Below are 72,089 nucleotides of genomic sequence, written 5' to 3'. Positions count from 1 at the left end.
TACCTGTACAAGTGTCATACCGTCGGTTCAGCTTGGGTGGCCTGAGGACAGGGGGGAGGAGGAAGAGGAGGAGGAGAGCATGGTCAGTCGTCATCTTGGTGAGGACACGGAAATCTTGCCCGTTACCAGTCTGGCACGCATGGCTGACTTTATGTTACGCTGCCTTAACCGTGACCCTCGCGTTGTCAAAATGTTGGGTGACAGTCATTACTGGTTGGTGACACTTGTAGACCCCCGCTACAAGGAGAACTTTCACTCTCTTATTCCTGAGGTGGAGAGGTCTACAAAAATGGGGCAGTACCAGAAGGCCCTTGCTGCAGAACTCTTAAAAAAATTCCCATCTGAACACGCTAGCGGCAGAGGTCACAGTTCGTTGCCCAACCAAGGCGTACAGGCGAGAGAGATGCAACTCCAATCCAGCAGAGGCAGGGGAACACTGTCAACGTTCTGGGACAGTTTTCTGACACCCGCCCAGCTTACAGGCCCTGAGGCGCGGGGTACTCTCACAAGGAGTGGAAAGTTTCAAAAGATGGTGAGGAAGTACCTTGCCGACCGTACCAACGTCCTCCGTGATTCCTCTGTGCCTTTTAATTATTGGGTATCCAAGCTGGACACTTGGAATGAACTCGCTCTGTACGCCTTGGAGGTCCTGGCCTGCCCTGCCGCTAGCGTGTTATCGGAGCGTGTTTTTAGTGCCGCTGGGGGAATTATAACTGATAAGCGCACTCGCCTGTCAACTGACAATGCTGACAAGCTGACCCTTATCAAAATGAACAAGGGCTGGATTGGGCCAGACTTCCCATCACCACCAAATGACAGCAGAGTAACATAAAGTCAAATCCACTGTGTTATTTCGGGAGGTGTATTCACATGCACCGCTTCACACCCACACATGGGTATACGCTTCCTCGTTTCGGCTGTTTTATCTTCTTCTCCTTATCCTCAGCCTCCACCACCACTATACCACCAGGGTGCCAGCATTGCAAGTTCCTCCGTCCTTATTTTTGGCAGCTTTTGCTTGCAAGGCATAAGCAAATACTATGGGACACCCACTCCCCAATAATGGGACTTATGTTTGTAATATGCTGTACTGCATGGCTCTTGTAAGGGGCATTGCAAGTTGCTCCGTCCTAATTTTTGGCAGCTTTTGCTTGGAAAGCATAAGCAAATACCATGGGACACCCACTCCCCAATAATGGGACTTATGTTTGTAATATGCTGTACTGCATGGATCTTGTAAGGGGCATTGCAAGTTGCTCCGTCCTAATTTTTGGCAGCTTTTGCTTGGAAAGCATAAGCAAACACTATGGGAGACCCACTCCCCAATAATGGGACTTATGTTTGTAATATGCTGTACTGCACGACTCTTGTAAGGGGCATTGCAAGTTGCTCCGTCCTAATTTTTGGCAGCTTTTGCTTGGAAAGCATAAGCAAATACCATGAGACACCGACTCCCCAATAATGGGACTTATGTTTGTAATATGCTGTACTGCATGGCTCTTGTAAGGGGCATTGCAAGTTGCTCCGTCCTAATTTTTGGCAGCTTTTGCTGGGAAAGCATAAGCAAATACTATGGGACACCCACTCCCCAATAATGAGACTTATTTTTGTAATATGCTGTACTGCATGGCTCTTATAAGGGGCATTGCAAGTTGCTCCGTCCTAATTTTTGGCAGCTTTTGCTGGCAAAGCATAAGCAAATACTATGGGACACCCACTCCCCAATAATGGGACTTATGTTTGTAATATGCTGTACTGCATGTGACGCGCCCCCTGGGCCGTGTGTACACGTGTGTGGGATACCCGGTGCCGGGTCTCTGGGGTCTGTAGTCTCCGTGGCGGTGACCGGGTCCCGTGGCTCAGGCTGATCAAACCAGTGGCAGTCTTTCTTAGGTTTTGAGGTTAATTGTCCGACTGCGCCACCCGTGGATTGCGGTCAGGGAGTACCACCGCTGCGAGGCAGACCGCTGAGGCTGGTGTTGTGTGCGCAGCAGAGAATGGGATAACTCCCCACGGGAGGAGTATAGCCTCAGGGCAGTGAGTGTGGATGATGGGGGTGATGGTGCACGAGCGCAGCAGGAACGACTCAGAGTCTTTGCAGTGCAGTTCAGGGTCTTTACTGATGATTATAAGGTAGACCCTCCCGGGAGTACTGGCTAGCATAAGAGGCCTGGTCAGTCTGTGAGCAAGCAGGAGTTCCCCTGGCCAGGTGTAGTTGTAGGACTCCCCGTCTATCTGCACTCTTCCTGGTTACCTTACTGTAAGCGGGTAGAAGTAGCCCACGTCCCTGAGTGTACCGTGTAGTGCTCACCCGTATGGCTGGTGACTTGGGGCCTTCTGTTAGCCTCCGCTCCACGACGGTGGTGCTGGTCCCTTGCTTGTGACTGAGCCTCCGGGCTTCTATGGCAAGAGGACCTGAAATCCCCTGCCGGCTGGTTTCTGCTGCTGGATATATAAGTCCTCACAGCCTCGGACTCCTGTGTCCGGTTCCTATTGTCTTCTGCCAGGGCGAGCTCTGCTCAGCTTCCAGCCCCTGGTCTTTAGCTCCTAGCTCCTACAGAGCTCCTTGCTGTTACTTTCCCTTGCTCTCACTCTGACTCTGACTGTTCTCTGTTCTCTGACTCACTCAACCCCGCCCCAGATCCAGTTTATAAGGGCAGAATTCTCCCCTCCCAGGACTGGGGCAGGAAGATGTTGCATGTTTAAGGGATCCTGACCAGGAAACCTCCCACTTGCTCTCCGACGTAATATCTCTATTACTGTGGTGACCAGACCCCTGGGGTGCCACACATGGCTCTTGTAAGGGGCATTGCAGTTCCTCATAATTTTTGGAAAGCCTTCCATTCACTGCTTAGGCCAACAGTGCACAGGAGACCCAGTTGCTATAAATGGAAAAAAAGGTTTAGTTAACGCCCTCTAACCTCCATGTCATTTCCAAGGGGCATTGGAGTGCCTCGAAATTTTTGGTAGGCATTGCACTCACTGTATGCCCTATAACTGTGTAGCCGAACCGCTCCTTTTGTTACAGAAACATATCCTACAAGACATATCTGGTTGACTGGCCTGATATTGATGTGAATGGTCCCTGTTCCTCCTGCTCTTTGTCCTTTGCCACTACCTCATCCATCATTTATCACCTGAAGCTTTGTTTTAACGGGAGTCATAGAACTTGGATAGTAGCAGGAAAACATCCAGCAATCCTCGGAGGAGGTAGGATATGCGCCAAAACGCTGACTACCTCAGGCCTAGCCGCTACTACATACATGCGCTTGCATTACAACAAAACAAAGCAGATGCTAACTTCTATCATCCTCATCATGCTCCTCACCTTGGCACTCTCAACTCCCCTGATGGAGAAGCCAGGGCCCACCGGAGGAGTCTGATAGTCCGGTGGGCTCGGCCAATGCTGCCCTAAAGCAGGCCAGGCTAAGAAAAGTGTGGGAAAGGTTACCGGGACAAATAGGGGTGGCTGGGGACCGAGTATGGACACCCGGCCACCCCCTGGAGGCTGGGGAGCAAGCGGGGACACTCGGCCACCAGGCGGCTGGGGACTGAGTATGGATACCAGGCCGCCGACACAGCCATGGCGTGGTGGTCAGATTCCGCCTCCACATGCCTAAAAGGCCCAATTTAAAGTGCAAGCAAGCAAGCAGTATGGTATTGCAGCCTGGGAGTGGGTGGGTGGCAGGCTGCATACTTGCGCTTGCATTGCAAGGAATGGGAGAGGTACAATTGAACACTGCCCTGGGACAAGGACTTGAATGGGGATAGTTGCAAGTCTGCAACGACAGGTGCAAGGTGGGAGGCATCTTCGCATGTACCATGAACAGGGGTTTGGCATGCACACACTACAGCGGAATAGGCTCTCCTTCCCACGCATTTTAGTGCTCGCTCAACACTAATCTTTATATATTATGTAGAGAGACTTTTTATATAATTTCGGTCATGAGAGGCGGTTTTAATTGTTTCCATTTGGATGTGATAAAAAATTTTGTAGCTAATAAGATATGTATGGGATTGGGTCTAAATTTTTTGGTTCAACAATTTGGTTCATAAAATTTTAGTTCAATGTCTAAAGATAGAAGAGAAAGTTAGGGGGATAGGGTAAATTTATGTTCTGTTATTTTATAAATGAGTTCATGTACTTCTTTCCATAAATCTTTTACTTTTGGACAATTCCAGAAAACGTACTTCTGACTGACCTTAGCCACATATGTAAATATAAAAAGGGTTTCATATCCTGCTGCAAGGAGAATCAGAGCGACTCTTCAGGACAACAGATGGATAGCATGGCTCGATCCAGAGAGACACAGATTTGCATTCTACATGATTCCGGTCTAAGGGTATACAGCTCTGACTGGAAAGATACATCACTGACTATCAGTGAACCCATGGATACATTTGGGGAAACCAGGTTGGGACAATGAAGTCACCTGGGCCCATGAATATGTTGTTTGGGGTTGTCAGGTGGGACCCTTCAGTCACATGGAACCCATGGAAACATTTGGAGAAGCCAGATTGGAACCAGCCGGTCATCTGGCCTCATGGAAACTCTCGGAGAGGCCAGGTTGGGACCTTCGGGTCTCCTGGCCTTGTACCTTGATGGACTGTCAGCTTCCTAAGCCTGCCACTACCTTCTCTCTGTGGGGGCCCGCCAGAAGCGGGGGGGCCACTGGTTGAGGTAGTTGGCCCTGGAAGACTCAAAATCGCAGCTGTTCTATCCCAGGCGGGCGGAGAAGGAAGGATGAGACTGTGTAATGTTGCACCATCTTGGGTATTAGCTGGGACTGTTCTATGTGTTTATTGTCTGTTCGGTGGTTCAATAAAGTATTGCCATGCTGTTTTACTCTCACCCTGTGTTGTCTGAGTAGTATTACGCCCATGGAAGAGCTCGGGTATTCACATATTGGTAGCAACAGTGGGACACTACTCAGCCCGGTAGATACGGGGGAACTGCAGGGGACTGATGTTCGCAGACACTGTGCAAGTGTTCTACAGCCAGGGAGGCATGTAGACAGACCCAGAAGACCAGAGGTGAGGCCTACACAATGGGTTTCGGATGCTTCCATGTCCAACCCCACCAGCCCGGCCTTTGGAGGAGGACCGGAGATGATGTACAGCAGCAACAAGAAAACGGCAACTACAGGAGCTGTGCCAGCTTCAACGGATTGAATACCAGGCCACCGACACTCATCGGATTTAATTCAGGAACCACAGGATGCAAAGGACGGCATGTGTGGACGCAATGGATACGAGTCATTTCTCATCAATTACGTGTGGCGTTTATTCGCAAGGAAGACATGGAATATGCTCTGAGGAAAATGGATGATACAAAGTTTTGTTCTCATGAAGGGGAGACCTCGTAAATTACTGTCTGTGCTTAAAGACACACTGCTGGACTGTCTCCAATTAGTGGAAAAAGATGATTGGGATTCTATCATGTCTGGCTAATTAAGATGGGGGAGAGATGTGACGAAACAGCTTCTTATCTTAAACTGCCAGCGGTCTAGATTTATTAAGCCAAGAGAAATACACTATTGTGTTTGTGTTGACTTGTGAATGTATGTGTTCCCAAACACTGAGTCACTGTCCTTCTTGACCAGCCAAAGAAACAATGTTTGTTACTATGCTAATTGCATATTCTACTAAGCCAGCTAGTTTATTTACAACAGCAAGGGGATTAGCTCAAACAATGAGACCTGAGAACTGCACCTCCCCTGTGACTGATGACCTTAGCCACATATGTAAATATAAAAAGGATTTTATATCCTGCTGCAAGGAGAATCAGAGAGACATTCTTCAGGACAACAGATGGATAGCATGGCTCGATGCAGAGAGACACAGATTTGGATTCTACATGATTCTGGCTTAAGGGTATACGGCCCTGACTGGAAGGATACGGATCTGCTCCACTGACCATTAGAGAACCCATGGATATATTTGGGGAAAACAGGTTGGGACGATGAAGTCACCTGGCCCCATATGTTGTTTGGGATTGTCAGGGGGGACCCTCCAGTTGCCTGGAACCCATGGAGACATTTGGAGAAGCCAGATTGGGACCAGCCGGTCATCTGGCCCCATGGAAACTCTCGGAGAGGCCAGGGTGGGACGATCAGCTCGATGGACTATCAGCTTCCTAATCTTGCCGCTACCTCCTCTCTGTGGGGGTCCGCCAAAAGCAAGGGAGCCACTGGTTGAAGTAATTGGCCCTGGAAGTCCTGAAGTCACAGCTGTTCTATCCCAGGTGGGCCAGCAGAAGGGTGACACTGTGTAATGTTGAACCATCTTGGGTATTTGCTTGGACTGTTCTATCTGTTTAGTGTTTCAATAAAGTATTGCCACACTGTTTTACCCTCACCCTGTGTCGTCTGAGTAGCATTAATCCCATGGAAGACCCCGGGTCTTCACACCCCTCATTATACAACTCCCAAATCTCACCACCCCCTCATTACACACCTCTCAAATCCCACCACACCCCCCTCATTATACACCTCCCCAAATCCCACCACACCCCCCTCATTACACACCTCCCCAAATCCCACCCCCCCTCATTATACACCTCCCCAAATCCCACTACACGCTCCTCATTATACATCTCCACAAATCCCACTACACACTCATTATACACCTCTCAAATCCCACCACATCCCCCTCCTTATACACCTCCCAAATCCCATCACACCCCCCTCATTATACACCTCCCAAATCCCACCACACGCCCCTCATATCAGGGACGACACCGGAGGGATTATACAATATCCCACCACTGCCACCAGTTTGTCAGGGATTTGCACACATAGACGATCCCGATTACTCACTACGTAATTATCGGCAAGTGAGCAGTGAGCGTATAGCATACACACCTCTGAATTCCAACGCATGGAATATGTGTATACGCCCCTGTATGATCACTGCCAGCTTCACAATAACCCAATTAATAGTATTCGCTGCCACCACCGATCAGTTTTGGCCGATCGTATGCCTTATAGGTAGCGTGTGGTTTCAGGGGAGGAACGATTACAGAGCACAAAAAACAGACTATTACATTTTAGATTTAATCCAAAGAGAGGCAGTGTTTATGAAAAATGTACAAAAGATTTTACAAATATGGACAGTACAATACATATACAGTTACACCAAAATAAATGTGATTAATAAAACTTACTAGACAGATCGCAGAGACAATTCAGTTTAGCTGGAAGGGAGGCGCTCCAATGGACCGTTATGGAACGGGACCCGTGCTTACAATATTCCATATTGGTGCATCCACACACTCATTATACACCTCCCAAATCCCATCAAATCCTCATTATACACCTTCCCAAATCCCACCACACATCCCTAATTATACACCCCCCAAATCCCACCACCCCCCTCATTATACATCTCCCAAATCTCACCACAACCCCGTCATTATACACCCCCAAATTCCACCACAACCCTCATTATACACCCCTAAATCCCATCAAACTCTCATTATACACCTCCCAAATCTCACCACAACCTCGTCGTTATACACCCCCAAATCCCACCACATCCCTCATTATACACCCCCCAAATCCCACCACCCCCTCATTATACACCCCCCAAATCCCACACCAGCCTCATTATACACCCCCCAAATCCCACCACCCCCTCATTATACACCCCCCAAATCCCACACCAGCCTCATTATACACCTCCCAAATCTCAACACATGCCTCATTATACACTCCCCAAATCCCACAACCCCCTCATTATACACCCCCAAATCCTACCACACACCCTCATTATGCACCTCTCAAATCCCACCACAACCCCCTCATTATACACCCCCCAAATGTAACCACAACCTCATCATTATACACCTCCCCAAATCCCACCATACGCCTCATTATACACCCCCCAAATCCCACCGCACAGCCCTCATTATACTCCTCCAAAATCCCACCCCCCCTCATTATACACCTCCCAATTTCCTCCACAAACTCCTCATTATACACCTCCCAAAACCCCTTGTCAGGGATTCCAACACCCACAGAGGGATGACACCGGGGAGACCACGCAATATCTCACTGTTGCCATCACGCTGACAGTATTTCGTCCAGAGTTGCGAGCACGCGATCCAGACTACTTGCTACGTGAATATCGGCAAGCGACTAGCGAGCATATGGCGTAACACCCCTGGGTTCCAAAGCCTGGAATCCATGTTTAACGCTCTCTGTGTAGCATCGGCGCGCGCAGTCCTGTAGCTTTGGCGTCTCTGCCTCCTGCCCGGCAGAGACGCCGTCCCTCTCACCTCCTCTCTCTCCGCTCTCCTTCTCAGCCTGCTGTCGGCGCGCGCAGTCCCCCGGGCACTGTGCTTAGGGCGCGCGTCCCCCCCCCTCTTAAAGGGGCAGCGCGCGCCGTCCTAAGGAGTCCCTGGCCAATTGCCGAGGGTCCTCCCATATATAGGGCACCTCCTCCAAAATGGAGGTGCCCGAGCAAAGTTGTTGCACAGTTTCTTATCTCCGCTTCAGCCCTCAGGTCCCGCTGCTAGCCTGACTTCTCGTCCTGCCTGCCAGCCTGTTATCTGCCCATTACCTGCCGAGCCTGCCAGCCTGCTCACCTGGAGCCCTCACCTGTTACCTGCCTTGGCTGTCAGTCCGCTCACCTGGGAGCGCCCGCCTGTTACCTGCTGTGTCCGTCAGCCCGCTCACCTGGGAGCGCCCACCTGTTTCCTGCCAGCCTGCCTGGAGACTCTGCTGTCACTTGCTGTGACCACCTGCCTGATAAACCTAGAGACTACTACTCGCTCTGCTGTCACGTACCGTGACCACCCGTCAGCTAACCAGAGACTTCTGCCTGCTTGCCGTGTCCAACCGTTATACCGGTCAGTCCCAGCCATCTGACCCGTGGGAGCCACCTGCTTTCTTACAAGGTCGTCCCCAGAGTAGCACCTGGTCCCTCTGCCCGGATCCTCCATGGTCACGGAGTCGTTAGCCGCCGTCTGACCAGGGTCGGTTCGGGTTGATACTTAGTCACTCCCCTCTGGGTCCCACCTTGCACCTCGGCACAGAGGTTCCACCACCCGGACCCGTAACAGTTTGCTCAGGCCATGGAACCCGGTGGCACCCAAGCTCCCTCGCTCTCTGACCTTTACCACGAAGTCTCCCGTCAGAGATCCCAACAGGAATCCATCCTGAACCACCTGCGGAGTGTCAACTCCCGCCTGGACACACTGACTGCCCCACCAGGACCCGCCTCTAGTTGCACAACTCGCACCCCGGCAGCTCCGCTACCCACCAATACCATGGTATCCGACCCCGGTTCCCGGCTTTCTGCACTGCCTCGTTTTGGTGGAGACCCCGCCTTGGCTCGTGGTTTCATGAACCAGTGCACCCTGCACTTTGAACTCTTGGCACACCAGTTTATCTCTGATCGGGCCAAAGTGGCATTCATCATGTCCCATCTCACTGGAGAGGCACTGGCTTGGCTAAATCCCCTGTGGGAGAGAGGGGATCCCCTGGTGTCCAACCTATCGTCTTTCCTCACTGCTTTCTGGAAAGTCTTCAATGAACAAGGACGTAAGACCTCTTCAGCCTCCTCTCTGCCAAGGGAGTCTCACCGTGGGCCGATATGCCATACGGTTCCGCACCCTCGCTTCTGAGCTTGCCTGGGATAACGAGGCCCTGGTGTCCGTCTTCTGGGAGGGCCTTTCCGGTCGGATTAAAGACGAGCTCGCCGGTCGGGACATTCCTACCACCCTGGATGACCTGGTGTCGCTGGCTACCTGGATTTACATCCGGTTTCAAGAACGCACCAAGGAAACCACCCGTGAGAGAAGGTTTCCCCGCCTTGCTCCTACTTTCCAGAGACCAGTCTCCTCTTCTGTCACACCCCGGGCACACTCACCCAAGCACATGCAGATCGACCAGACCAAGATGGTCAAATCTCACCAAGAGTCACGCCGAGCCGAGGGGAGCTGTTTCTGTTAGGCATCGGTCTGGTGCTGGATTCAAAATGGGTCCAGGACCTTCTGTGGTCTCCCATTTCAGTCCAGCCAGGGCTGATGCTGCTCAGCATTGCTGTCAGCCTCAACGCCTAGCTAGTCAGCGAGCACTGTTTATCTTCCAGGTAGTTGTGCCTAGCAATGTTAAGCCTGGGTTGCAGGGAGAGACAGGGCTTGTGGAATCTAAGTCCAGGATTTGCCGCACTGAGCATGTCCGTGACCTGGCGGATCATGATTGGTGGGTTGGCACCCACCTGACCCGGTGACCTGGCACCGCCTGATTGGTCCACGGGTAACGTCACCAATGGCGCGTCGGTGGGCAGGGCTTAGTCTTTAAAAGGCCCGCCCACAAACATGGCAAAGCGCTCAGATCATTTGAGCAAGTGATACCGTTGTGCGGACAACTCTGTTCCACGTGCTCCCTAGCTGTTCACTCCGTGACCTGCCGATGCCAGAGTTCGCTCGGCTAATTAGCAAAGGTCGCTTAGGCAGGTTAGCTCCATAGAGGCAGGTTAGCTCTATAGAGGCAGGTAGCTTCGTCTAGCAGCCTGGCTCAGCCAAAGGGGTCGCCTATCACCCCGAGCAGCCTGCAGACGTCCTGTGCACGGCTAACGCCTGTCCGTCACGTGGAGTTGAACCCTTCAGTCCGGTAGCACGCCGGCTGGGGGCACGTGTACCCGTTGGCGTAGTCAACAGGACTACAGATAGTTTTTCTCTGCCTATCTCTCGTGCAGCTAACGGAGATAGAGCGTACCGCTATACCCGTTCCTGTGTGGAGAAACAAGGAAGGGTTTAATATTTAAGTTGTCGCTTTCCTTTCCACCCGGAAAGTGTTCGGCAGCAGTCCTCCAGGTTGCATTGCGGACCCCGGGGTCGGTTGCGTTCCATTAAATTAAAGTTTTTTGCTACCGCCCTCCTAATAGTTTCTATTGTGGCAGTAAGGAGCACCTGATCCGTTCCTGCCCGGAGAGGCCGGGAAACTCCGGTGTCTAGGACCGCTCGGAGAGGTCACCCTAGACAAAACTAAGCCCTCTCCATCTCTGACTTTGTCTGTCTCTATCTCCAGGGGAGAGAACCATCACTTTGAACTCGCCAACCTGGATTCTGGAGCAGCTGGAAACCTCATTGCCCAGTCCCTGGTTGAGAAATACCGTATTCCCACCAAGTCTCTGGCTGAACCATTGTCAGTTGCCTCCGTGGATGGAAGACTCCTTCCGGTGACCATCCTGCTCGTCACGGAACCCATAACCCTGCAGGTGGGAATTCTACACTCTGAGGAGATCTCCTTTCATGTACTACCCGGACTTTCTCACTCCCTATTGCTAGGCCTACCTTGGCTCCAGACACATGAACCCATGTTGAACTGGCAATCCGTTGAAGTACTCCGTTGGGTGCCGGCCTGCCACAAGACCTGCCTGGTTCTGGTTCGTCCGGTTCGTCCACCACCTACCCCAGCTAATTTACCCGGTCTTCCAGCTCCTTATTGGTCCTATGCTGACGTCTTCGGTAAAAAGGAAGCAGAGACTTTGCCCCCTCATAGGCCATATGATTGCCCGATCGACCTGGTACCTTGCGCCACTCCACCCCATGGCCGTATTTACCCGTTGTCTGCGGCCGAAACCCGGGCCATGTCTGAGTACATTGAAGAGAATCTGGCTAGGGGATTCATCCGGAAGTCTACCTCCCCGTCTGGAGCCGGATTCTTCTTTGTCAAAAAAAAGGATGGCTCGCTACGTCCCTGTATTGACTATAGAGGACTCAATCATATCACGGTAAAGAATAAATACCCCTTGCCACTCATCTCCGAGTTGTTTGATCGCCTTAAAGGCGCCAGGATCTTTTCCAAGCTGGATCTACATGGAGCATATAACCTGGTCCGTATCCGGCAAGGAGACGAGTGGAAGACGGCATTCAATACCCGGGACGGTCACTATGAGTACCGTGTGATGCCCTTCGGTCTCTGCAATGCTCCCGCCGTCTTCCAAGAACTGGTCAATGACATCTTCCGTGATCTTCTCTACTCCTGTGTGGTGGTATACCTGGACGACATCTTGGTCTTCTCTCCGGATCTTCCCACACACCGGAGGGACGTTTGTCAGGTCCTGCTTAGGCTCAGGCAGAACCACCTTTATGCTAAATATGAGAAGTGCCTCTTCGAACAGACCTCTCTTCCGTTCCTGGGCTATGTTATCTCCCAGACAGGCTTGCGAATGGATCCCGAGAAACTCTCTGCTGTTCTAAAATGGCCCCGTCCGGAGGGGTTGAAGGCGATTCAGGGATTCCTGGGCTTCGCCAATTACTATCGTCTCTTCATCCCGCACTTCTCTTCCCGGACAGCTCCCATATCTGCGCTCACCCGTAAGGGAGCAAATCCCAAGGTATGGTCGCCCGAAGCCGAGGAGGCTTTCCTTTCCTTAAAGCAAGCCTTCTCTTCTGCCCCTGTACTGCACCGTCCGGACTGTAATAAACAATTTTACCTGGCGGTTGATGCTTCCTCCTCCGGAGTCGGGGCGGTGCTCACCCAAAAATCTTCTTCCGGGAGAATGGTAACCTGCGGCTTCTTCTACAAAATCTTCTCATCTGAGCGCAACTACTCCATAGGAGACCGAGGATTGCTAGCCGTAAAATTGGCGCTGGAGGAGTGTCGCTACCTGCTCGAGGGGGCTCTATACCCGGTGATCATCTATACGGATCACAAAAATCTGGCATATCTCCAGAATGCCCAAAGACTCAATCCGTGTCAGGCCCGGTGGTCTTTGTTTTTTGCCCGCTTCGACTTCATCCTGCATTTCCGCCCGGCGGACAAGAATGTCAAAGCCGATGCCTTGTCCCGATCCTTCCTGTCCTCCGATCAAGAGGAGGAGCCTATGCACATCATCGATCCCTCCAAGGTGATGAATGTGGCCCCCTTGGATGTAACTCGTCTTCCACCCGGTAAGACGTTTGTGGCGGTTCCAGACCGTGAGAAGGTTCTTCGCTGGGGCCATTCTTCTAAACTAGCTGGCCATGCTGGCCAAAAGAAGACCTTCCAGCTCATTACCCGGCATTACTGGTGGCCTACCCTGCGTAAGGATGTGGTAGACTTCGTCTCAGTCTGTTCATCTTGTGCCCGCAACAAAGTTCCCAGACATTTACCAGCCGGTCATCTCCTGCCTCTTCCCGTACCTGCTGCCCTGTGGCAACATATCGCTATGGACTTTATTACCGATCTCCCTGTTTCTGCTGGTTGTACAGTCATTTGGGTGGTCGCGGACCGCTTTTCTAAAATGGCCCATTTCATTCCTCTGCCTGGTCTCCCGTCTGCATCTGAGCTAGCTAAAGACTTCTTTCACCATATCTTTCATCTCCATGGCCTACCTCTCCACATCATGTCGGATTGAGAGGTTCAGTTCACCTCACGCTTCTGGAGAGCTACCTGTAAGCTGATGGATGTCACCCTGGATTTCTCCTCTGCTTACCACCCTCAGTCCAATGGTCAAGTAGAGCGGATCAACCAGATCCTTACCAGCTACCTCCGGCAATTTGTCAATGCCCACCATACTGATTGGGTGGACCTCCTGCCATGGGCCGAATTTTCTTATAACAATCATGAGAGCGAATCCACTTCCAAGTCCCCGTTCTTTATTGTCTATGGCCAACAACCCCGGATTCCGTTTCCCATCTCTGTTTCTGTGGACAACCCTGCTGCGGAGTCCCTGGTCAGTGACTTTTCCACTATCTGGGAGAATACCAGGTCCGCACTTCTCCAGTCTTCCGAGCGGATGAAGAGATTTGCTGACAAAAGACGTCTGGATCCGCCTCAATTCCGTCCGGGAGACAAGGTTTGGCTCTCCTCCAAACATGTGCGGCTCAAAATACCCTCCTACAAACTGGGTCCTCGGTTCATCGGTCCATTCCAGGTCCTTAAACAGATCAATCATGTGGCCTACAAGTTGAAGCTTCCACCCACCCTACGCATTCCCAACTCCTTCCACGTTTCTCTCCTCAAACCTGCTATCTTTAACTCTTTCTCCAATAATTCAGGTACTCTTCCTGCTTCGGTTGCTGCTGAGGACGTTTTTGAGGTAGAGAATATTCTGGCCACCAAGAGAGTAAGAGGGAGAACCTTTTTTTCTGGTGGATTGGAAGGGGTTTGGCCCAGAGGAGAGAACTTGGGAACCCAGGGAGAACATCCATGCCCCGCTTCTCCTTGAAAAATTCCTTTCTGGCCTAAAAAAGAGGGGGCGAAAGGGGGGGGGTACTGTAGCATCGGCGTTTCTGCCTCCTTCCAGGCAGAGACGCCGTCCCTCTCACCTCATCTCTCCCCGCTCTCCTTCCCAGCCTGCTGTCGGTGCGTGCAGTCCTGTAGCTTTGGCGTCTCTGCCTCCTGCCCGGCAGAGATGCCGTCCCTCTCACCTCCTCTCTCTCCACGCTCCCCTTCTCAGCCTGCTGTCGGCGCGCGCAGTCCCCCGGGCACTGTGCTTAGGCCGTCCTAAGGAGTCCCCGGGCCAATTGCCGAGGGTCCTCCCATATATAGGGCACCTCCTCCAAAATGGAGGTGCCCGAGCAAAGTTGTTGCACAGTTTCTTATCTCCGCTTCAGCCCTCAGGTCCTGCTGCTAGCCTGACTTCTCGTCCTGCCTGCCAGCCTGTTATCTGCCCGTTACCTGCCGAGCCTGCCAGCCTGCTCACCTGGAGCGCTCACCTGTTACCTGCCTTGGCTGTCAGTCCGCTCACCTGGGAGCGCCCGCCTGTTACCTGCTGTGTCCGTCAGCCCGCTCACCTGGGAGCGCCCACCTGTTACCTGCTTGTTACCAGCCTTGTCTGTCTGCCCGCTCACCTGGGAGCACCCGCCTGTTTCCTGCCAGCCAGCCTGGAGACTCTGCTGTCACTTGCTGTGACCACCTGCCTGGTAAACCTAGAGACTACTACTCGCTCTGCTTGTCGTGACCACCCGTCAGCTAACCAGAGACTTCTGCCTGCTTGCCGTGTCCACCCGTTATACCGGTCAGTCCCAGCCATCTGACCCGTGGGAGCCACCTGCTTTCTTACAAGGTCGTCCCCAGAGTAGCACCTGGTCCCTCTGCCCGGATCCTCCCTGGTCACGGAGTCGTTAGCCGCCGTCTGACATGGGTCGATTCGGGTTGATACTTAGTCACGCCCCTCTGGGTCCCACCTTGCACCTCGGCACAGAGGTTCCACCACCCGGACCCATAACACTCTGTATGGTCACTGTCAGCTTCACGATAGCACAATTATTAATATTCTCTGCCACCATCGGCCGAGTTTGAATTATAGTACAGGCCTGGCCGGACACCTGCGTTTTGGTAGCGTATATGGCTTCGGGGAAGGGAATGAATACAGAACAAAAGAAACAGGACTATTAAATTTTATATTTAATCCAAAAGGGAGGCAGTGTTTAGGAAAAATATATACAAGGATGTTACAAAGGAGACATTAAAATACATAAGCAGTTACACAAAATAAACAGGATAGATGATAACTTACACTATACGATCGCAGAGACAATTCAATATAGGTGGAGGAGGGGCTCTCCAGTTGGATTATGCTGTTATCGAACAGGACCTGTTGCTTATAATTCTTATTCCCTCTGGCAATGAGTGCTCCTGTCTTCTCCATGGATTCTCTTATACCTAAGGGGAGATGTGCCCACACGCCCCCTGTGGTGACATCATGTGGGCCAGTCTCCAGTCTGTACATTTTTATTAAAAATGCTAACTTCTGCAATAACTCATCGCCCGTTGATGGCAGAAGCTTGCAAACGACACAATTTTTTCCCTTATGATTTTATCTTTATTTAGAGACTACACATTGCATAGCTGCAGTCTGCTATTCTGGTGGTTTTGCGCTACAGCTCTAGGTAGCGTTTTCCAGTGCCAGAAAATATCATAGCATCATAGAATGGTACAGTTGGAAGGGACCTCCTGGGTCATCTGGTCCAACCCCCTGCTCAAAGCAGGATTCACTAAACCATCTCAGACAGATGTCTGTCCAGCCTCAGTTTGAAGACGTCCATTGAAGGGGAACTCACCACCTCTCGTGGCCGCCTGTTCCACTCATTGATCACCCTAACTGTCAAAAAGTTTTTTCTAATATCTAATCTGTGTCTCCTCCCATTCAGTTTCATCCCATTGCTTCTAGTCTTTCCTTGTGCAAATGAGAATAAAGATGATCCTTCTACAATGTGACAGCCCTTGAGATATTTGTAGACAGCTATTAAGTCTCCTCTCAGTCTTTTTTTTTTGCAAGCTAAACATTCCCAAATCCTGTAACCGTTCCTCATAGGACATGGTTTGCAGACCAGTCACCATTCTGGTCGCTCTTCTCTGAACTTGCTCCAGTTTGTCAATGTATTTTTTAAAATGTGGTGCCCAAAACTGGACACAGTATCCAGATGAGGTCTGACCAAAGAGGAGTAAAGTGCGATAATGACTTCACGTGATCTAGACTGTATGCTTCTGTTAATACATCAGAGAATTGTATTTGCCTTTTTTGCTGCTGCATCACACTGTTGACTCATGTTCAGTCTATGATCTATTAGTATACCTAAGTCTTTTTCACATGTACTGTTGCTTAGCTCTATTCCTCCCATTCTGTATATGCTTTTTTCATTTTTATTGCCCAGATGTAGTACTTTGCATTTTTCCCTGTTAAAAACCATTCTGTTAGTTGCTGCCCACTGCACCAGTTTATTTAGGTCTTTTTTAAGCCTCTCTCTCTCTTCTCTACTGTTAGCTATCCCTCCTAGCTTTGTGTCATCAGCAAATTTAATCAGTTTACCCTCAATTCCTTCATCTAAATCATTGATAAAGATGTTGAACAATACAGGTCCCAGGACAGAGCCCGGTGGTACCCCACTTGAGACATTCATCCAGCTGGATGTGAAACCATTTACAACCACTCTTTGAGTCCGATCACTAAGCCAGTTATGAATCCACCTAACAGTTGCCTTGTCCATTCCATACTTGGTCATTCTTTCAATAAGGATGGTGTGAGATACTTTGTCAAATGCTTTGCTGAAGTCAAGATATACTATATCTACAGCATTTCCCTGATCCACCCAGTCAGTGATTCTGTCATAGAAGAAAATTAAGTTAGTCTGACATGACTTGTTAGTTACAAACCCATGCTGACTCTGGTTAATCACTTCATTCTTATCCAGGTACTTACATACATGTTGTTTAATAATTTGTTCAAAGATCTTTCCTGGTATAGAAGTCAGACTCACCGGCCTATAATTCCCTGGGTCTACCTTCTTCCCCTTTTTGAAGATAGGAACAACATCCCTATCATTCCCTAGTTAATGCTATCTCTAAAGATATAGGTCCCGTTATTGTCGGACGCATGGACCTTTCAATATTTCATATTTCATTTCGGAGTCAGTGTGTCTGCAAATTTCCCTTTGAGGCTCGGGAAGTAGCTTTAACAGTCACACGCAAATTAGTGCAAGTCTGCATTTTAATTACCTCCTGCTTCTTTCAGAGACAAGATGCTTGCTTTCTCACGAAGTGATAACACTCCTTGGCTGGCATTGTTTGCGTAAGCTATTTCTCAGGTGTGTGGTAATTGGGGCTTTTGTGCTGAGAAGAAGGGGAATAAGGGAAGGGGGTGAACATCTATGTCAGGCATATATGGAAGAACATTTTCCTGGCATTAATATTTCCCTGTTAGCCTTTTTCAAAGGATGAAAAGGGATCCCTTGAAAAAGGCTAGCGCCGAAACACGTGTCAGGAAGCCAATGTGTAGGACGTGTTTGGGGACCACCTTCTTTATCTGGTAAGACACTATGCGCCGATGCTGATATATTGATACACATGGAGGAATTTGAACTTTGTTCTTCTTTCTTTTGGTGTTCTATTTACCCCATTTTTTTGATCTATGTGAGAATTTTATACACCGCATGCAGAATTATTAGGCAAATGCGTATTTTGATCACTTTGATACTTTTTATACATTTTGTCCTCCTCCAAGCTGCATAGGCTTGAGAGCCAACTACCAATTAAGTAAATCTGGTGATGTGCATCTCTGTAATGAGGAGAGGTGTTGTCTAATGACATCAACACCCTATATAAGGTGTGCTTAATTATTAGGCAACTTCCTTTCCTTTGGCAAAATGGATCAGAAGAGAGATTTGACGGGCTCTGAAAAGTCCAAAATTGTGAGATGTCTTGCAGAGGGATGCAGCAGTCTTGAAATTTTCAAACTTTTGAAGCGTGATCACCGAACAATCAAACGTTTCATGGCAAATAGCCAACAGGGTCGCAAGAAGCGTGTTGGCCAAAAAAGGCGCAAAATAACTGCCCATGAATTGAGGAAAATCAAGCATGAAGCTACCAAGATGCCATTCGCCACCAGTTTTGCAATATATCAGAGCTGCAACGTTACTGGAGTATCAAAAAGCACAAGGTGTGCGATACTCAGGGACATGGCCAAGGTAAGGAAGGCTGAAAAACCACCACCTGTGAACAAGAAACATAAGATAAAACGTCAAGAATGGGCCAAGAAATATCTTAAGACTGATTTTTCAAAGGTTTTATAGACTGATGAAATGAGAGTAACTCTTGATGGGCCAGAGGCTGGACCAATAAAGGTCAGAGAGCTCCACTCCGACTCAGAAGCCAGCAAGGTGGAGGTGGTGGGGTACTGGTATGGGCTGGTATCATCAAAGATGAACTTGTGGGACCTTTTCGGATTGAGTGAAGCTCAACTCCCAGACCTACTGCCAGTTTCTGGAAGACAACTTCTTCAAGCAGTGGTACAGGAAGAAGTCGGTATCGTTCAAGAAAAACATGATTTTCATGCAGGACAATGCTCCATCACATGCATCCAACTACTCCACAGCGTGGCTGGCCAGTAAAGATCTAAAAGAAGAAAAAATAATGACATGGCCTCCTTGTTCACCTGATCTGAACCCCATAGAGAACCTGTGGTCCATCATAAAATGTGAGATCTACAGGGAAGGAAAACAGTACACCTCTCGGAAGTGTTTGGGAGGCTGTGGTGGCTGCTGCACGCAATGTTGATCGAAAACAGATCAAGCAACTGACAGAATCTATGGTCCCTAATTTTTTTGTTTTTGCATGTCAGAAAAGTTTTTTTCTAAATTTTGTGCACTGATATTGGTTTACCTGGTGAAAATAAACAAGTGAGATGGGATTATATTTGGTTTTTATTAAGTTGCCTAATAATTCTGCACAGTAATAGTTACCTGCACAAACAGATATCCTCCTAAGAGAGCCAAATCTAAAAAAAAAAAAAACACTCCAACTTCCAAAAATATTAAGCTTGGATATTTATGAGTCTTTTGGGTTGATTGAGAACATAGTTGTTGATCAATAATAAAAATAATCCTCTAAAATACAACTTGCCTAATAATTCTGCACAGAGTGTATATATAATATGTGGTCCATACACATGTGGCACGTGATCTGGTGGTGTTTTTAATATACAGTATACCTGTGTGTTCACCTCCTTTCAATTACCTTGTTTAAATAAAGATTTATATATTTTAATATTATTAAGGACCCATGGATCGTCTTTTTTGCTTTCGAACTCCTCCTTCTATAGTTATATAGTGACGATTGGTTTATATGTAGAAGTCCACATTGACTGTGGTAAACTTAGCTATATGCTTTTGATATTAGTTACCACTCTATGTGGCTATAACACTGTGACCTGTCCTAACAGATATGTTGCTGCTATACACCTGCCAGACAGGGGGACACACTTTCCTGTTACCTTGCTTGGTTGTGGGGCCTACCTTTTTATGTGTCATCATCTTTACCTTGAGAGCTGTGCTCTCTAGGGGGGAGCTATGACTGGCCATGTCACAGTCCGCCGTGACACTGGTCGTTGGCACGGGACCACTTTCCCTATGATCCCCGTGTTTCTCCCCATCCTTCCACATCACCTCTGGAGTCGTGCTAGTCATGGGGCAGCAGCCATTGACCATGCCACTATCTGGAGTGACACTAGTCACCTACATGGGACGACCTGCTTCCTGATGTCAGTGCCTGCTCCCCTTACCCCTAGCACTTATACTGGCTCGCTTTAGGGGATCCTCAGCAGCATCACCCCACGGGGTGAGGTGGCTGTGTTCCCCTTTACCACAACACACACTTTTATTAGACATCACCTTTACATTTTTGATAGCGGCATTATATGACATATCAGATCTGGGAGGGTTGTCAGGGATGTATCGGGCAACCAACCATCCCAGATCAGTTCCCACTAGCACATTAGTGGGGAGATTCTCCGACACTCCCACTTCCCTTAACCCCTTCCCTGCACCCCAGTCCAGGAAAACTCGAGCCATCGGTATGGGACAGAGAACACCCCCAAACCCAGTGACAGTCAGAGACTTCACAGGAATGAGTTCCTCTGGCAACACAAACTCAGGGCGGATCAGGGTGCGTTTTTCGCCAGTGTCCTTAAGGCCGACAGTGACATTATTGCCCATGGTAAGGGGTTGTTAGTTCTCCCAGGCCTGGATGACCGCCCCACCCACAAAAAGAATAGCGGCAGTAGGCCCTGAGGCCTCAGGTGTGGGGTCCATCTTCTGCCTCTCCGGGCGGACAAGGCTGATGTGACCCGTTTGGTCACAAGTATAGTACTTACGGGAGTCAAATGCAGTCCAGGTGCTGGAAAATGGGGCAGAACCCACTGAGGGCCAGCTGGCAGGGACACTGGGGGTGGTTGTAGGCTAATCCCCTTTCCAGCTGGCGGCTGACTTCCGTACCTCTGGTGTGCGGTGGGTCTCATAGGCATCTGCGATCTGGGAGGCTTTGGCGGCTTCCTTCGGCTCCCGGTCCAGCACAAACCGTCTCACCTCCACAGGGCACAGATGAAGAAACTTGTCCTTCACCATCAGATCTTTCGGGTCCTCGAAGGTGGTGACTGACAGTCCTCGGATCCACTGCTCAAAGTTGGTTCTGAGCCTGTCCACCAAATCACTGTAGCTATCATGGGGTCCATGTTGGAGGGTTCTGAACTTTTTCCTGTAAACCTCCGGAGTCATCTGTTACTTTTTTTTTTTATCAGGGCCTGCTTGACGGCCTCACAGTCTCCATCTTCTTCCCTAGGGAGAGAAACAAACACCTCCAGAGCTTTTCCTCTGAGCCCTGGAGTTAAGTACCTTGCCCACTGGTCCGTGGGACGCTGATACTGCCTGCAGGCCTTTTCAAAGCCTCTCAGAAATGTGTCCAAGTCCCCATCCTTTTCCAACACAGAGAGTTGCTCAAGACGGGGTTTAAAGCAGTTGGCACTATTGGACTCACGGGTCTGCGTGGAGGATGACTCCTTCTGAATCCAGGCTAGCTCCAGCTGGTGTTGTCGGTCAGCTTGTCTCTCAGCAGCCTCTCGGTCAGCTTGTGCCTGGCGCTCAGCAGCCTCTCGGTCAGCTGTGGCCTGTTGCTCTGCACACTCCTGGAATTTCAGGATCAGCTGCAGTCGTCCATCACGATCGTCTGCAGCGAGGTGCTCCAAGGCCATCTGCAGGTGGGAGTCCACACTACCCTGGCTGCCAGTATGGCTGGCAATCACAGGTGGGACCTCTGCAGCAACACCATCTGGGCCTTGGCTGGCCGCCCCATCATCAGGGCTCTGCTGTTGGACGGGCTCTGCAGCACCTTGCAACAGTTCAGCAATCACTTGGGCCTTATTTTTGGCCATGGGGGTCAATCTGTCTCAGCTCACAAAGGGCAGAGAGAGTGGCCTTCGACTGTTGTTGATACAAGGGCTCCCCACGTGTAGCCATCATAGCCAAATAAAAGATAGGACAGAAAAACAAGAGAACTGGGGGGATGCAACTGCTACACGTATAGTAATGTCCCAGATAAAAAAAAATATCAAAACACTGAGTCTGATTTCTTAAAACTCTGCACAGAATTCTCACAAGAACCGTGCAAGTTGACAGGAATAATTGCTCAATCCAGCCACTGATGTTTTGTAATATCCCACCGCTGCCACCAATTTGTCAGGGATTCCAACACACACAGGGGGAAGACACAGGGGAGATCACGCAATTTCTCACCGTTGCAGTCACGCTGTCAGTATTTCGTCCAGAGTCGCGAGTACGCGATCCAGAGTACTTGCTACATGGATATCAGCAAGCGACCAGCGAGCATATGCCGTAACACCCCTGGGTTCCAAAGCCTGGAATCCATGTTTAACGCCCTCTGTACGGTCACTGTCAGCTTCACGATAGCCCAATTATTAATATTCTACTATAGTACAGGCCTGTCCGGATGCCTGCGTTTTGGTAGCGTATATGGCTTTGGGGAAGGGAACGAATACAGAACAAAAGAAACAGGACTATTCAATTTTAGATTTAATCCAAAAGGGAGACAGTGTTTAGGAAAAATATATACAAGGATGTTACAAAGGAGACATTAAAAATACATAAGCAGTTACATAAAATAAACAGGATAAAACAAGATAACTTACACTATACAATCGCGGAGACGATTCAATATAGGAGGAGGAGGGGCTCCTCAGTTGGATTATGCTGTTATTGAACAGGACCCGGTGATTATAATTCTTATTCCCCCCAGGCAATAAGTGCTCCTGTCTTCTCTTATACCTAAGGGGAGATGTGTCCAGACGCCCCTTGTGGTGACATCATGTGGGCCGGTCTCCAGCCTCTACAGTTTTATTAAAAACGCTAACTTCTGCAATAACTCATCGCCCGTTGATGGCAGAAGCTTGAAAAGGACACAATTTTTTCCCTTATGATTTTATCTTTATTCAGAGACCACACATCGCATAGCTGTAGTCTGCTATTCTGGTGGTTTTTGCGCTACAGCTCTAGGTAGCATTTTCCAGTGCCAGAAAAATATCCCTATCATTCCCTAGTTAATTCTATCTCTAAAGCTATAGGTCCCATTATTGTCGGACGCATGGACCTTACAATATTTCATATTTCGTTTCGGAGTCAGCGTATCTGCAAATTTCCTTTTGAGGCACGGGAAGCAGCTTCAATAGTTACACGCAAATTAGTGCAAGCCTGCGTTTTAATTACCTCCTGCGTCTTTCAGAGACAAGATGCTTGCTTCCTAATGACTTTATAACACTCCTTGGCTGGCATTGTTTGCGTAAGCTATTTCTAAGGTGTCTGGTAATTGGAGCTTTTGTGCTGAGCAGAAGGGGAACAAGGTGAACATCTATGTCAGGTAGATATAGTAGAACATTTTCCTGAAATTAATATTTCCCATTATACACCCCCCAAATCCCTCATTGTACACCGCCCAAATCACACCACACCCCCCATTATATACCCCCCAAATCCCACAAACTCCTCATTATACACCGCCCAAATCCCACCACATCCCTCATTATACACATCCAAAATCCCACCACACCCCCTATTATACACCCCCCAAATCTAAACACACCCTCTGTTATACACCCCCCAAATCCCACCACACCCCCATTATACACCCCCCAATTCTAAACACACCCCCATTATACACCCCCCAAATCCCACCACACCCCTCATTATACACCGCCCAAATCACACCACACCCCCCAAATCTAAACACACCCTCCATTATACACCTCCCAAATCCCACCACACCCCCATTATACACCCCCCAAATCTAAACACACCCTCCATTATACACCCCCCAAATCCCACCACACCCCTCATTAAACACCGCCCAAATCCCACCACACCCCCCAAATCTAAACACACCCTCCATTATACACCCCCCAAATCCCACCCCCCCCTCATTATACACCGCCCAAATCCCACCACACACCCCATTATATACCCCCCATATCCCACCACCCCCCTCATTATACACCGCCCAAATCCCACCACACCCCCCAAATCTAAACACACCCTCCATTATACACCTCCCAAATCCCACCACACCCCCATTATACACCCCCCAAATCTAAACACACCCTCCATTATACACCCCCCAAATCCCACCACACCCCTCATTATACACCGCCCAAATCTAAACACACCCTCCATTATACACCCCCCAAATCCCACCACCCCCCTCATTATACACCGCCCAAATCCCACCACACACCCCATTATATACCCCCCATATCCCACCACCCCCCTCATTATACACCCCCCAAATCCCACCACACACCCCATTATACACCCCCCAAATCCCACCCCCCCTCATTATACACCCCCAAAATCCCACCACACTCCTCATTATACACCTCCCAAATCCCACGACACCCCCCCATTATACATCTCCCAAATCCCCCCCTCATTATACACCCCCCAAATCCCACCACCCCCCTCATTATACACCCCCCAAATCCCACCACACACCCCATTATACACCCCCCAAATCCCACCCCCCCTCATTATACACCCCCCAAATCCCACCACTTCCCTCATTATACAACCCCCAAATCCCACCACACCCCCCATTATACACCCACCAAATCCCACCACACACCCCTCATTATACACTCCCCAAATCCCACCACACACCCCATTATACACCCCCCAAATCCCACCACCCCCTCATTATACACCCCCCAAATCCCACCACCCCCCTCGTTATACACCCCCCAAATCCCACCACTTCCCTCATTATACAACCCCCAAATCCCACCACACCCCCATTATACACCCCCCAAATCCCACCACACACCCCTCATTATACACTCCCCAAATCCCACCACACACCCCATTATACACTCCCCAAATCCCACCACCCCCATTATACACCCCCCAAATCCCACCCCCCCTCATTATACACCCCCAAAATCCCACCACACTCCTCATTATACACCTCCCAAATCCCACCACACCCCCCATTATACATCTCCCAAACCCCCCCTCATTATACACCGCCCAAATCCCACCACCCCCCTCATTATACACCCCCCAAATCCCACCACACACCCATTATACACCTCCAAAACTAAACACACCCCATTATACACCCCCCAAATCCCACCACACCCCCATTATACACCTGCAAAACTAAACACACCCCATTATACACCACCCAAATCCCACCACACCCATTATACACCTTAAAAATCCAACCACCCCCCTCATTATACACTCCCCTCCTCCTCCTCCTCTCCTTTTCTCCTCTCCTTTTCTCCTCTCTTTCTCCTCTCTTTCTCCTCTCTTTCTCCTCTCTTTCTCCTCTCTTTCTCCTCTCTTTCTCCTCTCTTCCTCCTCTCCTCCTCCTCTCCTCCTTCCACCCTCTGCCCCATAGTCGCGCCTCCAGCGGTTTCCTTTCAATGGCTCGCGCCGCTCTGGGAGGAGTCACTACACGTAGCCAATGACGTCATCCCTGCCCGGAGCGCCTCCATTCTAGACCCTGTACCTCTTCCTTCCTTTTGCGCTTACTGGTGACGTCATTTTCCAGCGGCTGTGCTGAGCTGGAGATGTGCTGCAGTCATGGCGGTGAGAACAGGAGATTCATTGCAACTGATTATGTATCCTGACCAGAGCTGCTCCGATTTACCACCGCTCCCAGGGGCCTGCGCCCCCGATCTACCACCGCTCCCAGGGACCCGCGCCCCCGATCTACCACCGCTCCCAGGGACCCGCGCCCCCGATCTACCACCGCTCCCAGGGACCCGCGCCCCCGATCTACCACCGCTCCCAGGGACCCGCGCCCCCGATCTACCGCCGCTCCCAGTGACCTGCGCCCCCGATCTACCACCGCTCCCAGTGACCTGCGCCCCCGATCTACCGCCGCTCCCAGTGACCTGCGCCCCCGATCTACCGCCGCTCCCAGTGACCTGCGCCCCCGATCTACCGCCGCTCCCAGTGACCTGCGCCCCCGATCTACCGCCGCTCCCAGTGACCTGCGCCCCCGATCTACCGCCGCTCCCAGTGACCTGCGCCCCCGATCTACCGCCGCTCCCAGTGACCTGCGCCCCCGATCTACCGCCGCTCCCAGTGACCTGCGCCCCCGATCTACCGCCGCTCCCAGTGACCTGCGCCCCCGATCTACCGCCGCTCCCAGTGACCTGCGCCCCCGATCTACCGCCGCTCCCAGTGACCTGCGCCCCCGATCTACCGCCGCTCCCAGTGACCTGCGCCCCCGATCTACCGCCGCTCCCAGTGACCTGCGCCCCCGATCTACCGCCGCTCCCAGTGACCCGCGCCCCCGATCTACCGCCGCTCCCAGTGACCCGCGCCCCCGATCTACCGCCGCTCCCAGTGACCCGCGCCCCCGATCTACCGCCGCTCCCAGTGACCTGCGCCCCCGATCTACCGCCGCTCCCAGTGACCTGCGCCCCCGATCTACCGCCGCTCCCAGTGACCTGCGCCCCCGATCTACCGCCGCTCCCAGTGACCTGCGCCCCCGATCTACCGCCGCTCCCAGTGACCTGCGCCCCCGATCTACCGCCGCTCCCAGTGACCTGCGCCCCCGATCTACCGCCGCTCCCAGTGACCTGCGCCCCCGATCTACCGCCGCTCCCAGTGACCTGCGCCCCCGATCTACCGCCGCTCCCAGTGACCTGCGCCCCCGATCTACCGCCGCTCCCAGTGACCTGCGCCCCCGATCTACCGCCGCTCCCAGTGACCTGCGCCCCCGATCTACCGCCGCTCCCAGTGACCTGCGCCCCCGATCTACCGCCGCTCCCAGTGACCTGCGCCCCCGATCTACCGCCGCTCCCAGTGACCTGCGCCCCCGATCTACCGCCGCTCCCAGTGACCTGCGCCCCCGATCTACCGCCGCTCCCAGTGACCTGCGCCCCCGATCTACCGCCGCTCCCAGTGACCTGCGCCCCCGATCTACCGCCGCTCCCAGTGACCTGCGCCCCCGATCTACCGCCGCTCCCAGTGACCTGCGCCCCCGATCTACCGCCGCTCCCAGTGACCTGCGCCCCCGATCTACCGCCGCTCCCAGTGACCTGCGCCCCCGATCTACCGCCGCTCCCAGTGACCTGCGCCCCCGATCTACCGCCGCTCCCAGTGACCTGCGCCCCCCGATCTACCGCCGCTCCCAGTGACCTGCGCCCCCCGATCTACCGCCGCTCCCAGTGACCTGCGCCCCCCGATCTACCGCCGCTCCCAGTGACCTGCGCCCCCCGATCTACCGCCGCTCCCAGTGACCTGCGCCCCCCGATCTACCGCCGCTCCCAGTGACCTGCGCCCCCCCGATCTACCGCCGCTCCCAGTGACCTGCGCCCCCCGATCTACCACCGCTCCCAGTGACCTGCGCCCCCGATCTACCACCGCTCCCAGTGACCTGCGCCCCCGATCTACCACCGCTCCCAGTGACCTGCGCCCCCGATCTACCGCCTCTCCCAGGGACCCGCTCCCAGGGACCCGCGCCCCCGATCTACCGCCGCTCCCAGGGACCCGCGCCCCCGATCTACCGCCGCTCCCAGTGACCCGCGCCCCCGATCTACCGCCGCTCCCAGGGACCCGCGCCCCCGATCTACCGCCGCTCCCAGGGACCCGCGCCCCCGATCTACCGCCGCTCCCAGGGACCCGCGCCCCCGATCTACCGCCGCTCCCAGGGACCCGCGCCCCCGATCTACCGCCGCTCCCAGGGACCCGCGCCCCCGATCTACCGCCGCTCCCAGGGACCCGCGCCCCCGATCTACCGCCGCTCCCAGGGACCCGCGCCCCCGATCTACCGCCGCCCCCGATCTACCGCCGCTCCCAGTGACCCGCGCCCCCGATCTACCACCGCTCCCAGTGACCTGCGCCCCCTGACCTGCCGCCGCTCCCGGTGACCTGCGCCGGTGACCTGCGCCGCCGACCTGCCGCCGCTCCCGGTGACCTGCGCCGCCGACCTGCCGCCGCTCCCGGTGACCTGCGCCGCCGACCTGCCGCCGCTCCCGGTGACCTGCGCCGCCGACCTGCCGCCGCTCCCGGTGACCAGAATGATAATTTCCTTGATAATTTCATAACTTTCCCAAATTTTTATGAAAACATTTACAGCACATCCTGCATTGTACTCCTGCCCCCAATGTATTATATATTGTACTACCGCCCCCAGTGTATTATATATTGTACTACCGCCCCCAGTGTATTATATATTGTACTACCGCCCCCAATGTATTATATATTATACTACCGCCCCCAATGTATTATATATTGTACTACCGCCCCCAATGTATTATATATTATACTACCGCCCCCAATGTATTATATATTATACTACTGCTCCCAATGTATTATATATTATACTACTGCTCCCAATGTATTATATATTATACTACCGCCCCCAATGTATTATATATTATACTACCGCCCCCAATGTATTATATATTATACTACTGCCTCAATGTATTATATATTATACTACTGCCCCCAATGTATTATATATTGTACTACCGCCCCCAATGTATTATATATTATACTACCGCCCCCAATGTATTATATATTGTACTACCGCCCCCAATGTATTATATATTGTACTACCGCCCCCAGTGTATTATATATTATACTACTGCCTCAATGTATTATATATTATACTACCGCCCCCAATGTATTATATATTATACTACCGCCCCCAATGTATTATATATTGTACTACCGCCCCCAGTGTATTATATATTGTACTACCGCCCCCAATGTATTATATATTGTACTACCGCCCCCAGTGTATTATATATTATACTACTGCCTCAATGTATTATATATTATACTACCGCCCCCAATGTATTATATATTATACTACCGCCCCCAATGTATTATATATTATACTACCGCCCCCAGTGTATTATATATTGTACTACCGCCCCCAATGTATTATATATTGTACTACCGCCCCCAATGTATTATATATTATACTACCGCCCCCAATGTATTATATATTATCCTACCGCCCCCAATGTATTATATATTATACTACTGCCCCCAATGTATTATATATTATACTACCGCCCCCAATGTATTATATATTATACTACTGCCCCCAATGTATTATATATTATACTACTGCCCCCAATGTATTATATATTATACTACTGCCCCCAATGTATTATATATTATACTACTGCCCCCAATGTATTATATATTATACTACTGCCCCCAATGTATTATATATTGTACTACCGCCCCCAATGTATTATATATTGTACTACCGCCCCCAATGTATTATATATTATACTACCGCCCCCAATGTATTATATATTATACTACCGCCCCCAATGTATTATATATTATACTACCGCCCCCAATGTATTATATATTATACTACCGCCCCCAATGTATTATATATTATACTACCGCCCCCCAATGTATTATATATTATACTACCGCCCCCCAATGTATTATATATTATACTACCGCCCCCCAATGTATTATATATTATACTACCGCCTCCAATGTATTATATATTATACTACTGCCCCCAATGTATTATATATTATACTACTGCCCCCAATGTATTATATATTATACTACCGCCCCCAATGTATTATATATTGTACTACTGCCTCCAATGTATTATATATTATACTACTGCCCCCAATGTATTATATATTATACTACTGCCCCCAATGTATTATATATTATACTACCGCCCCCAATGTATTATATATTGTACTACTGCCTCCAATGTATTATATATTATACTACCGCCCCCCAATGTATTATATATTATACTACCGCCTCCAATGTATTATATATTATACTACTGCCCCCAATGTATTATATATTATACTACTGCCCCCAATGTATTATATATTATACTACCGCCCCCAATGTATTATATATTGTACTACTGCCTCCAATGTATTATATATTATACTACCGCCCCCAATGTATTATATATTATACTACCGCCCCCAATGTATTATATATTGTACTACCGCCCCCAATGTATTATATATTGTACTACCGCCCCCAATGTATTATATATTATACTACCGCCCCCAATGTATTATATATTATACTACCGCCCCCAATGTATTATATATTATACTACCGCCCCCAATGTATTATATATTATACTACCGCCCCCAATGTATTATATATTATACTACCGCCCCCAATGTATTATATATTATACTACCGCCCCCAATGTATTATATATTATACTACCGCCCCCAATGTATTATATATTATACTACTGCCCCCAATGTATTATATATTATACTACTGCCCCCAATGTATTATATATTTTACTACCGCCCCCAATGTATTATATATTATACTACCGCCCCCAATGTATTATATATTATACTACTGCCCCCAATGTATTATATATTATACTACTGCCCCCAATGTATTATATATTGTACTACCGCCCCCAATGTATTATATATTATACTACCGCCCCCAATGTATTATATATTATACTACTGCCCCCAATGTATTATATATTATACTACTGCCCCCAATGTATTATATATTATACTACTGCCCCCAATGTATTATATATTATACTACTGCCCCCAATGTATTATATATTATACTACTGCCCCCAATGTATTATATATTATACTACTGCCCCCAATGTATTATATATTATACTACCGCCCCCAATGTATTATATATTGTCCTACTGCCCCCAATGTATTATATATTGTCCTACTGCCCCCAATGTATTATATATTATACTACCGCCCCCAATGTATTATATATTGTCCTACTGCCCCCAATGTATTATATATTGTCCTACTGCCCCCAATGTATTATATATTATACTACCGCCCCCAATGTATTATATATTATACTACTGCCCCCAATGCTTTATATATTATACTACCGCCCCCAATGTATTATATATTATACTACTGCCCCCAATGTATTATATATTGTCCTACTGCCCCCAATGTATTATATATTGTACTACTGCCCCCAATGTATTATATATTATACTACTGCCCCCAATGTATTATATATTATACTACTGCCCCCAATGTATTATATATTATACTACTGCCCCCAATGTATTATATATTATACTACTGCCCCCAATGTATTATATATTGTCCTACTGCCCCCAATGTATTATATATTATACTACTGCCCCCAATGTATTATATATTATACTACCGCCCCCAATGTATTATATATTATACTACCGCCCCCAATGTATTATATATTATACTACCGCCCCCAATGTATTATATATTATACTACTGCCCCCAATGTATTATATATTATACTACTGCCCCCAATGTATTATATATTGTCCTACCGCCCCCAATGTATTATATATTATACTACTGCCCCCAATGTATTATATATTGTCCTACTGCCCCCAATGTATTATATATTATACTACTGCCCCCAATGTATTATATATTATACTACTGCCCCCAATGTATTATATAGTATACTACTGCCCCCAATGTATTATATAGTATACTACTGCCCCCAATGTATTATATATTGTACTACCGCCCCCAATGTATTATATAGTATACTACTGCCCCCAATGTATTATATAGTATACTACTGCCCCCAATGTATTATATATTATACTACTGCCCCCAATGTATTATATATTATACTACTGCCCCCAATGTATTATATATTATACTACCGCCCCCAATGTATTATATATTATACTACTGCCCCCAATGTATTATATATTATACTACTGCCCCCAATGTATTATATATTATACTACTGCCCCCAATGTATTATATATTATACTACTGCCCCCAATGTATTATATATTATACTACTGCCCCCAATGTATTATATATTATACTACTGCCCCCAATGTATTATATATTATACTACCGCCCCCAATGTATTATATATTATACTACCGCCCCCAAAGTATTATATATTATACTACCGCCCCCAAAGTATTATATATTATACTACCGCCCCCAATGTATTATATATTATACTACTGCCCCCAATGTATTATATATTATACTACTGCCCCCAATGTATTATATATTATACTACCGCCCCCAATGTATTATATATTATACTACCGCCCCAGATGTATTATATATTATACTACTGCCCCCAATGTATTATATATTGTACTACTGCCCCCAATGTATTATATATTGTACTACTGCCCCCAATGTATTATATATTATACTACTGCCCCCAATGTATTATATATTATACTACTGCCCCCAATGTATTATATATTATACTACCGCCCCCAATGTATTATATATTATACTACTGCCCCCAATGTATTATATATTATACTACCGCCCCCAATGTATTATATATTATACTACCGCCCCCAATGTATTATATATTATACTACCGCCCCAGATGTATTATATATTATACTACCGCCCCCAATGTATTATATATTATACTACTGCCCCCAATGTATTATATATTATACTACCGCCCCCAATGTATTATATATTATACTACTGCCCCCAATGTATTATATATTATACTACTGCCCCCAATGTATTATATATTATACTACTGCCCCCAATGTATTATATATTGTACTACCGCCCCCAATGTATTATATATTATACTACTGCCCCCAATGTATTATATATTATACTACTGCCCCCAATGTATTATATATTATACTACTGCCCCCAATGTATTATATAGTATACTACGCCCCCAGTGTGGTATATATGTTAGGAGTCGTAGTCAATCCATTTTATACTGCCCCGGCCCTCGCGGCCATGCCATGAGCCGACCCTCCTCATCCATTATTGTTTCTCTTCAGCCTAAAGGGAAGGTGGCCACTAAGGGAAAGAAGCAGATCCATGAGGAGAACAAGGAGACCCTCAGCTTCTATCTGCGCATCGTTCTTGGGGCTTCGGTGAGTGCATCACATGACTTATTCCTCAGCTTCTGGTTGGAGGTCTTGTTCACTCGCTCTGCCACATCTTTGTATAGTGTTTTACCTGCTAGACTCTGGGGGTCTCGGGTCCTTCGCAGTGGTGCAATGTGATGTGATATGACCTCCCTCTGTCGTCAGGCGCTGTATGGAGCCGTCGCGCTGGGGATCTTCTACCATTCGTGTACGTTCTGGAGCTGGGTAAGTCTGCACACATTGGGGTCCACACCCTATCCCACTCCCCAGGTGTCAGACTATATGTAAGAGGAAGTCAAGTGAATTCTGAGACTTGTCATTGTCTGTTTCCGCAGGCCTCCCTAGTCTTCAGCGCTGTCATCTATGCGCTGGCATACCGCTCCATGCGTGGAATGGCTCAAGCAACCTTCTCTGAAGATGGAAGTCTGGTAGATGGTGGAATTGACCTGAACATGGAGCAAGGAATGGCAGAGTGAGCACGAGAGCCCTGGCAATCTCTTTTTGTGTTTCTGCTCGTGCTGGTAACCCGTGCAATCTTCCTCAGAAGTCATGGGTGGATGGCTGCCATGGAAATTTTGTATTGTCCTGGCCAGGCGGTGCCGGGCTGGGAAGTGGTGCGGGGCGGCCGGTGCTGGGCTAGGAAGCGGTGGAGGGACGGCTGGTGCTGGGCTTGGGAGCAGTGCGGGGCAGCCGGTGCTGGGCTGGGAAGCGGTGGAGGGACGGCCGGTGCTGGGCTTGGGAGCAGTGCGGGGCAGCCGGTGCTGGGCTGGGAAGCGGTGGAGGGATGGCCGGTGCTGGGCTTGGGAGCAGTGTGGGGCAGCCGGTGCTGGGCTGGGAAGCGGTGGAGGGATGGCCGGTGCTGGGCTTGGGAGCAGTGCGGGGCAGCCGGTGCTGGGCTGGGGAGCGGTGGAGGGACGGCCGATGCTGGGCTTGGGAGCAGTGCGGGGCAGCCGGTGCTGGGCTGGGGAGCGGTGGAGGGACGGCCGGTGCTGGGCTGGGAAGCGGTGGAGGGACGGCCGGTGCTGGGCTGGGAAGCGGTGGAGGGATGGCCGGTGCTGGGCTTGGGAGCAGTGCGGGGCAGCCGGTGCTGGGCTGGGGAGCGGTGAAGGGACGGCCGATGCTGGGCTGGGGAGCGGTGAAGGGACGGCCGATGCTGGGCTGGGGAGCGGTGGAGGGACGGCCGGTGCTGGGCTGGGGAGCAGTGCGGGGCAGCCGATGCTGGGCTGGGGAGCGGTGGAGGGACGGCCGGTGCTGGGCTGGGGAGCGGTGCTGGGGAGCGGTGGAGGGACGGCCGGTGCTGGGCTGGGGAGCAGTGCGGGGCAGCCGATGCTGGGCTGGGGAGCGGTGGAGGGACGGCCGATGCTGGGCTGGGGAGCGGTGGAGGGACGGCCGGTGCTGGGCTGGGGAGCGGTGGAGGGACGGCCGGTGCTGGGCTGGGGAGCGGTGGAGGGACGGCCGGTGCTGGGCTGGGGAGCGGTGGAGGGACGGCCGGTGCTGGGCTGGGGAGCAGTGCGGGGCAGCCGATGCTGGGCTGGGGAGCGGTGGAGGGACGGCCGGTGCTGGGCTGGGGAGCGGTGGAGGGACGGCCGGTGCTGGGCTGGGGAGCGGTGGAGGGACGGCCGGTGCTGGGCTGGGGAGCGGTGGAGGGACGGCCGGTGCTGGGCTGGGGAGCGGTGGAGGGACGGCCGGTGCTGGGCTGGGGAGCGGTGGAGGGACGGCCGGTGCTGGGCTGGGGAGCGGTGGAGGGACGGCCGGTGCTGGGCTGGGGAGCGGTGGAGGGACGGCCGGTGCTGGGCTGGGGAGCGGTGGAGGGACGGCCGGTGCTGGGCTGGGGAGCAGTGCGGGGCAGCCGGTGCTGGGCTGGGGAGCGGTGGAGGGACGGCCGGTGCTGGGCTGGGGAGCAGTGCGGGGCAGCCGATGCTGGGCTGGGGAGCGGTGGAGGGACGGCCGGTGCTGGGCTGGGGAGCGGTGGACGGACGGCCGGTGCTGGGCTGGGGAGCAGTGCGGGGCAGCCGATGCTGGGCTGGGGAGCGGTGGAGGGACGGCCGGTGCTGGGCTGGGGAGCGGTGCTGGGGAGCAGTGGAGGGACGGCCGGTGCTGGGCTGGGGAGCGGTGCTGGGCGGCCGATGCTGGGCTGGGGAGCGGTGGAGGGACGGCCGGTGCTGGGCTGGGGAGCAGTGCGGGGCAGCCAGTGCTGGGCTGGGAAGCGGTGGAGGGACGGCCGATGCTGGGCTGGGGAGCGGTGGAGGGACGGCCGATGCTGGGCTGGGGAGCGGTGGAGGGACGGCCGGTGCTGGGCTGGGGAGCGGTGGAGGGACGGCCGGTGCTGGGCTGGGGAGCGGTGGAGGGACGGCCGGTGCTGGGCTGGGGAGCGGTGGAGGGACGGCCGGTGCTGGGCTGGGGAGCGGTGGAGGGACGGCCGGTGCTGGGCTGGGGAGCGGTGGAGGGACGGCCGGTGCTGGGCTGGGGAGCGGTGGAGGGACGGCCGGTGCTGGGCTGGGGAGCGGTGGAGGGACGGCCGGTGCTGGGCTGGGGAGCAGTGCGGGGCGGCTGCTGCTTGGTTCTCTAATCTGCTTTTATGTCTCCTCTTTAATTACTAGGCACCTAAAAGATGTGGTGTTGCTGACGGCCATCGTCCAGGTACTCAGCTGCTTTTCACTCTACATCTGGTCCTTCTGGCTCCTGGTGAGTTCTCACGTTTCACTTTTTGTCGGTATTTTTATATATCTGCCCCAATTCATCAAAGCAATTTTTTTGCCCAACTCAGAGATGTGCAAATTGTGGAGTTTTTATAAGGGCTCCTAAAATATATAATACATTGGGGGCAGTAGTATAATATATAATACATTGGGGGCGGTAGTATAATATATAATACATTGGGGGCAGTAGTATAATATATAATACATTGGGGGCAGCAGTATAATATATAATACATTGGGGGCAGTAGTATAATATATAATACATTGGGGGCAGCAGTACAATATATAATACATTGGGGGCGGTAGTATAATATATAATACATTGGGGGCGGTAGTATAATATATAATACATTGGGGGTGGTAGTATAATATATAATACATTGGGGGCAGTAGTATAATATATAATACATTGGGGGCAGTAGTACAATATATAATACATTGGGGGCAGTAGTACAATATATAATACATTGGGGGCAGCAGTACAATATATAATACATTGGGGCAGTAGTATAATATATAATACATTGGGGGCGGTAGTATAATATATAATACATTGGGGGCAGTAGTATAATATATAATACATTGGGGGCAGTAGTACAATATATAATACATTGGGGGCAGTAGTACAATATATAATACATTGAGGGCAGTAGTACAATATATAATACATTGGGGGCGGTAGTACAATATATAATACATTGGGGGCAGCAGTACAATATATAATACATTGGGGGCAGTAGTATAATATATAATACATTGGGGGCGGTAGTATAATATATAATACATTGGGGGCGGTAGTATAATATATAATACATTGGGGGCAGTAGTACAATATATAATACATTGGGGGGCGGTAGTACAATATATAATACATTGGGGGCAGTAGTACAATATATAATACATTGAGGGCAGCAGTACAATATATAATACATTGGGGGCGGTAGTATAATATATAATACATTGGGGGCGGTAGTATAATATATAATACATTGAGGGCAGCAGTACAATATATAATACATTGGGGGCGGTAGTATAATATATAATACATTGGGGGCGGTAGGACAATATATAATACATTGGGGGCAGTAATACAATGCAGGATGTGCTGTAAGGAAAGTGAGGAAATGTCCTATAAATGTCTTTCTGTTCCTGATCTCAGGATCTCAGCTTTTAGCAGAGAGGAATCTGCTGCACTTTACGCACTGGCTCAGCAGTGACCGGGGCTGCACTTTACGCACTGGCTCAGCAGTGACCGGGGCTGCACTTTGCGCACTGGCTCAGCGGTGACCGGGGCTGCACTTTGCGCCCTGGCTCGGCGGTGACCGGGGCTGCACGTTGCGCCCTGGCTCGGCGGTGGCCGGGGCTGCACTTTGCGCCCTGGCTCGGCGGTGGCCGGGGCTGCACTTTGCGCCCTGGCTCGGTGGTGGCCGGGGCTGCACTTTGCGCCCTGGCTCGGCGGTGGCCGGGGCTGCACGTTGCGCCCTGGCTCGGCGGTGGCCGGGGCTGCACGTTGCGCCCTGGCTCGGCGGTGGCCGGGGCTGCACGTTGCGCCCTGGCTCGGCGGTGGCCGGGGCTGCACGTTGCGCCCTGGCTCGGCGGTGGCCGGGGCTGCACGTTGCGCCCTGGCTCGGCGGTGGCCGGGGCTGTGGAGTCCGGGAAATTGAGGAGTCTAAGTTGGAGATTTGGGTCATAGACTCCACAGCCCTTGTTTTTATGCCAGTTTCTCCCAGCTTTGCCAGAATGGGTGAGGATTGGGCAGGGTTAGGGCCGCATCGGGAGCGTGGCACCACAAACCGTCTAATTCATGAGAAGCTGTGCGTTCCTTATGCCAGAAATCTGATTCCAGTCCTTGGCACACGAGACTCGTCAGACACTCTGGATTCATTAAGAGGCATGTCTGACTCCAGCACGTCCCCTCATCAGGACCGGTGAGAACATTGTGGCCATCTTGTCCACACGTCACCAGTCCCTGCTTATATCAGCCCTGTCACTGGGGAATAACGCAGGTCGGCACATCTCCACACCGGATACTTGGGGGGGAAAAGGCGATGAAACATCGTGACGTCTTTCATGTCGGAGATCACGACCCAGAAAATATTACACGCCATGAACAACGCCCCGATCTAATCACTGCCCTGAGGCCTCGGGGTCACCAGCCCAGAAGCCTCCACTCCCCCAATCATCAATGAGTCTGTGCCTCCATCGCGCTGGGTCCTCCCTCCTGGAGCAATATTAGTCTTTACCGCAGCTAACCGATTCCTCAGGACAGAGCCAGCAGCAGCTTATAACAGCCAGAGAGGCCGGTCATGGAGGGGGACAATCCTGGCACTGCACTTGTCAGTACACGGGGCAATCGCGCTGGGTCCTCCCTCCTGGAACAATATCAGTCGTTACCGCAGCTAACCGATTCCTCAGGACAGAGCCAGCAGCAGGTTATAACAGCCAGAGAGGCCGGTCATGGAGGGGGACAATCCTGGCACTGCACTTGTCAGTACACGGGGCAATCGCGCTGGGTCCTCCCTCCTGGAACAATATCAGTCGTTACCGCAGCTAACCGATTCCTCAGGACAGAGCCAGCAGCAGGTTATAACAGCCAGAGAGGCCGGTCATGGAGGGGGACAATCCTGGCACTGCACTTGTCAGTACACGGGGCAATCGCGCTGGGTCCTCCCTCCTGGAACAATATCAGTCGTTACCGCAGCTAACCGATTCCTCAGGACAGAGCCGGCAGCAGGTTATAACAGCCAGAGAGGCCGGTCATGGAGGGGGACAATCCTGGCACTGCACTTGTCAGTACACGGGGCATTCTCTGCAGAATCACTTATCAGTTGTGTTCAGATGTTTCCAGAGTTCGTTCTTGTTTCAGAGGATGCTGGTGATTGGTGTAATGTTATGGCTGCTCCCTCTATACAGTGTGTATGTCTCAGCGGCAAGAGGAATCGTCACCAACAGCGTCACTGAGCGCCGGACGTGTCCATCCATGATAGAGCGGAGCACAGACAGCGTCACTGAGCGCCGGACGTGTCCATCCATGATAGAGCGGAGCCCATACAGCGTCACTGAGCGCCGGACGTGTCCATCCATGATAGAGCAGAGCCCAGACAGCGTCACTGAGCGCCGGACGTGTCCATCCATGATAGAGCGGAGCACAGACAGCGTCACTGAGCGCCGGACGTGTCCATCCATGATAGAGCGGAGCACAGACAGCGTCACTGAGCGCCGGACGTGTCCATCCATGATAGAGCGGAGCACAGACAGCGTCACTGAGCGCCGGACGTGTCCATCCATGATAGAGCGGAGCACAGACAGCGTCACTGAGCGCCGGACGTGTCCATCCATGATAGAGCGGAGCACAGACAGCGTCACTGAGCGCCGGACGTGTCCATCCATGATAGAGCGGAGCACAGACAGCGTCACTGAGCGCCGGACAAGTCCATCCATGATAGAGCGGAGCCCATACAGCGTCACTGAGCGCCGGACGTGTCCATCCATGATAGAGCGGAGCACAGACAGCGTCACTGAGCGCCGGACGTGTCCATCCATGATAGAGCGGAGCACAGACAGCGTCACTGAGCGCCGGACGTGTCCATCCATGATAGAGCGGAGCACAGACAGCGTCACTGAGCGCCGGACGTGTCCATCCATGATAGAGCGGAGCACAGACAGCGTCACTGAGCGCCGGACGTGTCCATCCATGATAGAGCGGAGCCCATACAGCGTCACTGAGCGCCGGACGTGTCCATCCATGATAGAGCGGAGCACAGACAGCGTCACTGAGTGCCGGACGTGTCCATCCATGATAGAGCGGAGCCCATACAGCGTCACTGAGCGCCGGACGTGTCCATCCATGATAGAGCGGAGCACAGACAGCGTCACTGAGCGCCGGACGTGTCCATCCATGATAGAGCGGAGCACAGACAGCGTCACTGAGCGCCGGACGTGTCCATCCATGATAGAGCGGAGCACAGACAGCGTCACTGAGCGCCGGACGTGTCCATCCATGATAGAGCGGAGCACAGACAGCGTCACTGAGCGCCGGACGTGTCCATCCATGATAGAGCGGAGCACAGACAGCGTCACTGAGCGCCGGACGTGTCCATCCATGATAGAGCGGAGCACAGACAGCGTCACTGAGTGCCGGACGTGTCCATCCATGATAGAGCGGAGCACAGACAGCGTCACTGAGCGCCGGACGTGTCCATCCATGATAGAGCGGAGCCCATACAGCGTCACTGAGCGCCGGACGTGTCCATCCATGATAGAGCGGAGCCCAGACAGCGTCACTGAGCGCCGGACGTGTCCATCCATGATAGAGCGGAGCCCAGACAGCGTCACTGAGCGCCGGACGTGTCCATCCATGATAGAGCGGAGCCCAGACAGCGTCACTGAGCGCCGGACGTGTCCATCCATGATAGAGCGGAGCCCAGACAGCGTCACTGAGCGCCGGACGTGTCCATCCATGATAGAGCGGAGCCCAGACAGCGTCACTGAGCGCCGGACGTGTCCATCCATGATAGAGCGGAGCCCAGACAGCGTCACTGAGCGCCGGACGTGTCCATCCATGATAGAGCGGAGCCCAGACAGCGTCACTGAGCGCCGGACGTGTCCATCCATGATAGAGCGGAGCCCAGACAGCGTCACTGAGCGCCGGACGTGTCCATCCATGATAGAGCGGAGCCCAGACAGCGTCACTGAGCGCCGGACGTGTCCATCCATGATAGAGCGGAGCCCAGACAGCGTCACTGAGCGCCGGACGTGTCCATCCATGATAGAGCGGAGCCCAGGCAGCGTCACTGAGCGCCGGACGTGTCCATCCATGATAGAGCGGAGCCCAGGCAGCGTCACTGAGCGCCGGACGTGTCCATCCATGATAGAGCGGAGCCCAGACAGCGTCACTGAGCGCCGGACGTGTCCATCCATGATAGAGCGGAGCCCAGACAGCGTCACTGAGCGCCGGACGTGTCCATCCATGATAGAGCGGAGCCCAGACAGCGTCACTGAGCGCCGGACGTGTCCATCCATGATAGAGCGGAGCCCAGACAGCGTCACTGAGCGCCGGACGTGTCCATCCATGATAGAGCGGAGCCCAGACAGCGTCACTGAGCGCCGGACGTGTCCATCCATGATAGAGCGGAGCCCAGACAGCGTCACTGAGCGCCGGACGTGTCCATCCATGATAGAGCGGAGCACAGACAGCGTCACTGAGCGCCGGACGTGTCCATCCATGATAGTGCGGAGCACAGACAACGTCACTGAGCGCCGGACGTGTCCATCCATGATAGTGCGGAGCACAGACAACGTCACTGAGCACTGATCGTGTCCATCCACTTTTAATAAACTGTTTGGTGATTGCCTGAATCCGCCGGACCCGAACAGTAAGGGGTTTGCCCATCACTAATATTAAGCTCTTTGCACTTTTCTGTGGTTTTCATCCATCGGGATATTCAGCACTTTGCACTTTTCTGTGGTTCTCATCCATCGGGATATTAAGCTCTTTGCACTTTTCTGTGGTTCTCATCCATCGGGATATTCAGCTCTTTGCACTTTTCTGTGGTTCTCATCCATAGTGATATTAAGCTCTTTGCACTTTTCTGTGGTTCTCTTCCATCGGGATATTAAGCTCTTTGCACTTTTCTGTGGTTCTCATCCATCGGGATATTCAGCTCTTTGCACTTTTCTGTGGTTCTCATCCATCGGGATATTCAGCTCTTTGCACTTTTCTGTGGTTCTCATCCATAGTGATATTAAGCTCTTTGCACTTTTCTGTGGTACTCTTCTATCGGGATATTAAGCTCTTTGCACTTTTCTGTGGTTTTCATCCATCGGGATATTCAGCTCTTTGCACTTTTCTGTGGTTCTCATCCATCGGGATATTCAGCTCTTTGCACTTTTCTGTGGTTTTCATCCATCGGGATATTCAGCTCTTTGCACTTTTCTGTGGTTTTCATCCATCCGGATATTAAGCTCTTTGCACTTTTCTGTGGTTTTCATCCATCGGGATATTCAGCTCTTTGCACTTTTCTGTGGTTCTCATCCATAGTGATATTAAGCTCTTTGCACTTTTCTGTGGTACTCTTCTATTGGGATATTAAGCTCTTTGCACTTTTCTGTGGTTCTCTTCCATCGGGATATTAAGCTCTTTGCACTTTTCTGTGGTTCTCTTCCATCGGGATATTAAGCTCTTTGCACTTTTCTGTGGTTCTCTTCCATCGGGATATTAAGCTCTTTGCACTTTTCTGTGGTTCTCATCCATCGGGATATTCAGCTCTTTGCACTTTTCTGTGGTTCTCATCCATCGGGATATTCAGCTCTTTGCACTTTTCTGTGGTTCTCATCCATAGTGATATTAAGCTCTTTGCACTTTTCTGTGGTTCTCTTCTATCGGGATATTAAGCTCTTTGCACTTTTCTGTGGTTCTCATCCATCGGGATATTCAGCTCTTTGCACTTTTCTGTGGTTCTCATCCATCGGGATATTCAGCTCTTTGCACTTTTCTGTGGTTCTCATCCATCGGGATATTAAGCACTTTGCACTTTTCTGTGGTTCTCATCCATCAGGATATTCAGCTCTTTGCACTTTTCTGTGGTTCTCATCCATCGGGATATTCAGCTCTTTGCACTTTTCTGTGGTTCTCATCCATCGGGATATTCAGCTCTTTGCACTTTTCTGTGGTTCTCATCCATCGGGATATTAAGCACTAGAATTAAGTCCCGATTAAGTCCTAGAACCATTTCATCTGATCCACAGCGCTTAATATCCCGATGGATGAGAACCACAGAAAAGTGCAAAGAGCTTAATATCCCGATGGATGAGAACCACAGAAAAGTGCAAAGCGCTAAATATCCCGATGGATGAGAACCACAGAAAAGTGCAAAGAGCTGAATATCCCGATGGATGAGAACCACAGAAAAGTGCAAAGAGCTGAATATCCCGATGGATGAAAACCACAGAAAAGTGCAAAGAGCTGAATATCCCGATGGATGAAAACCACAGAAAAGTGCAAAGAGCTTAATATCCCGATGGATGAAAACCACAGAAAAGTGCAAAGAGCTGAATATCCCGATGGATGAAAACCACAGAAAAGTGCAAAGAGCTTAATATCCCGATGGATGAAAACCACAGAAAAGTGCAAAGAGCTGAATATCCCGATGGATGAGAACCACAGAAAAGTGCAAAGAGCTGAATATCCCGATGGATGAAAACCACAGAAAAGTGCAAAGAGCTGAATATCCCGATGGATGAGAACCACAGAAAAGTGCAAAGAGCTGAATATCCCGATGGATGAGAACCACAGAAAAGTGCAAAGAGCTGAATATCCCGATGGATGAGAACCACAGAAAAGTGCAAAGAGCTGAATATCCCGATGGATGAGAACCACAGAAAAGTGCAAAGAGTTTAATATCCCGAAGCATGAGAACCACAGAAAAGTGCAAAGAGCTTAATATCCCGATGGATGAGAACCACAGAAAAGTCTCCGCACCCGACCAATCAGCTAATAGTATTGGTGAGGAGCGCCGCTGCCTGTACGGCTACTTCCGCTGCGAGCAGCTGGGAGATGAGCGGCCGATCGCAGCAGAAGTATCCCGACCCGCAGCGCCGCTCCCCGGTCCTCCCTTGACACCCTAGCCGCTGATCTCCCGACAGTAGCCGCATGGTATTACTAAGCTCCGTACATTTGTGTTCAAAATCGCTGATTGGTCGCGGGCGTTGGCCGCGACCAATCACAGATATGGGCGCCACATTTAAATATCGGCCTCGACCAATCACCGATCTTGGCGCCACATTTAAACACCGCTGTGCTGATTGGTCACGGACGCTATTTAAATGTGGCGCCCAAATCGGTGATTGGTCGCGGGCAGCGTCCGCGATCTATCAGCACAGTAGTGTTTAACTTTTGTGGCAAGATCAGTGATTGGTCCCGGGCAAAGACCGCGACCAATCACCGATTTGTGCGCCACATTTAAATAGCGGCCGCGACAAATTGGATGTCAGCGCCGCTCCCCGGTCCTCCCTTCACACCCTAGCCGCATGGATGTCAGCGGCGCTGCCTGTGCGGATACTTCCGCTGCGAGAACCTGGGACATGAGCGAGCGCTCGCAGCAGAAGTATCCCGACCCGCAGCGCCGCTCCCCGGTCCTCCCTTCACACCCTAGCCGCTGATGTCCCCACAGTATCCGCATGGTGTTACAAAGGTCCGGACATTTGTGTTAAAAATCGCTGATTGGTCGCTGGCGCTGCCCGCAACCAATCACCGATTTGGCCACCACATTTAAATATCGGCCGCGACCAATCACCGATCTTGGCGCCACATTTAAACACCGCTGTGCTGATTGGTCGCGGACGCTATTTAAATGTGCCGCACAAATCGGTGATTGGTCGCGGTCTTGGCCCGCGACCAATCACTGATCTTGCCGCAAAAGTTAAACACTACTGTGCTGATTGGTCGCCGGCAGCGTCCGCAACTAATCACCAATTTGGGCGCCAAATTTAAATATCGGCCGCGACCAATCACCGATCTTGGTTCCACATTTAAACACCGCTGTGCTGATTGGTCGCTCATCTCCTGGCTGCATCGCCGTCCTGCAGATGGGTCCGGCGGTCGAGGTCCTTCTGCTGGTACCGGGCAGGCGATGAGCGCCTCGCGGCGCTCATCTCCCGGCTGCAACGCCGCTGAGCTCCGTCCCGCAGATGAGCCGCTAACGACCGCCATCTTTTTTCAGAAATCCGCGGCGCTGATTGGCCGCTGCCGGACCAATGAGCGACGCGGGATTTCCGGGACGGACGGACGGACGGGATAAGACAATTATATATATAGATAGATCATTCTAGTATGATAACATTGGTCCTGTCCTGTGCTGGGTTTCATAGAATGGTAGAGTTGGAGGGGACCTCCTGGGTCATCTGGTCCAACCCCCTGCTCAAAGCAGGATTCACTAAATCATCTCAGACAGATGTCTGTCCAGCCTCTGAAGACGTCCAGTGAAGGAGAACTCACCACCTCTCATGGCCGCCTGTTCCACTCATTGATCTCCTCACTGTCATACAGTGTCTTCTAATATCTAATCTGTGTCTCCTCCCATTCAGTTTCATCCCATTGCTTCTAGTCTTTCCTTGTGTAAATGAGAATAAAGATGATCCTTCTACAATGTGACAGCCCTTGACATATTTGTAGACAGCTATTAAGTCTCCTCTCAGTCTTCTTTTTTGCAAGCTAAACATTCCCAAATCCTGCAACCGTTCCTCATAGGACATGGTTTGCAGACCGGTCACCATTCTGGTCGCTCTTCTCTGAACTTGCTCCAGTTTGTCTATGTCTTTTTTAAAATTTGATGCCCAAAACTGTACACAGTATTCCAGATGAGGTCTGACCAAAGAGGAGTAAAGACCGATAATGACTTCACGTGATCTAGACTCTATGCTTCTCCTAATACCTCCCAGAACTGGACACAGTATCCAGATGAGGTCTGACCAAAGAGGAGTAAAGACCGATAATGACTTCACGTGATCTAGACTCTATGCTTCTCCTAATACCTCCCAGAACTGGACGCAGTATCCAGATGAGGTCTGACCAAAGAGGAGTAAAGACTGATAATGACTTCACGTGATCTAGACTCTATGCTTCTCCTAATACCTCCCAGAACTGGACACAGTATCCAGATGAGGTCTGACCAAGGAGGAGTAGAGGAGGATAATTACTTCACGTGATCTAGACTCTATGCTTCTCCTAATACCTCCCAGAACTGGACACAGTATCCAGATGAGGTCTGACCAAGGAGGAGTAGAGGGGATAATTACTTCACGTGATCTAGACTCTATGCTTCTCCTAATACCTCCCAGAACTGGACACAGTATCCAGATGAGGTCTGACAAAGGAGGAGTAGAGGGGATAATTACTTCACGTGATCTAGACTCTATGCTTCTCCTAATACCTCCCAGAACTGGACACAGTATCCAGATGAGGTCTGACCAAAGAGGAGTAAAGACCGATAATGACTTCACGTGATCTAGACTGTATGCTTCTCCTAATACCTCCCAGAACTGGACACAGTATCCAGATGAGGTCTGACCAAGGAGGAGTACAGGGGATAATGACTTCACGTGATCTAGACTCTATGCTTCTCCTAATACCTCCCAGAACTGGACACAGTATCCAGATGAGGTCTGACCAAGGAGGAGTAGAAGGGATAATTACTTCACGTGATCTAGACTCTATGCTTCTCCTAATACCTCCCAGAACTGGAGACAGTATCCAGATGAGGTCTGACCAAGGAGGAGTAGAGGGGGATAATGACTTCACGTGATCTAGACTCTATGCTTCTCCTAATACCTCCCAGAACTGGACACAGTATCCAGATGAGGTCTGACCAAGGAGGAGTAGAGGGGGATAATGACTTCACGTGATCTAGACAGTATGCTTCTACTAATACCTCCCAGAACTGGACACAGTATCCAGATGAGGTCTGACCAAGGAGGAGTAGAGGGGGATAATTACTTCACGTGATCTAGGCTGTATGCTTCTCCTAATACCTCCCAGAACTGGGCACAGTATCCAGATGAGGTCTGACCAAGGAGGAGTAGAGGGGGATAATGACTTCACGTGATCTAGACAGTATGCTTCTACTAATACCTCCCAGAACTGGACACAGTATCCAGATGAGGTCTGACCAAGGAGGAGTAGAGGGGGATAATGACTTCACGTGATCTAGACTCTATGCTTCTCCTAATACCTCCCAGAACTGGACACAGTATCCAGATGAGGTCTGACCAAGGAGGAGTAGAGGGGGATAATTACTTCACGTGATCTAGACTCTATGCTTCTCCTAATACCTCCCAGAACTGGACACACTATCCAGATGAGGTCTGACCAAGGAGGAGTAGAGGGGATAATTACTTCACGTGATCTAGACTCTATGCTTCTCCTAATACCTCCCAGAACTGGACGCAGTATCCAGATGAGGTCTGACAAAGGAGGAGTAGAGGGGATAATTACTTCACGTGATCTAGACTGTATGCTTCTCCTAATACCTCCCAGAACTGGACACAGTATCCAGATGAGGTCTGACCAAAGAGGAGTAAAGACCGATAATGACTTCACGTGATCTAGACTCTATGCTTCTCCTAATACCTCCCAGAACTGGACACAGTATCCAGATGAGGTCTGACCAAGGAGGAGTAGAGGGGGATAATTACTTCACGTGATCTAGACTCTATGCTTCTCCTAATACCTCCCAGAACTGGGCACAGTATCCAGATGAGGTCTGACCAAGGAGGAGTAGAGGGGATAATTACTTCACATGATCTAGACTCTATGCTTCTCCTAATACCTCCCAGAACTGGGCACAGTATCCAGATGAGGTCTGACCAAGGAGGAGTAGAGGGGATAATTACTTCACATGATCTAGACTCTATGCTTCTCCTAATACCTCCCAGAACTGGACACAGTATCCAGATGAGGTCTGACCAAGGAGGAGTAGAGGGGGATAATGACTTCACGTGATCTAGACTGTATGCTTCTCCTAATACCTCCCAGAACTGGACACAGTATCCAGATGAGGTCTGACCAAGGAGGAGTAGAGGGGGATAATTACTTCACGTGATCTAGACTCTATGCTTCTCCTAATACCTCCCAGAACTGGACACGGTATCCAAATGAGGTCTGACCAAGGAGGAGTAGAGGGAGATAATTACTTCACGTGATCTAGAGTCTATGCTTCTCCTAATACCTCCCAGAACTGGACACAGTATCCAGATGAGTTCTGACCAAGGAGGAGTAGAAGGGATAATTACTTCACGTGATCTAGACTCTATGCTTCTCCTAATACCTCCCAGAACTGGGCACAGTATCCAGATGAGGTCTGACCAAGGAGGAGTAGAGGGGGATAATGACTTCACGTGATCTAGACTCTATGCTTCTCCTAATACCTCCCAGAACTGGACACAGTATCCAGATGAGGTCTGACCAAGGAGGAGTAGAGGGGATAATTACTTCACATGATCTAGACTGTATGCTTCTCCTAATACCTCCCAGAACTGGACGCAGTATCCAGATGAGGTCTGACCAAGGAGGAGTACAGGGGATAATTACTTCACGTGATCTTGACTCTATGCTTCTCCTAATACCTCCCAGAACTGGACACAGTATCCAGATGAAGTCTGACCAAGGAGGAGTAGAAGGGATAATTACTTCACGTGATCTAGACTCTATGCTTCTCCTAATACCTCCCAGAACTGGACACAGTATCCAGATGAGGTCTGACCAAGGAGGAGTAGAGGGAGATAATTACTTCACGTGATCTAGACTCTATGCTTCTCCTAATGCCTCCCAGAACTGGACACAGTATCCAGATGAGGTCTGACCAAGGAGGAGTAGAGGGGGATAATGACTTCACGTGATCTAGACTGTATGCTTCTCCTAATACCTCCCAGAACTGGACACAGTATCCAGATGAGGTCTGACCAAGGAGGAGTAGAGGGGGATAATTACTTCACGTGATCTAAACTCTATGCTTCTCCTAATACCTCCCAGAACTGGACACGGTATCCAAATGAGGTCTGACCAAGGAGGAGTAGAGGGAGATAATTACTTCACGTGATCTAGAGTCTATGCTTCTCCTAATACCTCCCAGAACTGGACACAGTATCCAGATGAGTTCTGACCAAGGAGGAGTAGAAGGGATAATTACTTCACGTGATCTAGACTCTATGCTTCTCCTAATACCTCCCAGAACTGGACACAGTATCCAGATGAGGTCTGACCAAGGAGGAGTAGAGGGGATAATTACTTCACGTGATCTAGACTGTATGCTTCTACTAATACCTCCCAGAACTGGACACAGTATCCTGATGAGGTCTGACCAAGGAGGAGTAGAGGGGATAATGACTTCACATGATCTAGACTCTATGCTTCTCCTAATACCTCCCAGAACTGGACACAGTATCCAGATGAGGTCTGACCAAGGAGGAGTAGAGGGGATAATTACTTCACATGATCTAGACTGTATGCTTCTCCTAATACCTCCCAGAACTGGACGCAGTATCCAGATGAGGTCTGACCAAGGAGGAGTAGAGGGGATAATGACTTCACGTGATCTAGACTCTATGCTTCTCCTAATACCTCCCAGAACTGGACACAGTATCCAGATGAGGTCTGACCAAGGAGGAGTAGAAGGGATAATTACTTCACGTGATCTAGACTCTATGCTTCTCCTAATACCTCCCAAAACTGGACACAGTATCCAGATGAGGTCTGACCAAGGAGGAGTAGAGGGAGATAATTACTTCACGTGATCTAGACTCTATGCTTCTCCTAATACCTCCCAGAACTGGACACAGTATCCAGATGAGGTCTGACCAAGGAGGAGTAGAGGGGGATAATTACTTCACGTGATCTAGAGTCTATGCTTCTCCTAATACCTCCCAGAACTGGACACAGTATCCAGATGAGGTCTGACCAAGGAGGAGTAGAGGGAGATAATTACTTCACGTGATCTAGAGTCTATGCTTCTCCTAATACCTCCCAGAACTGGACACAGTATCCAGATGAGTTCTGACCAAGGAGGAGTAGAAGGGATAATTACTTCACGTGATCTAGACTCTATGCTTCTCCTAATACCTCCCAGAACTGGACACCGTATCCAGATGAGGTCTGACCAAGGAGGAGTAGAGGGGGATAATTACTTCATGTGATCTAGACTCTATGCTTCTCCTAATACCTCCCAGAACTGGGCACAGTATCCAGATGAGGTCTGACCAAGGAGGAGTAGAGGGGGATAATGACTTCACGTGATCTAGACTGTATGCTTCTCCTAATACCTCCCAGAACTGGACACAGTATCCAGATGAGGTCTGACCAAGGAGGAGTAGAGGGGATAATGACTTCACGTGATCTAGACTCTATGCTTCTCCTAATACCTCCCAGAACTGGACGCAGTATCCAGATGAGGTCTGACCAAGGAGGAGTAGAGGGGATAATGAGTTCACGTGATCTAGACTCTATGCTTCTCCTAATACCTCCCAGAACTGGACACGGTATCCAAATGAGGTCTGACCAAGGAGGAGTAGAGGGAGATAATTACTTCACGTGATCTAGAGTCTATGCTTCTCCTAATACCTCCCAGAACTGGACACAGTATCCAGATGAGTTCTGACCAAGGAGGAGTAGAAGGGATAATTACTTCACGTGATCTAGACTCTATGCTTCTCCTAATACCTCCCAGAACTGGGCACAGTATCCAGATGAGGTCTGACCAAGGAGGAGTAGAGGGGGATAATGACTTCACGTGATCTAGACTGTATGCTTCTCCTAATACCTCCCAGAACTGGACACAGTATCCAGATGAGGTCTGACCAAGGAGGAGTAGAGGGGATAATGACTTCACGTGATCTAGACTCTATGCTTCTCCTAATACCTCCCAGAACTGGACGCAGTATCCAGATGAGGTCTGACCAAGGAGGAGTAGAGGGGATAATGACTTCACGTGATCTAGACTCTATGCTTCTCCTAATACCTCCCAGAACTGGACACAGTATCCTGATGAGGTCTGACCAAGGAGGAGTAGAGGGGATAATTACTTCACGTGATCTAGACTGTATGCTTCTCCTAATACCTCCCAGAACTGGACACAGTATCCAGATGAGGTCTGACCAAGGAGGAGTAGAGGGGATAATTACTTCACGTGATCTAGACTGTATGCTTCTCTTACTACATCCCAGAATTGTATTTGCCTTTTTTGCTGCTGCATCCTTCTGTTGACTCATGTTTAGTCTATGATCTATTAGTATACCTAAGTCTTTTTCACATGTACTGTTGCTTAGCTCTATTCCTCCCATTCTGTATATGCTTTTTTCATTTTTATTGCCCAGATGTAGTACTTTGCATTTTTCCCTGTTATAAACCATTCTGTTGGTTGCTGCCCACTGCTCCAGTTTATTTAGGTCTTTTTGAATCCTCTCTCTCTCTTCTCTAGTATTAGCTATCCCTCCTAGCTTTGTGTCATCAGCAAATTTAACCAGTTTACCCTCAATCCCTTCATCTAAATCATTGATAAAGATGTTGAACATTGCAGGTCCCAGGACAGAGCCCGGTGGTCCCCACTTGAGACATTCATCCAGCTGGATGTGAAGCTTGATGTTTCGTAGGTGTTTGCATGTTTCTGGTCGCTTACAGCTGACGGTCCTCATTAGTCCTTGCTCAGTGTTATTACATGTGTAGGAGTCCATAAGAGCGTGTCCATCTCTTGTGTTATATAGCTGAGGATTGAAAGTTATTAGCAGCAGATTTATGTACAATGTATCAGTGTTTGATGGGCAGTATGGCTGCCAGTGGTGGCCGGAGCCTCGGTGGCCGTTGACCTCCTTTCCTTTCTCCACAGGCTCCTGGACGGGCTCTTTATTTGCTCTGGGTAAATGTTCTTGGCCCTTGGTTCTCAGCAGATTCATCCTCAGCCGCTCCACAAGAGCAGAATGAAAAGCGTCAGCGACGGCAGGAAAGGCGGCAGATGAAACGTTTCTGAGCCTAGCGATGTGCAGACTGGAAATGGACAATGTCTCCTTCTGCTCTTCATGTCTGACAGATGTGGAGGCTTTTCTATGCAAGACTCCCAGTGGTCACTGGGCAAGGCGTGTATCTATAGCGCGTCGGCCGGGTCCAATGCTGCTCATAATAAAGCTTTCAAAGCACAGAGCTCCAGTCACTAGTATCTTTAATCTGTTACCTGTGCATTTCCAGAGAAGTGACACGTCAGAATGGGACTATATGTTTGCAGTGTCATAAAAAGCATCTCTATGCAGCATGCCCAGGTCCTGGCACTGACCTATCATTAGTATGGGACATAGGACAGAATGTTGGAGAGCTTGAACTCTCTCGTGGCCACCACCCGATATAGTGACCGTTCAGCCGGTGACGTGTGATCTCTTGTGGTCACCACCCAATACAGTGACCGTGCAGCTGGTGACGTGTGATCTCTTGTGGTCACCACCCAATACAGTGACCGTTCAGCAGGTGACTTGTGATCCCTTTGTGGCCACCACCTGATATAGTGACCGTTCAGCCGGTGACGTGTGATCTCTTGTGGTCACCACCCAATACAGTGACCGTTCAGCAGGTGACGTGTGATCCCTTTGTGGTCACCACCCAATACAGTGACCATTCAGCAGGTGACGTGTGATCCCTTTGTGGCCACCACCTGATACAGTGACCGTTCAGCAGGTGACGTGTGATCCCTTGTGCTCACCACCTGATACAGTGACCGTTCAGCAGGTGATGTGTGATCTCTTGTGGCCACCACTCAATACAGTGACCGTTCAGCAGGTGATGTGTGATCTCTTGTGGTCACCACCAAATACAGTGACCGTTCAGCAGGTGATGTGAGATCCCTTGTGGCCACCACCCAATACAGTGACCGTTCAGCAGGTGATGTGAGATCCCTTGTGGCCACCACCCTATATAGTGACCATTCAGCAGGTGATGTGAGATCCCTTGTGGCCACCACCCTATATAGTGACCGTCAGAATGGGACTATATATTTGCAGTGTCATAAAAAGCATCTCTATGCAGCATGCCCAGGTCCTGGCACTGACCTATCATTAGTATGGGACATAGGACAGAATGTTGGAGAGCTTGAACTCTCTCGTGGCCACCACCCGATATAGTGACCGTTCAGTCGGTGACGTGTGATCTCTTGTGGTCACCACCCAATACAGTGACCGTGCAGCTGGTGACGTGTGATCTCTTGTGGTCACCACCCAATACAGTGACCGTTCAGCAGGTGACTTGTGATCCCTTTGTGGCCACCACCTGATATAGTGACCGTTCAGCCGGTGACGTGTGATCTCTTGTGGTCACCACCCAATACAGTGACCGTTCAGCAGGTGACATGTGATCCCTTTGTGGTCACCACCCAATACAGTGACCATTCAGCAGGTGACGTGTGATCCCTTTGTGGCCACCACCTGATACAGTGACCGTTCAGCAGGTGACTTGTGATCCCTTTGTGGCCACCACCTGATACAGTGACCGTTCAGCAGGTGACTTGTGATCCCTTTGTGGCCACCACCTGATATAGTGACCGTTCAGCCGGTGATGTGTGATCTCTTGTGGTCACCACCCAATACAGTGACCGTTCAGCAGGTGACGTGTGATCCCTTTGTGGTCACCACCCAATACAGTGACCATTCAGCAGGTGACGTGTGATCCCTTTGTGGCCACCACCTGATACAGTGACCGTTCAGCAGGTGACGTGTGATCCCTTGTGGTCACCACCTGATACAGTGACCGTTCAGCAGGTGACGTGTGATCCCTTGTGGTCACCACCTGATACAGTGACCGTTCAGCAGGTGATGTGTGATCTCTTGTGGCCACCACTCAATACAGTGACCGTTCAGCAGGTGATGTGTGATCTCTTGTGGTCACCACCAAATACAGTGACCGTTCAGCAGGTGATGTGAGATCCCTTGTGGCCACCACCCAATACAGTGACCGTTCAGCAGGTGATGTGAGATCCCTTGTGGCCACCACCCTATATAGTGACCGTTCAGCAAGTGACATGTGATCCCTTGTGACCACCATCTGATAAAGTGATTGTTCAGTGGGTGATGTGTGATCTATAAAGCTATAAACTTAAGCTATGCAATCTAATCTTTGGGCGCCTTGGTCCTTCTCTGCCCTTATTCACATTTACGTCATTTGACATCATGATAAGGTTTTAATACTAGAGGTTAGGACTGTCCCGAATAAGGTGGTGTGATGGGTTTTACGTGTTTTTTTTTAATCAGTTATGTTAACCTAGTGTTTTCATGCCCTATTGCTGATTGTTTCCTGCAGGGTATTTGCTCGCTTTGTTTTTGTTTTAGGTTTTAAAGGATCCGTCTCAACCTTGGACACGTATGGGTGGAGTTGGACCGTTCCAGCAAGATGGTTCAGTAGGTTCATCTGCTAAAATTGGTAACGACTGAGAGTTTAGCTCCATTGTTTCTCTCAAGTCATGTAGTTACCTGTTGTTCTTAAAAACATTTTTTCCGATAGAGGGTTTCGGTTTGTGGCTAGCTTTTGGCGTAGTTTTTGCTACAGAGTAGGAATTAAGGTTGTGTTCTCTTCAGGTTGTTATTCCGAGACTATTGGTCAGATGGAGACAATGAATTAGAACAATATTTAAGATGTTTTGTTTCATCTAATCAAGAGGACTGGGTGGATTTTCTTTCTCTGGCTGACTTCACTCAATAACCCCACCTGTACTGCTACATCACCTTTTTTTGTTGTGGGCGTTTTCATCCAGCTTTTGGAAACATTTTTGGGTTGCAGTCTGCGGTCCCAGAGGAGGAGAGAGATTCCTGTTTGATTTAAAGTCTGGAGACGTAAGAGGAACCCTGTTTTTAAAGTGTGAGATTTTGTTTGGCTATCCTCAAAAAATGTTTGTCTTAAAGTTCTATCAAGGAAATTTTGCTCCTAAATTTGTTGGTCCATATTAGGTAATTAAGCTCATTAATCCTGTGACAGTCAAGCTTCAACTCCTGATTACGTGGCGGATTAATAATTCCTTCCATTCCTCTCTCCTTAAAAAGTTTGAGGGGATGCCAGGTCCTCAGGACATCATTGAGGTTGACTTGGAGGGAGCGCAAGGAGTATGAGGTGGAATGAGTTTTGGGTTCCAGACATGTCAGATGTCTGCAATATCTTGTTAAATGGAAAGGTTTTGGTCCGGAGGATAATTCCTGGATTGATGCAGAAGATTTGCATGCAGATTGCATAGTGAGGGAATTCTGTCAGCGTTTGGTGTTCTCAGTGGGTCCAGTGGCCCCTAGTAGAAGGAAGGGGCGTACTGTCATGTTTCTGGGCTCGAACCCTTGAGCTTGTGCTTTGTTCTTGGCTTTTCTGTCTGCTGAGTCACAGCAGATACACCTTTTCTCTGGGTGTTTAGTTTGTTATCCTTGCTTCAGTCTTTTTAGGATAACAGGTGTTTTCATTTACTCATTTGTCTGTCCTATCACCTTTCGGGTGCTTTGTATACTTTACTTTGCCCTTGCTGGTATTTCTTGCTGGTGATAGTCTCATTTGAATGTCCAGCCATACTGTTGTAGTTTAAGCTAGTCAGTGGAAGGCCATATAGGGTTTATTTTCTTTTACCCTGCACCTATCTTCTGTATTTTTTTAGAAAGTGGGCAGCCTATTTTCTACAGTATGTACTTAATCCTTTATTGTGTACTTCGTGGTTTGTTTTACTCACTCTGGGATCTTTCTATTTCAGCGCACTTTCCCTGCTGTAGGTAATTTAAACTCTCCTCTGCCATCCGTCTTTTTTAGGAGGAATGTGAAGCGCTCGATGGCCTTTCACACAGCATAAGTCTGAGTTACCATAGTCTAGTATGTGGTTATGGCTATCTCAGCTCACACAGGAACCACTAGTGACTCTGGGGTCAAGATCTCTAGTCTGTACAGGAACCAGCAGGGTCAGTGGCAGTTTTTAGCGTGTTGCCTAATATCCAGAGTGATTTTCTACACTATCCTAACAAGTGTGTAAGGGTGGTGGACTGGACTTTCGCATTCCCACCCCTGAAGACACAAATTGCGTTTTGTTATTATTTTCTTTGTATATATTGTGTAGTGTAATGTGAGTCTAATTAATGTGTAATGCTGGTAGTGTACAGTATAGGATAAGACACAGTTTAGGACTTGGGACATAAATAGGTAGGATTTATGTAGTGACTGTACTTAGATATTGACGTTAGGGTAAGGTAGGTGTTAATGTTCGGGACTAGTCCAGAGTGGGAGGGGCTTAGTGTTAGGGTTAGTGTGAAGACCCGGGGTTTTCCATGGGCGTAATACTACTCAGACAGCACAGGGTGAGGGTAAAACAGTGTGGCAATATTTTATTGAACCACCAAACGGACAATAAACACATTACAGTCCCAGCAAATACCCAAGATGGTGCAACATTACACAGTCTCACCCTTTTCACAGGCCCGATTGGAACAGAGCAGCTGCGACTTTTTGACTTCTAGGGCCAACTACCTCAAGCAGTGGCCCCCCAATTTTGGCGGGCACCCACAGAGAGAAGGTAGTGGCAAAATTAGGAAGCTGACAGTCCATCGAAGTACAAGGCCAGGAGACTCTCCTCTCTGAGAGTTTACATGGGGCCAGATGACCGGCTGGTCCCAATCTGGAATCTCCGAACGTCTCCATGGCTTCTAGGCGCCTGGAGGGTCCCACCTGGCAACCCTCGAACAACATATCCACGGGACAAGGTGACCTCATTGTCTCAACCGGGTTTCCCCAAATGTAACTATAAGTTCTCTGAAAGTCAGTGGAGCAGATTCGTATCCTTCCAGTTAGGGCCGTGTACCCTTAGGCCGGAATCATGTAGAATCCAAATCTGTCTCTCTCTGGATAAAGCCATGCTACAAAGCTGATGTCCTGAAGAGTCTACCTGATCTTGGATTCTCCTTGTAAAGTCTGCCTACTACAGAGGCCTTGTTCCTTAAATAATTCATTGTTCTTTCAAACACACATCCATGGGTCAAGGAGTAGGGAGGGCATTATTCCACAGGGCTCAGGTTTCATTGTTTGAGTATTTAATCAATTTACATAGTTGGTATAGCAGGGGGCTCTTGTAAATCAACATGTAGCAGGTTTAGTACAATATGCAATTAGCATAGTAACAAACATCATTGTTTCAAAACCAAGAGAAATTAACATTCAGGTTTATTCACATAATAGTATGTCCTTCTTGACCAGCCACAGGGGGGTGAGGGAACCATGCATACCAGGCTTGGGGGGGGGGGGGGTGCCATACATACCAGGATTGGAGGGGTGCCATACATACCAGGATTGGGGGGTGAGGGGGTACCCAGCATACCAGGATTGGTGAGTGAGGGGGTACCATGCATACCAGGATTGGGGGTGAGGGGACCATGAGGGGTACCATGTATACCGGGATAGGGATGAGGGGCCCATGCATACCGGGATAGGGATGAGGGGGGCCATGCATACCGGGGTAGGGATGAGGGGGGCCATGCATACCGGGGTAGGGATGAGGGGGGCCATGCATACCGGGGTAGGGATGAGGGGGGCCATGCATACCGGGGTAGGGATGAGGGGGGCCATGCATACCGGGGTAGGGATGAGGGGAGCCATGCACACCGGGGTAGGGATGAGGGGAGCCATGCACACCGGGGTAGGGATGAGGGGAGCCATGCACACCGGGGTAGGGATGAGGGGAGCCATGCACACCGGGGTAGGGATGAGGGGAGCCATGCACACCGGGGTAGGGATGAGGGGGTGCCATGCACACCGGGGTAGGGATGGGGGGAGCCATGCACACCGGGGTAGGGATGGGGGGTGCCATGCACACCGGGGTAGGGATGGGGGGAGCCATGCACACCGGGGTAGGGATGGGGGGAGCCATGCACACCGGGGTAGGGATGAGGGGGTGCCATGCACACCGGGGTAGGGATGAGGGAGTGCCATGCACATCGGAGTAGGGATGAGGGGAGCCATGCACATCGGGGTAGGGATGAGGGGAGCCATGCACACCGGGGTAGGGATGAGGGGTGCCATGCACACCGGGGTAGGGATGAGGGGTGCCATGCACACCGGGGTAGGGATGAGGGGTGCCATGCACACCGGGGTAGGGATGAGGGGTGCCATGCACACCAGGATAGGGATGAGGGGAGCCATGCACACCGGGGTAGGGATGAGGGGAGCCATGCACACCGGGATAGGGATGAGGGGGTGCCATGCACACCGGGATAGGGATGAGGGGGTGCCATGCACACCGGGATAGGGATGAGGGGAGCCATGCACACCGGGGTAGGGATGAGGGGTGCCATGCACACCAGGATAGAATGGGGGCAGCACATAACAGGATGGGGGAACAGGATTAGGGATGGGGGCAGCACATACCAGGATGGGAGACCATGTAACAATAAAAATGCTTGGCACCCGGGCGTAGAACGGGTTCAATAGCTAGTACAGTACATAAATGTTTCGGCTATCCTGCAAGCCCATTGTGGGGAGTTTTATACTTTTGTCGGCTGGCAGTGGATATTTTGATATATCTTTTAGTAATTATGCCTTCTCTTTTTAATCGCATCAGTCCCTTATTAACCTTTCCTTGAGGGTAGGACATCACCTAGGCCTAGTGATTAGCAGACAATTCCAGGGACCAAAGATGTGGCGTGCTCCTTAGGGTGCCAACCCCTGCGGTCAGGATAGGGTCACCCTAGGGGGCATTAGGAAGAGACTAGTCATTTTTAGGTCTCATTGTGTATAATTATTCGATATATCCACCAATCTACTAACCACTGTAATGTTGAATATGGAGACTTTTTCTGGCTGTAGTCATTCTTTTTATCAATCAGAAGGACTGGCCATTTGTTAGGCCATTGTGTCAGGATCGATAAATAGATGGATTTACTTTTTTTAATATTCTTTGTTAATATGTGTGCACAGATTTCACATATGTTTTTGTTGACAATGTTATCTTGGAAATTTTTAATATTCTTAATAAAGTTGACATTTTAAGGGGATGCTTATTTTAGACAGTTAAATGTCTGCTGATCATAAAACAAGTATGTGGTCGACAGTCATTAAGTGCCGCCGGTCATAGTGCAAATGGATCTTGTCAGGCAAAAGGTATTTTTGCCCGAGTTTTAAAAAATGAGAGATGTTTTAAAAAAGAAAAAAAAAACCCACCCCCTATCTGTTTGTAAGTGAAGACATAGAACTCACTTTTGCTTTTCCCCAAACCAGGAATTTTATGACCCGCCATAAAACCTCAGTCCAGGGCAAGCACTGGTACAAACCGGAAAATCCCTCCAAAAAATCCCATTGTTTAATTGTACAAACGTTTTATGCCAATTTTAATCACGCACAGGTCTGACAGAAACATCGGAACCACGTTTTTTGAATGCTTACCTTTTTCCCATTACAATAGTATAACTTGCATAACTGAGGAATGACCGGGAACTGAGATAATGGATTCTGAGATTCTGAGCGTCATAGAGGTTTCATATTTAATATCTATCTTCATGAATATTGGTGACGGTCAAGATGATATCTCCCTCTTGGATGTGGGACCCCCCCACACCAAGATATGGAATCTGAAGGATTTTTTAGGTCTTCTGCAGCTGGGTGGGCTCGCAAAGCCGAGCCCCCCTTGTAAGGTAAATAAGGGGTGTTCCCCAGAGTTTTGGCTGCTTGCTAAAAACCAGATCGGCCATTTTTCAAGCCATTCCAACCAGGGACGCAGACGCATGCACTACACGCTGCGTGAAGGAATCAAGTCTAATTTCCGGGGAGCCGTCCCCCCCACAGAATCTGAGACCATCACCTTGTGAAGCAGGTTTTGCTATTACTTATCCCTTTTATTTTAATAACTGTTTATGCATACATGTAAATTGTCTCCTTTATAATATCTTGTATATATTTTGTAAACACTGCCCCCCTTTTGGGAGTAAATCATTAATTATTTACCAGTTTCTTTCTTCTTGTCCTATGTCGAGCAAACACGTTCCTCACTCGCTAATTCACGTTACCTACCAGGTACCCGATCCACCTGTTAAGCGATCGGTGGTGGCAGTATACCAGTATTTATGTGATATTGTGGTTTGAGGGTGGCTGGTCGGAGGTATATATACGTTCCTGGAAGGAACTGGTGGTATATATACGTCCTGTCACATCACGTGCCGCAATAGTCGACATAAATTAGAGCAGCTGCACCCGTGCTTATCCTCTGTCAATACCGTGTTTGACCAGCAGGATAAGGGGGCGCCAGAGAGCTGCAAGGTCTGACCCAAGAGTGGGTGTTGTTTTCATGACAAATTGGTGGCAGCGGTGGGATCATAGGACATTAGTGATCTGGTTTGAGCAATCATTCCTCTCACTAAAAACTTGCACAAAAGTTTTGAAGATCGAACTCAGTGTTTATTAGATCTGAGACAATACTGTATGTGTAGCAGTTACCCCTACCCTTCTTCGATTTTTCTTTTCTATTTTTATTTTGGTGATCATGGTCGTAGTTGGGGAGTCCTGGTATCACCAGCAGAAAAAGGACACTCTTACTGGAATATGTATAATCAAAGGCATTGACCCCCACGGCAAAAGCAAAGAACAAATGATTTCTGAACTGTTACAAGATGCTGCAGAGCCCGTCCGACACCAGAGCCCTGATGAGGGGGCGGCCAGCCAAGGCCCGGATGGCGCTGCTGCCGGGGTCCAACCGGTGATTGCCAGCCATACCCGCAACCAGGGTAGTGTGGACCCCCACCTGCAGATGGCCTTGGAGGAGCTCGCCGCAGACGATCATGATGGACGACTGCAGCTGATCCTGAAATTCCAGGAGCGGGCTGAGCGACAAGCCCAAGCTGACCGAGAGGCTGCTGAGCGACAAGCCCAAGCTGACCGAGAGGCTGCTGAGCGACAAGCTGACCGACAACACCAGCTGGAGCTAGCCCGGATTCAGAAGGAGTCGCCCTCTACGTAGACCCGTGAGTCCAACAGTGCCAGCTGCTTTAAACCTCGTCCTGAGCACTTCCCTGTGATGGAAAAGGATGGGGACTTGGACACATTTCTGCGAGGCTTTGAAAAGGCCTGCAGGCAGTATCAGCTGCCCATCGACCAATGGGCAAGATATTTGACTCCAGGGCTCCGAGGAAAAGCTTTGGAGGTGTTTGCTTCCCTCCCTCGAGAGCAGGATGGAGACTATGAGGCCGTCAAGCAGGCCCTGATTAAAAAAAGTACCAGCTGACTCCGGAGGTTTACCGGAAAAAATTCAGAACCCTCCAACGTGGACCACAGGACACCTACCGTGATGTGGTAGACGGGCTCAGAACCAACTTTGAGCAGTGGATCCAAGGACTGTCAGCGACCACCTTTGAGCAGCTAAAGGACCTGATGGTGAAAGACCAGTTCCTGCATCTGTGTCCGACTGAGGTACGGCAGTTCGTGATGGATCGGGAGCCACCTGATGCCAATAAAGCAGCGCAGATCGCAGACACCTACGAGGCCAACCGGAGACCAGAGGTGCGGAAGCCGGTCGTCGCCAGCTGGAAAGGGGGTAAGCCATCAACCACCATCCCTGCCCCTGCCAGCCGACCTTCCGGAGGCCTTTTTCCCGTTGCCAAGGCCCTGCCTGCATCCGATGCCCGCAGGTGTTATTCCTGCAACCAGACTGGTCATCTCAGCGCCACTTGCCCAGAGAAGCAGAGGAAGAACCCCCCATCCAAGGCCCCAGGACCTAATGCCTCAGTTCTTTTGGTGGGTGGGCCGGTTGGGAGGGCCTGTGAAAACTTTCAGTCTGTCAAGGTGGGGGACACTCTCACTGTAGGCCTCAAGGACACTGGGGCCGAACGAACCCTCATCCGACCCGAACTGGTGTCCCCTGAAGAACTTATTCCGGGAAAGACCCTGACTGTCACCGGGATTGGGGGCGTCCGATGCCCCTTGCCCATGTCCCGGGTTTTTATTGATTGGGGTGCGGGGAGTGGGATGAAGGAAGTGGGAGTATCCAAAAACCTACCTGCAAATGTTTTGTTGGGAACTGATTTGGGGAGGATGTTTGCTTATTATGTCCCTAACACCCCTCCCCGCTCTGATACGGTTGGTAAGGTTAATGCTGATAATGTGAATGTCAATGCTTTACATGATGATGATGATGTTGTTGTTGTATTGGAAGGTGAAGGAGAACTCAGCCATGTCACTCTGCGGGGTGATGTTGCTGAGGATCCCCTAGCAGGAGCAACGGTCAGTGCCAAGGGTAATGGGGAGAGGCACGAGGACCATGGCGCAGGTGGTGCTGTGCCAGTGACCAGTGTCACAACAGATGGTGACCTGGCTGATAGTCGCTGCCCCATACGTAGCACTGTGCCTGAGGTAATGGAGGATGATGGAGAAGTAGTTCTCATGGCCTCGCAGGCTAATGAGACGGGGTTATTCCCCGGGGAGACGGCCTATATAGCCGCTGTTACCCGCAGTCAGAGTGCCCAGAACGCAAGTAACGCCCTGCCTTCTGGACCCTCCTCGAACAGAGGAATAACTGAATCAGGTATGGACCCAGAGCCGGTCCCAGAGGGTCCCAGTGAGTACGTGGCCTTAACCTCACTTCTGGCTTCCTCCAGCCAGGAGTTTCAGGCAGCTCTGCACTCAGATGCTAGCCTGGAGACGTTAAGGAGCCTCGCGGAGAAACCCACCTCCGAGTCGGATAAGGAGAGGGTATTCTGGGACCAAGGGAGGTTGTACCGGGAGACAGTTCCCTGTACGCCCCAACAGGAGTGGCTGAGGGAAAGACAGCTGGTCGTCCCCTACCAATTCAGGGATGAGTTGTTGCGGATCGCCCATGAAATTCCACTCGCTGGACACTTGGGGGTCAGCAAAACCAAGGCCCGGCTGTCTCATCACTTTTATTGGCCCAAAATGAGGACAGATGTGGTGAACTACTGTCGATCCTGTACCACGTGTCAAAGAGTGGGAAAGTCAGGGCTGGCCCCCAAAGCCCCCCTGATCTCTTTGCCAGTGATAGAGGAGCCTTTCCAGAGGATTGCTGTGGACATTGTGGGACCACTGGCCATACCCTGCAGCTCTGGAAAACGATTCATCCTTACCGTGGTAGACTATGCTACCTGGTATCCGGAGGCGGTAGCCCTGTCCTCAATTAGGGCGGATAAGGTGGCGGACGCCCTCTTGGCCATCTTTTCGCGAGTAGGATTTCCCAGGGAGATGCTTACCGACCAGGGGACTCAGTTCATGTCACGCTTAATGGAGGCCCTATGTAAGAAAATGCAGGTGCAGCATTTGGTATCGAGTGCGTATCACCCACAGACCAATGGTTTGTGTGAGCGATTCAACGGTACCCTCAAACAGATGTTAAAAATGCTGGTTGAGACCCAGGGTCGCGACTGGGAGCGTTACCTCCCACACCTGCTATTTGCTTACAGAGAGGTTCCACAGGCCTCGACGGGGTTCTCCCCCTTTGAGCTCCTGTATGGCAGGCGTGTCCGAGGACCCCTTGGGTTGATAAGGGAATTCTGGGAAGAAGAGCCGAGCTCCCCAGGAGTGTCCATCGTGGAGTATGTCATGCGCTTCCGTGACAAGATGCAGACCTTGACGCAGTTGGTGCATGACAACATGGCGCAAGCCCAGGCTGACCAGAAGCATTGGTACGACCAGAATGCCCGAGAACGGACCTACCAGGTGGGTCAGAAGGTGTGGGTGCTGGTCCCCGTACCAAAGGACAAGCTTCAGGCGGCCTGGGAAGGCCCGTACGTCATTCACCAACAGCTCAACCCGGTCACCTACGTGATCACACTTGACCACGAGCGGGGTAGGCGGAAGGCGTTTCACGTTAATATGATGAAGGCTCATCAAGAACGTGGAACCTGCGTCCTACCGGTCTGCAACCTGCCCGAGGATGGGGAGGATGACCCCCTCTTGGACATGCTCGCCCAAGCGAAGGCCAGCGGGTCCCTAGAGGATGTAGAGCTAAGCGACTTGCTATCCGCAGACCAGAGGTCTCAGATGCAAGCAGTGCTGAAACCCTTCCAAGCAGTGTTCACCAACCTGCCTGGCAGGACTGAAGTGGCGGTCCATGAAGTGGACACCGGGAATCATGCCCCACTCCGGCGGACAGCCTATCGAATCTCCGACGAGGTGCAGCATGTCATGCGCCAGGAGGTCGAGGAGATGCTGCAGTTGGGGGTGATTAAGCGGTCCAAGAGCGCGTGGGCCTCACCTGTAGTCCTGGTGCCTAAGAAGGACCGGACCACCCAGTTCTGTGTGGACTACAGGGGGCTCAACGCTATCACCGCCTCTGACGCACAACCAATGCCATGCATTGAGGAGCTGCTGGAGCGGTTAGCCAGCGCGAGCTATCTCTCCATTATGGATTTGAGTCGGGGATATTGGCAGATTCCCTTGAGCCCCGGGGCCCAGGAGAATTCCGCCTTTATCACCCCCTTCGGATTGTATGAATCCACGGTCATGCCCTTCTGCATGAAAAATGCCCCTGCCACGTTCCAGTGAATGGTCAACCACCTGCTCCAGGGACTGGAGAGGTACGCAGTAGCGTACCTGGATGACATTGCCATCTTCAGTCCCACCTGGGAGGATCACCTCGAGCATCTGCAGCAGGTGCTCGGGCGCATTCACCAGGCGGGCTTGACCATCAAGCCGGGAAAGTGCCAGATGGGCATGAACGAGGTCCACTACCTGGGGCACCGGGTAGGTGGGGGTACTCTGAAGCCAGAGCCTGGGAAGGTGGACGCTATTGTGTCCTGGCCCACCCCCAGGACCAAGAAGCAGGTGCAGTCCTTCTTGGACACCGCAGGGTACTATAGACGCTTTGTGCAGGACTATAGTAGCCTTGCGAAGCCCTTGACAGACCTCACCAGGAAGAGCCTACCCCATTCCGTCAAATGGACGGATGAATGCGAGGTGGCCTTTAGGGCTTTGAAGACTGCCCTGAGCAGCTCTCCTGTACTAAAGGCGGTCGACGGCACACGGCCACTCTTAGTACAGACCGACGCCAGTGAGTTTGGCTTCGGTGCTGTACTCAGCCAGGTCGACTCGGGGAACCAAGAACACCCCGTGTTGTACCTAAGCCGGAAACTGCTGCCGAGGGAAGTGGCCTATTCCACCATAGAGAAGGAGTGCCTGGCCATTGTATGGGCCCTCAACCGCTTACAGCCTTACTTGTACGGGCGCCCCTTCACTGTCGTGACTGACCACAACCCCCTGAGTTGGCTGCACACCATGTCAGGTGCCAACGGAAGGTTGTTACGCTGGAGCCTCACCCTCCAGCAGTACGACTTTACCGTTCAACACCGCAGGGGCAGCGAGCATGGCAATGCCGATGGGTTGTCCCGGCGAGGGGAGCCTCCAGACATACGCTTGGAGGAGTACCAGAAGGTCCTACCTCCATAGCGCAGTCAAAAAGGGGGAGGTGTCAGGCAAAAGGTATTTTTGCCCGAGTTTTAAAAAATGAGAGATGTTTTAAAAAAGAAAAAAAAAAACACCCCCTATCTGTTTGTAAGTGAAGACATAGAACTCACTTTTGCTTTTCCCCAAACCAGGAATTTTATGACCCGCCATAAAACCTCAGTCCAGGGCAAGCGCTGGTACAAACCGGAAAATCCCTCCAAAAAATCCCATTGTTTAATTGTACAAACGTTTTATGCCAATTTTAATCACGCACAGGTCTGACAGAAACATCGGAACCACGTTTTTTGAATGCTCACCTTTTTCCCATTACAATAGTATAACTTGCATAACTGAGGAATGACCGGGAACTGAGATAATGGATTCTGAGCTTCTGAGCGTCATAGAGGTTTCATATTTAATATCTATCTTCATGAATATTGGTGACGGTCAAGATGATATCTCCCTCTTGGATGTGGGACCCCCCCACACCAAGATATGGAATCTGAAGGATTTTTTAGGTCTTCTGCAGCTGGGTGGGCTCGCAAAGCCGAGCCCCCCTTGTAAGGTAAATAAGGGGTGTTCCCCAGAGTTTTGGCTGCTTGCTAAAAACCAGATCGGCCATTTTTCAAGCCATTCCAACCAGGGACGCAGACGCATGCACTACACGCTGCGTGAAGGAATCAAGTCTAATTTCCGGGGAGCCGTCCCCCCCACAGAATCTGAGACCATCACCTTGTGAAGCAGGTTTTGCTATTACTTATCCCTTTTATTTTAATAACTGTTTATGCATACATGTAAATTGTCTCCTTTATAATATCTTGTATATATTTTGTAAACACTGCCCCCCTTTTGGGAGTAAATCATTAATTATTTACCAGTTTCTTTCTTCTTGTCCTATGTCGAGCAAACACATTCCTCCCTCGCTAATTCACGTTACCTACCAGGTACCCGATCCACCTGTTAAGCGATCGGTGGTGGCAGTATACCAGTATTTATGTGATATTGTGGTTTGAGGGTGGCTGGTCGGAGGTATATATACGTTCCTGGAAGGAACTGGTGGTATATATACGTCCTGTCACATCACGTGCCGCAATAGTCGACATAAATTAGAGCAGCTGCACCCGTGCTTATCCTCTGTCAATACCGTGTTTGACCAGCAGGATAAGGGGGCGCCAGAGAGCTGCAAGGTCTGACCCAAGAGTGGGTGTTGTTTTCATGACAGATCTGTTGTCCTTAAGCTGTATATATGCTGAAAGATTATCTGACAAACACTCTCACAATAATCCTGCAGCTTAAACAGACTGCCGATCACCCGACAAATGAGGAAAACACTCATTCATCAGGTGCAGCGCAACAGATCATCGTTCTTGGAAATGCATCATCCTGTGTAAACTGGACTCTGCGGAGAACGATGCAGCCTATGTCCACTGAACGATCAATACATACAAGTGTTTCTCACTAAATAAGAACATCATCAAAAAGTGAATTATAGTTCTTCAATACAAAAAGAGAAGCTCCTATATTATATAGAGTCATTACACACAGAGGGATCTATTATATAGACTCATTACACACAGAGGGATCTACTATATAGTCATTACACACAGAGCGATCTATTATATAGAGTCATTACACACAGAAGGATCTGTTATATAGAGTCATTACACACAGGAATCTATTATATAGAGTCATTACACACAGAGGGATCTATTATATAGAGACATTACACACAGAGGGATCTATTATATAGAGTCATTACACGCAGAGGGATCTATTATATAGAGTCATTACACACAGAGGGATCTATTATATAGAGTCATTGCACGCAGAGCGATCTATTATATAGAGTCATTACACGCAGAGGGATCTATTATATAGAGTCATTACACGCAGAGGGATCTATTATATAGAGTCACTACACACAGAGTGATCTATTATATAGAGTCATTACACACAGAGGGATCTATTATATAGAGTCATTACACACAGAGGGATCTATTATATAGAGTCATTACACGCAGAGGGATCTATTATATAGAGTCAATACACACAGAGGGATCTATTATATAGTCATTACACGCAGAGCGATCTATTATATAGAGTCATTACACACAGAAGGATCTGTTATATAGAGTCATTACACACAGGAATCTATTATATAGAGTCACTACACACAGAGTGATCTATTATATAGAGTCACTACACACAGAGTGATCTATTATATAGAGTCATTACACGCAGAGGGATCTATTATATAGAGTCATTACACACAGAGGGATCTATTATATAGAGTCATTGCACGCAGAGCGATCTATTATATAGAGTCATTACACGCAGAGGGATCTATTATATAGAGTCATTACACACAGAGTGATCTATTATATAGAGTCACTACACACAGAGTGATCTATTATATAGACTCATTACACACAGAGGGATCTACTATATAGTCATTACACACAGAGGGATCTATTATATAGAGTCATTACACACAGAGGGATCTATTATATAGAGTCATTACACGCAGAGGGATCTATTATATAGAGTCATTACACACAGAGGGATCTATTATATAGTCATTACACACAGAGGGATCTATTATATAGAGCCATTACACACAGAGAGATCTATTGTATAGAGTCATTACACACAAAGGGATCTATTATATAGAGTCATTACACGCAGAGGGATCTATTATATAGAGTCATTACAAGCGGAGCGATCTATCATATAGAGTCATTACACACAGAGGGATCTATTATATAGTCATTACACGCAGAGGGATCTATTATATAGAGTCATTACACACAGAGGGATCTATTATATAGAGTCATTACACACAGAGGGATCTATTATATAGAGCCATTACACACAGAGAGATCTATTGTATAGAGTCATTACACACAAAGGGATCTATTATATAGAGTCATTACACGCAGAGGTATCTGTTATATAGAGTCATTACACGCAGAGGGATCTATTATATAGAGCCATTACACACAGTGAGATCTATTATATAGTGTCATTACACACAGAGGGATCTATTATATAGAGTCATTACACGCAGAGGGATCTATTATATAGAGCCATTACACACAGAGGGATCTATTATATAGAGTCATTACACACAGAGGGATCTATTATATAGAGTCATTGCACGCAGAGCGATCTATTATATAGAGTCATTACACACAGAGGGATCTATTATATAGAGCCATTACACACAGAGAGATCTATTGTATAGAGTCATTACACACAAAGGGATCTATTATATAGTCATTACACGCAGAGGGATCTATTATATAGAGTCATTACAAGCGGAGCAATCTATCATATAGAGTCATTACACACAGAGGGATCTATTATATAGTCATTACACGCAGAGGGATCTATTATATAGAGTCATTACACACAGAGGGATCTATTATATAGAGCCATTACACACAAAGGGATCTATTATATAGTCATTACACACAGAGCGATCTATTATATAGAGTCATTACACACAGAGCGATCTATTACATAGAGTCATTACACACAGAGCGATCTATTATATATAGTCATTACACAGAGCGATCTATTATATAGAGTCATTACACACGGAGCGATCTATCATATAGAGTCATTACACACAGAGGGATCTATCATATAGAGTCATTACACACAGAGGGATCTATCATATAGAGTCATTACACGCAGAGGGATCTATTATATAGAGTCAATACACGCAGAGGGATCTATTATATAGAGCCATTACACACAAAGGGATCTATTATATAGTCATTACACACAGAGCGATCTATTATATAGAGTCATTACACACAGAGCGATCTATTATATAGAGTCATTACACACAGAGCGATCTATTATATATAGTCATTACACAGAGCGATCTATTATATAGAGTCATTACAAGCGGAGCGATCTATCATATAGAGTCATTACACACAGAGGGATCTATCATATAGAGTCATTACACACAGAGGGATCTATCATATAGAGTCATTACACGCAGAGGGATCTATTATATAGAGTCAATACACGCAGAGCGATCTATCATATAGAGTCATTACACGCGGAGGGATCTATCATATAGAGTCATTACACGCGGAGGGATCTATCATATAGAGTCATTACACACAGAGGGATCTATTATATTCAGTCATTTCACACGGAGGGATCTATCATATAGAGTCATTACACACGGAGGGATCTATTATATAGAGTCATTACAAGCGGAGCGATCTATCATATAGAGTCATTACACACAGAGGGATCTATTATATAGTCATTACACGCAGAGGGATCTATTATATAGAGTCATTACACACAGAGGGATCTATCATATAGAGTCATTACACAGAGGGATCTATCGTATAGAGTCATTACACACACAGGGATCTATCATATAGAGTCATTACACGCAGAGGGATCTATTATATAGAGTCATTACTCAGAGCGATCTATCATATAGAGTCATTACACACGGAGGGATCTATCATATAAAGTCATTACACACAGAGGGATTTATCATATAGAGTCATTACACACAGAGGGATCTATTATATACAGTCATTTCACACGGAGGGATCTATCACACAGAGCGATCTATTATATAGTGTCATTACACACACAGTGATCTATTATATAGAGTCATTACACGCAGAGGGATCTATTATATAGAGTCATTACACGCAGAGGGATCGATTATATAGAGTCATTACACACAGCGCGATCTATTATATAGTGTCATTACACACAGAGGGATCTATTATATAGAGTCATTACACACAGTGGGATCTATTATATAGAGTCATTACACACAGAGGGATCTATTATATAGAGTCATTACACACAGAGCGATCTATTATATAGAGTCATTACACAGAGGGATCTATTATATAGAGTCATTACACACAGAGGGATCTATTATATAGTCATTACACACAGAGGGATCTATTATATAGAGTCATTACACGCAGAGGGATCTATTATATAGAGTCATTACACACAGAGCAATCTATTATATAGAGTCATTACACGCAGAGGGATCTGTTATATACAGTCATTACACGCAGAGGGATCTATTATATAGAGTCATTACACACAGAGGGATCTATTATATAGAGTCATTACACACAGAGGGATCTATTATATAGAGTCATTACACACAGAGGGATCTATTATATAGAGTCATTACACACAGAGGGATCTATTATATAGAGTCATTACACACAGAGGGATCTATTATATAGAGTCATTACACACAGAGCGATCTATTATATAGAGTCATTACACGCAGAGGGATCTATTATATAGAGTCATTACACACAGAGGGATCTATTATATAGTCATTACACGCAGAGGGATCTATTAAATAGAGTCATTACACGCAGAGGGATCTATTATATAGAGCCATTACACAGCTATCTATTATATAGAGTCATTACACACAGAGGGATCTATTATATAGAGTCATTACACACAGAGGGATCTATTATATAGAGTCATTGCACGCATAGCGATCTATTATTTAGATTCATTACACACAGAGTGATCTATTATATAGAGCCATTACACACAGAGAGATCTATTGTATAGAGTCATTATACACAAAGGGATCTATTATATAGAGTCATTACACGCAGAGGGATCTATTATATAGAGTCATTACACAGAGCGATCTATTATATAGAGTCATTACACACAGAGCGATCTATTATATAGAGTCATTACACACGGAGCGATCTATCATATAGAGTCATTACAAGCGGAGCGATCTATCATATAGAGTCATTACACACAGAGGGATCTATTATATAGAGTCATTACACACAGAGGGATCTATTATATAGAGTCATTACACAGAGCGATCTATTATATAGAGTCATTACACACGGAGGGATCTATTATATAGAGTCATTACAAGCGGAGCGATCTATCATATAGAGTCATTACACACAGAGCGATCTATTATATAGAGTCAATACACACAGAGCGATCTATTATATAGAGTCATTACATGCAGAGCGATCTATTATATAGAGTCATTACACACAGAGGGATCTATTATATAGAGTCATTACACACAGAGGGATCTATTATATAGAGTCATTACACGCAGAGGGATCTATTATATACAGTCACTACACACAGAGCGATCTATCATATAGAGTCATTACACACAGAGGGATCTATCATATAGAGTCATTACACACAGAGCGATCTATTATATAGAGTCATTACACGCAGAGGGATCTATTATATAGAGTCATTACACACAGAGGGATCTATTATATAGAGTCATTACACACGGAGCGATCTATCATATAGAGTCATTACAAGCGGAGCGATCTATTATATAGAGTCATTACAAGCGGAGCGATCTATCATATAGAGTCATTACACACATAGGGATCTTTTATATAGAGTCATTACACACAGAGGGATCTATTATATAGAGTCATTACACACAGAGGGATCTATTATATAGAGTCATTACACACAGAGGGATCTATTATATAGTCATTACACACAGAGCGATCTATTATATAGAGTCATTACACGCAGAGGGATCTATTATATAGAGTCATTACACACAGAGGGATCTATTATATAGTCATTACACGCAGAGGGATCTATTATATAGAGTCATTACACGCAGAGGGATCTATTATATAGAGCCATTACACAGCTATCTATTATATAGAGTCATTACACACAGAGGGATCTATTATATAGAGTCATTACACACAGAGGGATCTATTATATAGAGTCATTGCACGCAGAGCGATCTATTATATAGAGTCATTACACAGAGTGATCTATTATATAAAGCCATTACACACAGAGAGATCTATTGTATAGAGTCAGTACACACAAAGGGATCTATTATATAGAGTCATTACACGCAGAGGGATGTATTATATAGAGTCATTACACAGAGCGATCTATTATATAGAGTCATTACACACAGAGCGATCTATTATATAGAGTCATTACACACGGAGTGATCTATCATATAGAGTCATTTCAAGCGGAGCGATCTATCATATAGAGTCATTACACACAGAGGGATCTATTATATAGAGTCATTACACACAGAGGGATCTATTATATAGAGTCATTACACAGAGCGATCTATTATATAGAGTCATTACACACGGAGGGATCTATTATATAGAGTCATTACAAGCGGAGCGATCTATCATATAGAGTCATTACACACAGAGCGATCTATTATATAGAGTCAATACACACAGAGCGATCTATTATATAGAGTCATTACATGCAGAGCGATCTATTATATAGTCATTACACACAGAGGGATCTATTATATAGAGTCATTACACACAGAGGGATCTATTATATAGGGTCATTACACACAGAGGGATCTATTATATAGAGTCATTACACGCAGAGGGATCTATTATATACAGTCATTACACACAGAGGGATCTATCATATAGAGTCATTACACACAGAGCGATCTATTATATAGAGTCATTACACACTGAGCAATCTATTATATAGAGTCATTACACGCAGAGGGATCTATTATATAGAGTCATTACACACAGAGCGATCTATTATATAGAGTCATTACACACAGAGCAATCTATTATATAGAGTCATTACACACAGAGGGATCTATTATATAGAGTCATTACACACAGAGGGATCTATTATATAGAGTCATTACACACGGAGCGATCTATTATATAGAGTAATTACACACAGAGGGATCTATTATATAGAGTCTTTACAAGCGGAGCGATCTATTATATAGAGTCATTACAAGCGGAGCGATCTATCATATAGAGTCATTACACACAGAGGGAT

General features: G+C 49.0%; 1 protein-coding gene across 2 annotated transcripts; it reads left to right on the top strand.

Moving 5' to 3' along the window:
- The first annotated feature begins 25,208 nt into the window (after positions 1 to 25,208).
- Positions 25,209 to 51,021, top strand: TMEM208 (transmembrane protein 208). 2 transcript variants are annotated; one of them, XM_073666659.1, is made up of 6 exons: positions 25,209 to 25,363; positions 32,553 to 32,648; positions 32,808 to 32,867; positions 32,978 to 33,114; positions 35,243 to 35,327; positions 50,713 to 51,021. In XM_073666659.1, the coding sequence occupies exons 1-6, from the start codon at positions 25,358 to 25,360 to the stop codon at positions 50,851 to 50,853; spliced, it is 525 nt and encodes a 174-aa protein (XP_073522760.1). In that variant the 5' UTR covers positions 25,209 to 25,357; the 3' UTR covers positions 50,854 to 51,021. The 2 variants fall into 2 exon arrangements, with proteins under 2 accessions (XP_073522760.1, XP_073522761.1); XM_073666660.1 differs by lacking the exon at positions 25,209 to 25,363 and having other exon boundaries at positions 32,555 to 32,648; positions 32,726 to 32,867.
- Positions 51,022 to 72,089: the final 21,068 nt, after the last annotated feature.

This window comes from Phyllobates terribilis, unplaced genomic scaffold, assembly GCF_046119375.1.
Source record: "Phyllobates terribilis strain yellow unplaced genomic scaffold, ASM4611937v1 Scaffold_358__1_contigs__length_1942743, whole genome shotgun sequence".
Taxonomy (NCBI): Eukaryota; Metazoa; Chordata; class Amphibia; order Anura; family Dendrobatidae; genus Phyllobates; species Phyllobates terribilis.
The sequence above is the reverse complement of the archived record's forward strand: the minus strand, read 5'-3'. Positions and strand labels throughout refer to the sequence as shown.

Coding starts and splice junctions, on each gene's coding strand:
- TMEM208 (XM_073666659.1), top strand. Junction 32,649..32,807: donor GCATCGTTCTTGGGGCTTCG/GTGAGTGCATCA, acceptor CTCTGTCGTCAG/GCGCTGTATGGAGCCGTCGC. Junction 32,868..32,977: donor CGTGTACGTTCTGGAGCTGG/GTAAGTCTGCAC, acceptor CTGTTTCCGCAG/GCCTCCCTAGTCTTCAGCGC.